This window comes from Columba livia, chromosome 3, assembly GCF_036013475.1.
Source record: "Columba livia isolate bColLiv1 breed racing homer chromosome 3, bColLiv1.pat.W.v2, whole genome shotgun sequence".
Lineage (NCBI taxonomy): Eukaryota > Metazoa > Chordata > Aves > Columbiformes > Columbidae > Columba > Columba livia.
This window is the reverse complement of record NC_088604.1, coordinates 16,650,215-16,722,303: the sequence shown is the minus strand read 5'-3', so window position 1 is coordinate 16,722,303 and position 72,089 is coordinate 16,650,215. Positions and strand designations below refer to the sequence as shown.

The 72,089-nt window shown below is 40.2% G+C and overlaps 1 protein-coding gene across 5 annotated transcripts; it reads left to right on the top strand.

Moving 5' to 3' along the window:
• Positions 1-21,350: 21,350 nt before the first annotated feature.
• On the top strand, positions 21,351-70,862 carry TAF1B (TATA-box binding protein associated factor, RNA polymerase I subunit B). Of its 5 annotated transcripts, none has more exons than XM_065055946.1 (15): positions 21,364-22,110; positions 22,635-22,733; positions 23,201-23,288; positions 25,136-25,233; positions 25,526-25,621; positions 26,204-26,336; positions 29,469-29,625; positions 36,870-36,969; positions 57,797-57,944; positions 59,758-59,935; positions 60,247-60,293; positions 63,153-63,243; positions 63,561-63,631; positions 65,921-66,146; positions 70,206-70,417. In XM_065055946.1, exons 1-15 carry the CDS (start codon positions 21,421-21,423, stop codon positions 70,396-70,398), a joined length of 2,415 nt encoding a protein of 804 aa, XP_064912018.1. In that variant the 5' UTR covers positions 21,364-21,420; the 3' UTR covers positions 70,399-70,417. The 5 variants fall into 5 exon arrangements, with proteins under 5 accessions (XP_064912021.1, XP_064912018.1, XP_064912017.1 ...); XM_065055945.1 differs by having other exon boundaries at positions 21,365-22,110; positions 26,201-26,336; positions 70,206-70,862; XM_065055948.1 differs by having other exon boundaries at positions 21,613-21,779; positions 70,206-70,862.
• Positions 70,863-72,089: the final 1,227 nt, after the last annotated feature.

Sequence of the window (72,089 nt, the reverse complement as noted above, 5' to 3'; positions counted from 1 at the left end):
GTGCTGACTCTTGGAAAGCCTTGTGTAGGAAACTACTACAAACTGTTCATTTAATATTTTTATTGCTTAATATGAAACTTAGGAAGACTAACTGTATTGATTCTATCTGAAATATTTGATGGTATATATTCATTTAGAGCAGCGTGCTCATTTCCAAATATATGTTTAATGAAGCATATGCCATTTTAGGCAGATGTTTAAAGTATAAGTTTCATTTCTTTAACATTTTAAGTGTTTATGTCACATTAACAACAGTACAAGGGAACAGCTCCTTGACGTAGCATGTCAGATGCGAAGTTATCACTAACATAAAGAAGCTGCATGGGATTGTATGTGCAAAGCTTCAGAAATACAGAAAATATATTTTTAAGAATGACAAAGCTTGGTTCTAATTTGCACCTTTCTGTTGAACCTTGGTTTTATTTGTTTGCTGCTCTGATGAAAATTATATGTACATGCATTTTTAGATCTCTTTATGCTACAAGAGAAGACTAAGGGGGGAAAAAATCAATCAGCTATGTTTGTTGTGAAGAAACTCCTTCTGTCTGCAAAAGAGCTGAAGACCTGAGTGATCTGCAGTTCAGGTCTCAGAGTTCCTAGCAAGAAAAGGCAAAAGCATGTTGAGCTAACGAAACCAACAAATAGCTCAAGGACAGAGCTAGAAAGGATGGTTTCAACACATTCGAAAGCTGGAAAGCTTTCACAGGAGGAAAATTGTCTTCAGTGGCTGAACATGGAGTATCAAAGTGCTGGGGTTAAGGCTGGAACAGACTCAAGTAATCTCACGCTAGGTTAATATGTAGGGAAAGAAAAATGGAATAAGTGAAGGAAACAAACAAAAAAGGCAGCACAGCAAAGATAAAGATCTGCAAAGCAAGGAGAAAACACAAAGTTATACTCACAAGATGGGTGGCCAGGTAAGCAAAAAAACGGGCCCATGCAGTGAGATAGAGGAGCCAAATCTCGTGGTGTGGGACCTAAAACCAGGCACTTACCAGGCTGACAGAAAGATGGGGGGATGTCCCTTCTGGCTGGAGAACAGGAGTTGGCAGGAAGGCAGTATTCAGGACAGATGGACACAGAGGTAGGACTGACAGAGCAGCACTGCACACTAGTGATGTACTAACGTATAAAGAAGGAAGAGCACAATACAATAAAATTAATCAAGGTCCATTGCCTTCTTGAAAAGCAGTGTAAAACAAAATGTTATTACAGCAGTAGCATAGATCCACTAAAGATCCTCTAGATAATATCTAACTGTGGCTATGGAACAGTGGAATAGCATTAGACAGACAACAGGACCTGTGGGAGATGTCGTTTTTCTAGACACAGATCAGAGCAGAATGATATGAATAATAAAAGTGAGCTATGCACGATGACAGAGCTCAGATGTTCCTGAATCTGGACTTCTGTCAGACGTTTTTTTCAACATGATATTTATTGTGCCTGCAGGAGGTAGTGCTCATTTAGACATAGTGAGGAGGTTACAGAAGAGGTGACTGTAGAAAATAGCCTTGATCAAGCAGATCACAAAGGACTTTGATTAAACAGAATGAAAAGAAACAAATCTTTATTTTCCTGGGTTTTCACGTTTGGTCTGTTTTAATCTCAAAACGGTGAAGTCACTGACCTGAGGAACTTGGATACTTACTGTAAAGGAGATTCCTGAAGTCAAAGATACAGAAATGTATTTTGAGCCTGCATTTCAGGAAGGAGAAAAAGCTCATGGAAAAGAACTCCAGACTCAAGTAATTTGAAAAGGGGTAGCCAAAGGGCCTGCAAAAATGGAAAAAAAAGGGCCAAATTAACAGGGAAAAAAATGCATTTTGCAGGTCAGAAAGTGTGGGGAGAAAGCAAGATCTGCCAAAAGCTGGGCTGTGTTAGACCTTGCAAAGGAAATTAAAAACACGTTGTAAAATAGTCTTCAGTCATATAAATAAATAGAGAGAAAAAAGAGCAATTTGAGGCTGCTATGTAGTAAAGAGTGGGACTGAGTGTTAAAGATAACCGAAGCATTGGCCAAAACCAAAATGAAAACTTTGCTTCAGATTTTAGCAAGCATGGTGACATGTGGGGCAAAGACAGTGGGACTCGTGCGAATGAGAGAGAATCTGAAGCAGATACAAAATTTAAAAGGCCTAATATTTTCAGACAAAGAAGACTGTTCCATCTCTACCCACAACCCTGAAAGAACCAACACATGAACTGGCAAAAACTAGCAAATAGATACGTTAACTCAGGAATGGATGCTGGCAGAAGAACAAGAGTAGCTTCTACATTTTAGAAAGCAAAAAGGTTTTGATTTAGCAAAACACCAACTGTTAGTTTGATTTCAACAGTCAGCAGACGTAGGCAAAGGAGAGTACAGTTTAGGACAGCTTAATCCAAGGTGGGTCACACAACACTACCCTGCTATCTTTCTGTGATAAGCCTAATTGATTCTTAGAGGCAAAAATCCCCTAAATTTTTCTCATTCTGTTTTCAACAAAGTATTTCACATGATGTCACTTTGGAAACTATCAATTACATGAAGGACATATCCAAGGCAGGTGAAGAATTTGTTAAAATGAAAATGGTTGCTGAACATATTATTGGGGTAGAAGAACACTATTTAAGGAGCAAGTGGAAAACTGTGATCTGCTCTAGGGGAACCTGCTTTATCAAGTGGATTGCACTAGATGATCTCCAGAGGTCCCTTCCAACCCCAACCATTCTGTGATTCTCTGATTCTGTGAGCTTAGAATCAACTATTTTTATCGGTGAGCTTGACATGAAAAGCTTGCCATGAAAAGCTTGCCAATGCTAATGACATTTGTCACTGACAAAGGCAGAATAATCAGAATATAGTTCAGAAAAACCGGAAGGGCTTCAGGATCACAAGAATAAGAAACGGATGGACTTTTAAAGACAGGGTCATGCATCTAATGTTTTGTTGTTGTTTTGCTATAAGCTTGGAATTAATCTGTTGACAGGCAAAACATGTGAGAGGATTAGCTGACCACTGGTACCTTTAAGACAGTTAACTATGGTGAAGAAAATGGTAAACTTGATATTTGCAACCTTATGTTTCCTTTATAGTCAGTGGAAAGAAATAGGACACCATGAGTTCCTGTTTTAAAATTAGATGAATGGCCTGTGTATGGGACTTAGCTTAAAGTTAGACAACAAAGTTTGAATGTCTAAAGTTAGGCTATATGAATGTCCCTGAGAAATGTTTTGCATTAAAGCTCTGTTTTACTCTGTATTCCGCCCTCCGCGGTGCTGCTGACTTTTGCTTGAAGCAGTTCACGGGAGGTAAGCAAGGCTATAAAAGTCAGACACATAGAGTTTCAATTATTTTTGAAAGGACTGAGTGTCTCAACCCTGTCTTTGAAACACTTCTGCAGTCTGCCTTTTGAAACTGGTGGTGGTGAGCTCAGCCCCAGCAAAGCGTTGCTGTGGGTGGAGGCCTTCCGACAATAACGCTTACCGGGTAAATATGATTGCGCTGATTCATGCCATGAATAGCTGCCCAACGCTCCGCAAACACTTAAAATTACATCACCAGAAGTCCCAGGGTTTGGGGTTGTGCAGTCAGTGACCCCTCTTGATGGCTGGATTGCAGAGGCGAAGGTGCTGGACTCACTGGGTGCCTGAGGAGGTGGGTCAGACACACAGTGAAGATGCTCTCAGATCCCTCCAGGGCAGTTGTCACCTGAGGGAACATCTTGACTCTGAGTTGCCATGCAATAAGGAAACACGCAACTGTTACTTACCAATAACTGATGGCTGGAGTTAAGCCTAAATTTGCTATTTGCTATTTTATTGATGTTTGAATTTTCCCCTCAGATGTATGTGCAACACCAACGCAAAATTCCAGCAAAACTCTCTCTTTCTGCTCGTAGTTTTGTTTTATTTTTCTGCTCTGTGCATTTGTCACCTAAGATCAGGCTGTTGCCAGGAGACAGAATGTGTTTTGGTAGCATCACCCAGCTGTTGCACTGCGTGGCTGTATTTCCCAGATTCAGCTAGAAAGCATACATGAAATAGTATTTTCCTGCACCTGCTGTGATTAGCAGGAGTGATCCATCTGCCTGTTAGAAGTGAGTGTAAATACAAAGAAGCATGCATGCTGTACAGGTCTTCATGCTTATGGGTCTTTATGCGCAGCTGTGGAGACACACACAGACATACGGGTTCATGCTTGGGCATGGAAACAGTAACTGCCCTTGCCATTGGAGTCATTTCTGTTGACAGAAGAGGGTGAAAATTACTCCAGAGCAAGAAAAAAAGAGGTTCTTTGTGCTATGTAAAAGCAATAAACCAAGGGAAAGAGAACGTAAAATGGAGGTGCCACCAGCCTTCCTCACCCCCACACAATAGGGCCCACAGGGTGCTCAGGGGTCAGTTTGGGTTGTAGGCAAAGGTGGCGTGCATCATCCTCCTCTCCCATCAACAAAGATTTGGGAGCTACCCAGAGGAAAGGCCTGGGCATCACTAAACATTTTGTTTCCAGGAGAAGATTAATGCATGAGGAGCAAAGCCTCCACTGAAAAGTAATAATATGGTGACTGCGAGTCCGCCACAGCTACTAGATGGAGAAGACGGAAAAACTGTTCAGCATATACCACAGAGTCTTGGGAAATAAAGCCATTCTGCACCAAATCCCCCTGACATAGTGGAAATCCCTTGCAAAGAGAGCTTTGGGAAGAGTTCAGATTTCCATCGCAGCTATATGGTTTTCCCCCCGAGCACCTGCCTGTGTGTCGTGTGATTAGGTGATAAATTCTGCCTTGCGATCACTCATCACGCCAAGTCAGACCAACAGGGACAATTAAATGCTGGAGGAAAAGATAAGGATCACTAATCAACTTGCAAATCATCTAATCAAACAGCGCTGCTCACATCCCACTGTTCCAGTGGATTGATAACTATAATTATCCTGTTTTAATTTTTTTCCCAATCAGTTTTACATGAGTATTTATTTTCGTGTGCTAAACATATTGTCCTCCATAGGCTCAAGGAGTTTTTTATAGTCATGCTTCTTAAACAGCCACCTTGCACAGCCACTCTTAACCTTGACACATTCAGACAGAGACAAGAAATATTTATAGGGTAAGGCTCTTTGCTAAAATGCAGTATTTCATGGAGTATATGTATGTTTTGCTTATATATTTTTTTCATTAGGGATTTTGTAAAAAATCTGAATATTAGTAGATGATTTAGCTGTACCATAAGAAATTAGAGATTAAAATATATACTATAAAAGTTTGTATAATTTTTTTAGAATGGTTTGATTCTCGGAACAACAAAAATCCTCACATCTTTGGCAGTTTAGTTAGGCCCTGTGTGGGCCTCGTCTTTTCACATCAGCTAGACTTCATGTATTACATATTGCAAGGGTGTTAAAGAGAATTAGACCACTACCATATACTTAGGTTACCTAGTATTTTACATTTTAAAGGTTTTTAAAGGAACTTTTGGAAGAGCTCTTTCTTTTCCACACAGGACCCCCCCAACAGTAGTTGAGCAGCTAATGTGAGGCCTTTCTTAGACTTCTAAAAAATCTCTTTTGACACGGCAACGTTGAAAAAAGCCAAAGATCCTTTCCATTTTTGTGTTTCCCAGGTCAGAGAGCATATTGGAAAGGCACTGCAGCAAAAGCCAGACAGCTATAGGTTTGGGCATATATATCTGCTCACTATAGCTTTAATAGCATTGTGCCTTAATGACCTTCGATAGGATCTTGCGAGATTACATGAGCTGTTGAATCCTGGCATGAGTTTCATTAGGTAAGCACTTAAATACTTGGCAAGAAATTCAGAAACTTCACAGTCAAGAAAAGGTGATGGAAGGCACTGAGTTCACGATTAACCACATAGGAAAATGTAGTCATGTTCATCATACCGAGCCAGTGTGCTAAGGACAAAACGCAAAATGAAATAATTATTTCTATACATATAATTGTCCAAAACAATGTCAATGACAGAACAGTTATCAGGATTGCATGACGTCAGGGGAAATTTTAGCTATTCTAAGCACAAAGTTTTGGAGCAAAGAGAGGGATCTGTTTCACACAGCTATAAATGAATCTTCATCTTTTTGCTGCACTATTCAACCTGCTACGACAAATCCCACCAGGAAACCCCTTTACTGACCTAAGAATTTCAATCCTTTGCCATTGCAATAAGAAGCAAAGCAGGGTTCATCAGAGCAAATATATGACACTCAGGAAATTAGAGAGCTTTGGTAAAAAGAAAATAAATCCCACCTTTTAAATCAAGAAGCTTTTGTGACCATTTATGTTTTCAATATGTGGTGATACCGTAACCTGAGCCAAGAACATCTTTACATCTCCAGTCCGAAAGCTTAGAGGTAGCTGTAACATATCAAGCACAGCTCTGTGTTGCTACTGGAATAAAAGACTTCACCAAGCTGCCAAAAATAAAAATAAAATGAGGCTCCTCTCTAAAATGTATTCCTATATCTCAAATGGTTGAGACAGATGACAAATAGCTGGCAAAGGCAGCAATTCACTGGACCAATATATAAAATTCTCAAATTCCAGAAGCCTTGAGAATGGCATTACTGAAAAATAAAGCACAGCCTCCAAAGTAGCTCCTGCAGTCAATCATACCACACGTTTAAGGCAATTCTGCTCCTCCTGGGTTCAGGGAAAGTTGACCAGAAAGAAAAAAAATCATCCCTGGAAGACAAAAAAAGCCTGGCCTTAGGGCTTGGTTGGGCGTTCATACAGATCAGTGCAAGCAGACTGGAGTTTTCTGGCTGGGCTTCTCTGCTGCAGTTTTACAAGGAGTAAATCCAGAAACACAAAGTAAGTGCGGAGGCTGTGTAGCCCATGACTCCCTGATGCACGGCTGGTGCGGTTCCCTGCTCTCTGGGAATGATCACGTCTGGATCCAGCTGTCATCAGGGGCTGAACATACGCGGGAGATGGGCACAGGCCTGGAGAAGAGCCATGCCCAGGAGGGCACCAGGAAAACCTCCCCTAGGACCCCCCAAACTGGCTGCCTGGTGCTTGTCCCCCTGGCCACTGCTACCAAGCCAAGCTCCCGGACTGGTAACGGGATTGTGAAATCTGCTCAAACAGTCACAGTTCGTAATTCTAGCCAGACATGAGAGCAATACCATTTGTTTCTCTCTTGGAGCCCTGCTTGGAAAGACGTCCTCCAAATCCCGGGACTAGCTAGTTTGGCAAAGTTTTCTTTCCCCTACAAGAACAACTGTGGCCCTTTCTTGACGACTGCCGCAAGAGTAACCTGGAAACTGCAAAAAAATCCTAATGCTTCCAAACTTGCAAAGTGAATCAATAAAACTAGAAGCAGTGGAAATCCCAGACTGATGAAAACCCTGGGAAACCAAGTATATTAGAGAAGCGGTTGCTTGTAGCTCTGCTTTGAAGCAGAAGATAAAAACCCACAGTATTTAAATACTATATAATGCTATATAATACTATATAATGTGTGATGAATTATCTACTGACAGTCTCTGTAGTACAATCCAGGTAAATAAATATATGTTTAATGGGACACTAGTGTGAAAGCAGAAAAAAAATCAAGTTGACAGTAGAGGACTACATTTCCATTCATAGTTCATCCATCAATGACAGGGATAGCTACCTGCGCTCCAATAGGCTCCGGAGCTATTTATATACCAGAAAGCCAAAATATGTGAACCCTTAGAAACACATAATTTGAAACCCTTATTGCTACAGAAAGGTCTTTGTTAAAGAAAAGCCACATGATTTTCCAGAACTGGGATGTTAAGCTGTGCATACACCTTCAAGAGAATTTTAAAATGTGGTCAAGTTCAGGTAATAAATTATCTAAGGACAAAGAGCTAAACATGGTGTTTTGAAGATGGTGGCATTGCATTGGTTAGGAATTCAGCCCAATTTTATTATTTGGACACAGGAGAAATTATTTACTCCTGTAGCCATTTGCTTATGGGCTCAGTTAATAAATATTTATTCAGCTTTTTCTGCTATATATGGTTTATAACCAGAAGAGCGGGCATGAATGATGTCATTTTAAACCAATAGATATTCACTGGTCTATTAGAGGATAAATTAACCTGTATAATGCAATATGAGATATTAATGTGATTCCATTATTTTTTACCAGGAGGCACCCTGATACATACATTTATTGGAAGTACAAGAATTTGTTTATTAGATGGTTTAACCCCATTAGATCAAAAAGCATGATTACTATGCAAAAGCCTTAAGAATGCATTAGTACTTTGTGATCTCTTAGGTGTAAAATTTGAAATGGCAAAAGTATGTTTCTGAAAACAATATGCCATAAGCGTCATTATTTGTATTGCTTGGAAGTAACGCGGTGTCATTTTATATCAAGAAGTATGTTAGGAGATCTCCACCCGCATCTCTCTGGCAGGTGGTGCTCTCAGCTCCAGGAGAGGTTTGAGAGTAACCCCCGGAATGCCGTGTCCCGGGCTCTCTCTGAGGAGGTGACTTTCCCAGCAGGAGGTGGCCTTTTCCATTCCAGTCAGCTACGATGCTGGAAAGGACTTCGGCAAGAGCTGGAAAGAAACTTACTCCATTCTGAGCAGCTGGTTTTGTCTCACACCCTTAACACCTGAACTAACCAAAGGAAGCTGCAAAGAGAAGAACTGAAGCTCTTGTCCTGATGCAAATCTTATGCGTCTTCTCCAAACGCTATTTCTGACCCAGGTGTAGTTCTGCTTTAATGAGACACCACGATTTTCTACCTAATTCGCTGCCTCACCATAACACAAAGGTGCCCGTCTACAGACTGGATCCACATGAGATGACGCAGCACCATAACCAGCAGTAATTGTAGGAGCAGTTGTGAGCACACAGCTTACTCACTGCCACCAGTATTTTAGCAGGACCTGTGTTTCTACACAGCGCTAAAATGCTGAAGTCATAGATTTCATCACCACTATTAGTCCTGGGGCTGCACCTTTTTTTCAGCATGGAGAGAATGATTTATTTTGCTTGTAGGACTGAACCTAGAAGTAGGTGCACACACATCTACACTGATTTTCTCTGAATTAACTATCTTTCTTTTTCTTCTTTTTTTTTTTTTTTTTTTTCCAATTCCTCTGATCTCTATTAAGGTTTTGCTTCAAGAATGTCATCACCAAATTTGCCATAGCTGTTATTGATAAAGGACCCAGCAAACACTGGCTGCGTTGATGGCTCCGCAGCAGCTGGTGGCCAAGAGCTTGCGCTGCCGCTCCACTCCAGGGCTGGGCACAGCTGCACAACTCGTGCAAACTGGGGCTACATTTGAAAGTCTGAAAACTCCTTTGTGCTGTTTGTATTTGTTTGAACATATTTTCTTGTTTCTAATTTAGCAATTGAGCATATAAATGTGTAGAAGTATAAACTATACTGGAAGGCAACATGTGTTAAACAAGGAGACATAATTATACCAGCCTTGGTGCGATATGGCAGCCAAACTTAGGCCACAGCAAAGTGTTTTTTTTCTTGAGAGGTATTGAAAAGTGGTTTAGAAGTGCACAGCACTTATCCATACTGATGCTTTAAAAACTGTAATATGCAAAGAGAAACTAGCAGTGTAGAGATGGGAAGGGAGGAAGGGGGTTTCCTCAGGGACGGTGTGGGAGCAGTCACTGCAGCAAGGCAGACGGGAGCTACAGCACTAACACCGTGTGCTGGATAAAGGAACAAAACCTCCACGAAACCCCAGACTCCTCTAGCCATCATCAAGGGTGTTTAGAAAAGGAAACAGGAACAGATATGAAAATCTTTTTCACTTTCTCAGACAGGGAACTGAGAAATATATTATTTTTTAGTCTATCATACGCCCTTCAGTATAGGCACGAAGGCATGCAATTATGAAAATGTGAGTATATTGTTTCAGCAGCTCTTAGCACTTTGAGAGCAAGGCATGTTAATCACGCTGCCTGCTTTAGGCATCTAACCCAAATGTGATCCAAATGATCGAAAACAGGAGCCTAACTTTACTAGAGACATTCCTGATAAATTGAAATGAGAGGAGCGGGGTGCACTTTCTGAGTGAGGGTGCTATTGGCAACACCAAGAGCCAACACCACAGAAACCCAAGTACAAGTTAATTTGGATGGAGCCATGTCAATGAGATCCTAAATGAAGCTAACACCTGAATGCAGTTGTCCAGTTGGGCTCCTGCCTCAGTAGTCTCCTGCCATCCCCACCAGAGGTTCTTACCCATGGATGGCTTTTCTGCGCAGCCATACCTGGGAGAAGAAGGCAAGTGATAGGAGTAAACAGGAAACTTTGCAAAGGGTCATCAGTTGTTCCCAAGGGGTCCTATAGTGAAAATCCCAAGAGTTATAAAATTGTCTCCTTCAAGTGCTTCACTTTGTATCTTTGGGGTTAAAAGACTACTGATAAGAGTGACCAGGGAGAATAAGCACTCTTTTCTGAGGAGGGCATGCAACGTGAACTGAAAGGAAGACCCAGTTTGGTGTATGCAAACGAGAGGTTGCTGCCTGATCACTGTGTACTGACCACAGCAACCACATCTCTCATGAACCTCACGTTCTCCTGATGATAAGCATCCCAAATAAAACTAAAGATACAGCCACTGGGGTTCAATGACAATCAATTAATTATTCATGAACTGATAGCTGGAAAAAAAAGTAGTAAACATAAATTTTTCTTTATCGTTTTGCCTCAAATGAAGACTTAGAAAAATGTTCTGCATTTTCTGCTTCTAATACGAAGGTTCTTCATGATACTCTTCTGAGTTAACCCTGGAGAATACTTAAACTGTGCACTAATCCCTCCTCAAGACCTGCTTCTTAATACAAGACATTCCAGAAAGTGATCATAGAATCATTTAGGTTGGAAAGGACCTCTGAGATCAAGTCCTACCGTTAACCCAGTACTGCCAAGTCCACCACTAAACCATGTCCCTAAGCACTACACGTCTGTTAAACACCTCCAGGGCTGGTGACTTAACCACTTCCCTGGGCAGCCTGTTCCAGTGCTTGACAACCCTTCCAGTGAAGAAATTTTTCCTAATATCCAATCTAAATGGTTAAGTGGAGAGCTGTGAGGATTTCAGCTACATATTAAATATACATATATTTCTCCTGAGTCTCCTCATGTATTTCTTTAGCTTCCTTAATGATGAAGTCTTCAGAGCAAGGAGCACATAACAGCATTTGTCTGGAAAGTGCCTGGCAAACCCAGGGAGCAGCAGCTTCCCAGCCAGCTCTGCCAGCCCAGCACAGCCCAGCACCATCTCCCCAGACGCTGGTGTGTGCTCTGCGGCAGCTGATCAGCATTGGTGTGGGGCACCCAGACAGTCGACATCAAGGGAAGATGTAAAAACCTGGATGGTATTTTCCATCTTTGTTCATAGGCAGAATGTCTATATGTTTTAGCTGTTCTTTCTCTCAACAGTTACACCCTGTCCCAAGAGTGATGAAGACATAAAGATGGAGCATTCAGACCTGATTGCAGGTCTCTGATCTGCACCCAGCAGAGTGCACTTGTTCCTCCACAGGGATAATCCTGGGCTAGACTGTTTTGTTTCCCTGTGTGCTGGTACAGAGCTACTCAGCCATGTATGTTGTCCTGTGTGGGTGGAGATAATCTCTGTGCCTTTGCCAGCACCTTCCTAACTCTTTTGAAGCTAAGTGTCACATACAAGTACTTTCTGTTGTTGTCAGCCTGTGCTTCAAAGTTATTTCAGACTTGCTTTGTGAATGGATTATTTTAACATACTTTTGTATATAATCTTCTTGAAAGAACCCTTCTGCAAGCTTAGAAATCACAAAGTTAACTAATAAAACACATGTTGTTTTTTCTCATGGCTTTGTGAATGAATAAGGGTGGAAAATGAACAGATTTTCACTTCAAATGTTAATTCTGCACCAATTTCATTTATTTGTCTTGTGTGTGCAGACCTTTTGTTTGCCAGGCAAAAGAATGCACTGGGGTGCAGTAGAAAGGCAAATACAGACCATTTTTCACTACTCTGTCAGAAAGGACAAGGACTGAACAAGGACAAGGACAAGGACTGTCACCCTGTAAGTCCAAAGCTCATGTGCCAGGTCCTAAGTATCAGGCAACTAGCCCCAATTTCTTTGGAGAAGTTGTGGACATTTATCTGTCTCTTGATATTGCCAGGACTTTCTTATCCCTGTGTGTAGATAAGGGAGAACTGCAGTATCCCCCACATTTCTGGAACGTAATCCCTGGTGCAGAAGTTCTCATCCTACATCTGTTTCCCCTTTCCAATCTCAGCCCATACACCAGCCCCACGTGAGCTCCTCTGCCTGCTCAGGGAGTTCAGGAAACTTCAGACAGAGGAGAAAACACCATGGGCTCTTTTATTCCACCTTCCTGGGTCTGGTGTTGCACAGAAAGACAAGAAGGAAGACAGATGAAGGCAACGTGGAATGGATGGGCTCTTCCTACTCCTAAATTCCCATACCTGAGAGGTTAAAAATATATGGCTCAGTAAAGACTGCAGCTAAGTGTGGCCTCCAGTACCCAGGCCAGCAGAATCACCAAAATGTGTCACTGCCTAATAGTGCATGTTTTCATAGGAAAGTGGAAAAGATTAAAATATGTACGAGCTACAAAAAAACACTCTGACAACTTGAAGCATATGCATTTTTCAACCTTTTAGCCTAGCAATTATTTCATTGTTATTTTAAAAAATATTTCACATAAAAGTTTTTCCTCAACATTTCCATTTTCCAGCATCAGAAGACTTACTAAAAAGGGGAAAAACATTTCCCTGCCACTATCCTCTGGTATATTTTTTTCCAAACTTCACATATCTACTTCTGTCTTATCTCTTCTCTCCCCACTTCACTGCCTCTTGAGACCAAAATGCTGATCAGATGGGGTTTCCCTTCCAGACTGAGCTTTGTAGGGTTTCTCCCATTCAGGAGACCAGCTCCAGTCCTGGCAAAATGCTGTCAGCTACAGGGAAAAAACACAACCAACCAACAAATGTTGGCAAGACCGCAAAATACAGTGTGTGTCTGTAGGAGGAATATATTCTCAGGCTGGGGAAATACTGAATTTTCACAACAGTGAAGCAGATAATCTGGAGGAGGGTGGAATTTTTTTCCCTAGCACTCCCTAGTACAAATAAACACCACTGAGAAAACAAACTTGTTTAGGTGAGAGAGGATTGAATTAAACAGCGGTATCCATTTGTGGTCACCTAAAGCTGCTTCTATGCAGATCGCTTATCTTTGTTTACTGCTCTAAATTGCCTAAATGGTGTGAGCAATTCTGGGGATGGGTGTATATTGTTTATGCCTTTGTTTGGGTTTGCTTGCCCTTGTCATATGGACAGGGATAAGATGAAAATATGGTTCCTGGCCTGACTTTCAGACCTCCTTTTTCTTCCCTTCTGATGATTGTGACTTGTACTTAGAGTGCACTAGGATTTTTGAATCAGTAGGATTAATTATCCGTTCCCTGTCTTGCATATACTCTTGAATTAGTGTCTCATATGAGTGGCTAAAAGAAGAAATGGAACAAAGATTGTGAAGGCAGCAGTGATTTGGGCACCTGGCCTTTATACCACACAGTATATTCATGTGAGAAAGCAAGCCTGTATCTGGCTACCATGGAAAAAAACAAACAAACAAAACAAACAAACAAAAACAAAACAAAAAACCCACACACAAAAACAACACCAAAAATCATGTGTAAAATCAAGCCCCAAACCCCTTCTCTGTGAGTCCACATGATTTCACACGCTACCTTCAGTGTGATCAGACCACTAAGCGAAGGTGACTTTATTACACAGGTATGTGCTGGATTTTCCTCCAGGCAAGGGTGGGATTCCCGAAGCACTCCATGTGTCAGGGATTTGCATCACACCTTTCCGGTTTCAAAGTCTCTTCTGAGGAGAGCTCATTTGAAGGGGTGGTCTAGGTAGGCAGAAGAGACAGGAAAAGAAAATCACTATTTTTTTAAACCTCTATAGCCAATGTGAAACATTTGCTGTGTGCAGACTGATCCAAGAAGCGCAGGCTGTAAGAAAATTCATTATTTATATGTTCTTTCCGTGCCAGGAGTAGAAAAGAAGGTTTAAATAAATAAATAACAGAGATAAAGTGGGGAAAGAAGTCCCTGATGCAATAGTAAGCTATCACTCCAGAATTACGTGCTGTAGGACTATGTGCTGACCCGACTAAGAGAACTCATGTGCAGATCTACAGATCCATCTGCAAGTGGTGACAGCGATACTTCTGTTTCCCAAGGGTGAGCTAAGGCTAAATATATTCATCTGTGATAATTGCTACAGTATGTATACATACACCTCGCCCAAGTCAGTGTTCAAGAGGGCATGATCCAAAATCCACTGAAATTAGTGAATTTTTTTTCGCTCTCTTTAATGGGCTTTGGATGGGATCTTGAATCTTGTACTTTAATGAGCAGTCAAATAGTTTTACGTTTAAAAGCAGGAAAACACCTAGTGCAGGAACACAATGCATTAAAAGGACACCAGATGGACAATTTTCAATCATAATTAAATCATTGTCCTCAGGTAGAGACTGTATTGTTTAAAAAAGTCTTAAGATGAAATGTATTAATACATTATAAAAAAGCATGACTCATCCCTGGTTTTCCTCTTCTCATCCTCATTGCACGAAATCTCTTAAAAATTGGTTCCAGCGTTTTTCTCCTATTATGACACCAGATCCCTTTGCCACTACTAAATGCATACTCTTAAGGCAAAAATTTGCTAGAACTGTACTGATAAAACACGGCTGCAATTCAATGTGCTGTACTCAAACAGGTCCTCATGGAGCCTCAGGTCCGCCTCAGTCCTGGTCAGGGCCTTCCTGCACTTCTGATATTTTCGTCATATAAGCAATACCTGAACCAAAGAGATGCAGTCTCTAGCATCACAGGAACAAAGCTTTCCTCTCAGACCTTTCTGTGTATCTACAGAAATAAGCTGTTTCAAGAATATTATGTAGGGGTGAGACAAAAAGGAGCTGTCGTGGCTCTGTCCCCTTGCTGTCGTGGTGTACTTGGTAAGCACCGCCACAATGCTGCAGCGCACAGGCAAGCTCACTGAACCTTGCTGAGGCACAACATTTTCATACTGGTGTGAAGCCATTTGGGTTCCACAACGTGCTGTAACTTACAGGCTTCATCAGGCTTTGGATAGGGATGGTGACCTTTTCTTTCTTCAGAAGGAAAGGACAGGAAATAGATGATGAGAAAAGGAGGGCAAAAGCCATTGGGGACATAAGATCGTAAGTCAAAGCAAACCGATGCCTCTGTTTTACTATATTTTCATTTTTATTATTACAATAGCAACCACATCTACTTTTTATAGTGCCCCCCCTCCTTAAAAATAGCTAATGAATTTCAAAGGGTCCTCAAAATTTAATTGAAATTTTGTAAAATGTTGTAGTTAGAACAGAAAATATGTTTCTAAACTCTTCTTTTAAACCCCACGACCCTGCGTAAGTATTTAAAATGAAAGCTACAGTAAAAAACATGTGTTGTGGATGGAGAATAGAAAATTAGAAAGATGGTATTTTTCTTTATTTTAAGAATGTATTAAATATTATTTTCAGTTTAATTTTCTTTGTAGAACATTCACTTTGCCTGGGCCATGTCTAGTTTAGAACAGCATTTATCAAACATCCTTTGTAACCGTGAACACGCATGTTGGTTTCGAAGAGTCCAGCATCCTGGCCAGGGTGATCCTGCTGGTTCTTCTGGATTCTCCTGAACGCTGCTGCATTTTTCTCTTGACAGACACAATTTGAGAAGTGCAGACTGGAGTCCAAATGGAAATGTTCTGAAAACATGGGTTTAAACTCTGCTCATTTCTATTTCTTCTGGATTTGGCTTTCCTTCATCTCTGTATTTGAACGTGGAATGATGTATCTTTTCTTTTTGAACACTGCTTCCTGTGCTCTATGGATCCATGCACCATGGCCTCTTGGAAGCATGATGGAATGAAGTACGATAGGAAAAGCTGCAGGGTTTTTTGAGACTTCCATATTTTCAAAACCAGAATAGAAGGTGTTGGCTCCTTACCGTAGCCTTGTTGTCTTTTGCATTTTCTCCTGCTACCACATGTCAGCTTCTATGTGGTTACATTTAAATTACTGGGGGAAAAATTAAACCAGGCTGAAGCAACCATTAAGGATAGCAATAGACATCTCCTGTTTACCAAAACCATGTTTGAACAAAAGGGAAATCTAAACTCTATTAAGCATAAAGGATATGCTGGGCTTACTGGGCTTGTCTGTTAAGACTTGGCCTAAAAATGACTTTTCAAGTTGCTTTCACATGCTAGTTGCTTTGTAGCGTGCTTTGGGATATTAATGATTGTTTGGCTAACAACGATTTTGAAAGTGGTATCTTTTCTGAAATTTAGTTTAACTTAGAGCTCTGTTAGTATGCAACTAATTAAAAAAGCTTCTGGAGCTGAAACTTGGCTCACTAGAAGATGGGTAAAAGCACATAAGACTGCTCAGTGTTCAGGGTCCTGCTCTGGACTTTGTTGTGTCATGATTCAACTATCAGACTGATTACCAGCAGATTACCAGCCATGTACCTCAGCAATGGCTTCTCTAGCACCTGGAGAATGGCTCCAGCGTCTCAGTCTGTTCTTTTTCTGTATGAGTTGTTAGATAGTTTAAGGTCTACCACTTAGAGAGACTTTTTAAAATTTGGGCCTATATGAAATACATTTTTAAGACACCAGCTAATGACAATATGTGCTTTAAGTAAAGTTGCGGCTGTATAAAGGTGCTAAAAAAATCAGATACCTCTTTTTTTGGCAAAACCACGTGCTGGTATCCGCATATTGGTACTGACAAGTAGCTCAGAGTTCAACGTGAGAAATGAGGGCAGAAAAATGGTAAAAGAAACATTTTATAGCCCCTATTGCAACCTCAGAGCCAAGACTACTCTTCTACTACGCAGAAGCAATGATGGGTGAATACTTCCAGTTACAGATTATGTCCATCAGTGATCCCATCTTTGCTGTTTCTCTGGTTATGGATCATGGACCAGTATTTGCACTCTGGCCATCTAATTCCTGATGTTAATGAATAACTGCAGGAGAAAATAAGCCTGTGACGGAAATCTACATATAATGATTCTAAAACGTATCAGCATTTTTGACTACTTAATTAATTATATGGTGAAAAAAATGCCCTGTGAACACCACCACCCTCCCACCAATGCTGTGTAGGACATGAGTACATTACTTTGCTTCCCCAATTCTGCTGCTTGCTGCATTTTCCCATGAGTCTGACATTCCGGCCTGCCCCTGCCCACACATATACTTCTGGTTCCATCAGCAAAGGAGCTGCGCGCTCACTGAATATGCGCAGACATGTGCATGTTTACCAGATTAACAACCCCCAGGATCCCACTGGATCTGAATTCCTGGCAGCGAGTAGCTGCTCTCCAGCAGTATTATCTGAAGCCCCTTCACGAATTCCACAAGGTGGCTCTCAATTCCTTTAAAAATATCACTGTGTTTGTGGATTAAACACATCCGAGAATGATCCTGAGAATGCTCCTCAGGGCTCTATGGACACACAAGGCTACAGTAGAACTCAAGATCCCCTTTAGTAAGGTGTGTATTTTTCCTTCAGTAAAGCTGGAAACTACACAAAGACTGACACTGTTAAAGTATTACAATCTGAAGGAATGATTCATGTTAGCTGCTCAATAAAATCTGAAAAAGGAGAAAATAAAGGCATTATACACACTGGGAATGAAAACTGGAACATGGAAACACACACTGCCTGCTCTCTTCCTTTGTGGCTGCTAAGATCACCTTCTCTCCTAGAAGTGTCCTTCCTCCATTCTGTAGCTCTGTAGGATCAGGTTAACGTGGTCACCAGCAATTGTGGGGTGCAAGCTGTGCTATTATAGCATAGACAAGGTGATAGCAGCTTGGTGCTTCTCAGGAAAAAGATCCTGCCTCTGAAGGTCAAGACCCCAATGAGGTCTCTACTCAGCTCCAACCAGGACATCAGTGTGCCCAGGCAGATCCAAACGACTTCGCTGCTGACCACATGTTCGCACGGTTTCAGATCACATGGGCAGGCTGAACCTCAAGAGTTTTACCTCCTAGAGCAGCTCATCTGAATGTGCGGTTCTCCTCTGCGGTCTGTGTCTCGAAACACCCCTGGTGAGAGGACTACACATGATCACCAGCTCTCTGTGGGGAGGACAGTCACATGTGAAACCAGAGCAAGACTGTGGCACCGCAAGGTCCTTCTGTGAGATGGGCTGGGCTGCAGCACATGTGTGAAGTAGACGCCAATGGTGCAAACCTCATACTTGGTGTGTAAGACTTGAGAAGTTTGCCTCCCTCTTAGGTGCAGTATTGCTGCTTCTGGCAGTCAAAGATTCAACATTATCCTGCTCACATCCTAAGAACAGCTCAAGAAAATCTGAGTAAAGTTCGGGCAAAAAAGTTACCTGCTTTCTCTTGTTTTTAATGTTCATATTTTCAGCTTTTCCACAGCATGGCTAGAAGTCTATTTAAAAAATAAAATTTGAGAGTCGAAGCTCTATAATAAATACTATTGCAAAGCTGGGTGTGTCTAGGCTGTAATGTTAAATTCATTCTTCTTGTCGCGTCCTTCAAAGCTCTGCTGAGCTTGGCCCCTCCCTGGTTGTCCTCCCTGCCCAACTTGCTGCAACCCCTGAGCTTTGCTGCTCTTCCCACCTTTGTCCCTTCTCCTGCCAGCTCCCTGCACAACCGCTCCACCACACTTCTGCTCGGCACAGCTCTTCCCCTTCACCCTCTCTACAGTGAGGTCGCTTCTAAAGATTGGTTAGAGTGAAGACATTTGCTTCTTGTTTTCCTGATTTCCCTTTTTGTTTTCTGTCTGCCTTTAAACACGAGTTCTTCCATGGAGAGATGGTGCAAAACTCAAACTGTGGGTGCTTATAATGATGTATATTTCTTATAAACTTCAGTCTGGTAGGTCTGCCCTGTGTTCATCTGCACAATCTTTAGAGCAGCTGAGGTTGCTTTTCTGCTCTGACTCTTTGTAGTAGGTGTCTGACAATGGGTAAAGACCCTGGGGATGATCTCTGCTTCAGAAGTTCGTATCCTGGAGCCAGCACAATTTCATGAGCAATATCCCGAAGGACAGGCCGAGGGACGTGTCTTTTAGTCTGATATGCAGTTTTTACATTTTCACACATAGAAGGTCTGCAGTCAAGAGCCAGAAATGTGGTATCAGCAATAGAACCCAGTTCATTAAAAATTCAAATCAATGGAAACAACAGGACGTATTATTTATCTACGCCTTGAATCAATCTGACTACTGTGCATAATGATCTTAATTAGAAAAGTGAGCCGAAGCAGGAAGACAGTCTGTCTCCTGGCTTTTAAATTATCATGCCCCTATCAGCATGTTTGGGTAACCTGTAATTAGGGACAAAGGTTACACATAATTTTATATGCTGAAAAACCGGTTTTATACATGTCATTTCAAAAAATATTTAAGAAATAGATATAAGTGTTGCTACCCCTATTATGCTTTGATTTTTTGCTACTAGATTACTAGTTTGCACTAATTAGTTGATCGACTCAAGAAATATTGATAGAAGCTTTGCATTTATATATAGACTGGATACTAATAAGTAACTAGTAATAGCAGTATTAGTCTTTGTACAACTTCCCTCCTGACGTTTGGTAGCTTTTCACATCTCTGCTTCACCCGCATGGACAATACAGCTCAGAAGAAAAGCATGGATTGTCCAAAAGCAGAGAGTAAGCACTTCTGTTCAAAAACTTTACTGGCACATTGCACCAGTACACCCAGAATTATACCAATATAGTTCCCTGTGCAGTCAGCCAATCTTTTCTTCTTTTCTGGCTTATCTTCAACTGCTGCCATCAAAAGTGTTCTGATTTTGACAAATTGGCAGAGTCCTGTGATTACACTTTCTTTATCATTTCTTTTGAACAGTTGTAATTAGAAAACAGAAGACCTAACTCCAAGGTCCTGCCTCATCAAAGCAGTTGCTTCCATGCTTAATTTAAACAAGTTCTTCAATTTAGTTAAATCCACCAAGCAGGCCCATTGCCTGCTCACGGCGTGGAGTCAAAGACCGCACCGCTCTCAGTAAGGGCAATGCGTTATCTTATGAACTGGAACACAACTCTTCCTGTTTTACCACAGACAAAGCTACTCTGATAGTTTTCAAGGTAGTATTTCATCTTACAAAAAGATCAAACTCTTTCCATCACACAAAATAGCCCTGCTTTCCCAGAACTCTATTTCCACAAACAAAAAATATGGAAATTAAAATCACAAATAGGACCTGTTTCATCAAAGTATTAGCTACATTTCTGTGAGGCTTACAATCTCCTTTTTAACGTGTCAGGAATTATGTGCGTAATTCTCTTTAATGGGTGATACAAATGTTCAACCCACACTGAAAAAAGATCACAGTTGGCATGAGTAATAACTTTTGTCTTGAACATAAACAGTTCCCCTCTAGCTCTGTACATATCCTCCAACATCAATGTAACCACAGCTGTCAAGGCAGCCTCACCTCTTTCTATGTATATTTTAGCTTTAATTTTTTCCCATGCTTTCACTCAGTGAAGATTTCTTTTCTTTCCCCTCCCCCCCCCCTTTTTTTTTTTTTAAAGGGGCCTAAACCTGTTCTCCAGTTTTGTGGGCAAATTCACTGCAATAACAGATTGTGGTGTTTAGACATCTTTAAACATTATTATTAGCGTGCAAGAAATTAGAGCCCTACATCAAGATCTGGAGGGTTGGTTGTTGTTTTAATTGAAAGTGAATTTCAGATCATAGTTTTCCTCATTCAAGGATCTCCAAGCACTTTACATAGTTAAAAGCGTTCTTGTGGCCTCCTTTTGTACAAGCAGCAGCACAGTTCCCCTGCCGACAGCCTCGGCACAGCCTCGGTCACCCGCCATGTGCGCACAGCCAGGGCAATGCCAGGGAGAGGATGCGGCTCCGTGCAGGGCCATGGCAGGGGCAGGGGCTGGGGCTGGAGGGGTCCCCAAGACACCGCAGTGGGGAAGGACCTGTGTCCCCTGAGTGAAGCATCCCACGTACCCTCGAACCACCCATGTTCCCTCACAGAACCACGGAATGGTTGGTGTTGGAGGGGACCTCTGGAGATCACCTACTCCAACCCACCTGCTAAAGCAGGTTCACCCAGAGCAGATTGCACAGAATGTGTCCAGGTGGGTCTTGAACGTCTCCAGAGAAGGAGACACCACAGCCTCTCTGGGCAGCCTGTTCCAGTGCTCTGACACCTCAAAGTAAATAAGTTTCTCCTCACATTCAGACGGAACTTCCTGTGCTTCAGTCTGTGCCTGCTGCCCCTCATCCTATCGCTGGGCACCACTGAAAGGAGTCTGGTCCCATCCTCTTGACACCCACCCTTAATATTTATAAGCATTGATGAGATCCCCTCCCAGCCTTCTTTTCTCCAGGCTGAACAGACCCAGCTCTCTCAATGAAGTTCGCCATGTCCCCTTAGAGGTGCAGCACCCGTGTCCCTTCAGTGAAGCAGCCGGTCTGCCGAGCCGCGCAGACACCCCGGGCACCATTTCGAGCAGCGCCGGGGCGCAGCGACCGCTCCGCGCCCCCGAGCCGGCCGCAGGGCTCTCGGTGAGGGGAGGCAGCCAGGCTGCGGCGGGGGCGGCCCCGCTTGGGCTCCGGAACGCAAGTGCCAGGGCTCCAGTTTCCAGGCCGGCGCTCGGCGCGGTTGCCACAGTGCGGGTCCCGGGGCGGCTGCCGGCATGGACGAGGAGGCAGCGGTGCGGCCCGGGGAGCGGCGGGGGCGGCTGGTTTCGCTGGGCCGGAGGGAGCTGGCGGAGCACGGCAGCCGCGTGGGAGGCGCTTCCCCGCCGGGCGCTCAGCGGCTGCGGGCCGGGGCTGTGTGCGGTTCCGGCGGGACAGCCGAGGCGCCGCTGGGCGCCGCCTGCCCGGGCGCTGCCTGCCCTGGCCCGGCCCCTGCCTGCCCCGGCCCGGCCCGGCCCGGCGCGGCCCTGTCCCGCCTGCCGGGAACGACCGGGGCCCGGGGGCGGCGGGCGAGGCCCTGACCGGACCCCTCGGCGTGGCGGCCTCGGTGCTCCGCAGCCGGCGGGGGTGCGGGGCCACCCACGGGAGCTGCCCGTGGGGGGATGCTTCTGAAAAACACTTTAAAACATCTCTCGTTTCCCCTCTTTTCTTCTTCCTCGTCTGGTTTCTCCGAGAAGAGTCCGGTTCTCCGGGCACGTCTCTTCACTGGCTTGTGCAGCCTGTCTCCAGCTGCATGGGTCTTCACAGTTCTAGACATTTATTTTTGCTTTCATCTTCCGCTCTCTGCTTTTTGTCTCTGCTTCCATTTCTGATGGGTGTTTTTTTTCAAGCCATGTCATGTGTGGATTATTATTTCCCTTGTACTAATGTTAACATACACAAGAGCTGGTGTGTGCCGGCTAAAATTATTTGCTCACGGTTATCTATAGTTGCTAGCAAATGCTCTGATTACTTGTTGTCTACCTAGTGCTAATGTAAAGGGCATAAATATTCTCCCCTCTGAATAATCTCAAATGATGTGAAGCAGCCTGGTAATAGTGCCATTTGTTTTACTTGAACACCTTTGGAACTTATTGTTTGTTTCCTTTTAGAGAGAATTTAATGAACGCTGTGCTCAGTGTTCGGAAGTGAACTGGGGTCTCACTGATGGAGGCAGATTTTATTGCAGATCTTGCCACAATGTTACTGAGGTAAAAAGATAAGCTATTGGCCTTAGAAAAGGTTTATTTTTATTGTTTCTTGGTTTTATATTAAAAAAAAAATATTTCCTCCTTGGCATTAGTATTGCAGTATTGTGGTTCTTCCTTTTTCATGCTTTACTTGACACTGTTTAATGGTCCTTGAAATCACAACGTGTGCACTGAGCCACCTGAAGATGCTGTAGTGCTGCTGTGCTGTGCGATGCCTTAGAGATAATGCCTGGGTGCTGCTATGCTTCAGTACCTACCAGTGTAGACAAACCCTGATGTATGTCCCCTGAATGTCCAGCATAGTAATTCTCTATTTCTGCAATTTCTGAATGAAAATTTCAGAATGTTCTGTCTCCCTTTGGTTTAGGAAATTTGAACAAGTTCCTCTGGTAATGTTTTACAATGAGACAATCTGTGCAAGTTAGGCCTGGCTTTTTTTCTTGCTAAGATGTATTCCTGTTTTGCAGAGAACTAGAGAAGTCATAAACACTGATTTTATTTCTAATACAAGAGTCCAGACAATCTCAAAAGGTTCAAGAAAGAAGGAAAAAACTGGTATGTATGAGTTTCCCTCTGTATTTTGCATACGAGCGGCTGTTCAGCCAGGGTGTAGCTAGCCCATCATGTCTTTGGCGGTGGCCAAAAGCAGATAGCTTGGAAAAACCGTAGGAACAAAATACATCTCCCAAATGCTGTCAGAACCTTCAGCAGTCACCTTTGGTGACTTCCTGAGCCACAGGTGACCTCTGTGAACCTGGTGGTGGCTTTTTTTGTGTTGAATGGAGCTACGTGTTACTTCTTGCCACTTTGATTGGTGGAAGGTAGCACTCACTGAAGATGCTGGTGGCATGCATTCAGATGTGGTGATGCTCTTTGTTCCTTCCTTATGATGGCTGTCACAAAACCAGAAAAGCTGTCTCTATCTGTTTGATGTGCCGGTGGTCCAGCTCTTAGAATATCAGTCTGGCTTGCGTTACAGGTGCTTGGTCCTGTAACCTACACACAAATCTACATGGAAGAGACTTCTTGCAGTTACAGTAGCTAAACCAATGTTACATCTTTCATCCAGAGTCACTTCTATACTTCTGAGTTCCTGATTCAGAAGAATAGTGGTCATTATGTGTGATGATATATATCATAAGGGTGTCACAGTAAGGCTGCTGCTGGAGCTATGTAAATATACTGTGATGGTTGGATAATTGTTTTACTGTTGTGGCCACTTTCAAAAAGCAAAAATGCATATCAGTGCTAAATGAAGCATGGGGTTGTTTTGTCTCTGACACGCTGGCCTATCTTCGCTCTACTGCGGTGTCAGTGGGTTCCGATAATACATTCATTTTAAAAGAACAACTTGGTTGCAGGTGAAGGGAGTGAAAAGCGGAACCACCTCAACACCTCCACTTGTCTCTATCCTGTATTACTGCTAAAGTCGGAGCTGTGTACCACTTCATGCTTTTTATTTCTCCTGTTAGGAAGGTCATGAGCCATCCCCCAGGCTTCTTAAGATAGAAACTCTTAGCTTCATACAGTCCCCTCTGTGAGTACAGTTACATTATACTGTGGCAGCTTATTTTCAGGCATTTATAGGAGCAAACTGTATCTGTGGTTAACAGTTAAAGCCAACATCCTTAAAGCAGGGCAGAAGGTTTGGGCAGATAACTTCTAAGCTGGTGAGATGCAAGGTGTTATTGGAAGGAAAAATAATGAAGAAGAGGTGTGGAGGGAATGAAAAGGAAGTTGAGAAAATGCGGAGAAAATGTCTAAAACCAAAAGCCTGTAGAAAAGGAGAAGTAAATATAGAGAGGTAGGTGTGAAAAGTAAACACAATGCAGTCTGAGGAAACAGTGAATAGATTGGAGCAGGCCTGCTTCTTATGAAATTCTGTTCTGCTGAGTTTTGCTAGAAACTTGGAATATCTGAGAAAGTTTCTTTCATTTAAATGTGTGTGTTTCTGTGGGAGAGAATGGTGAAGAACGTGGTGATATTGGTTGTTTTTTGCCTGACTCACCACCATAATGTGTTCCAGTTTTCTCTGCTGGGGATGGGAAAGAAATGATCATATTTAATTTTTTAATGACAGGTTGTCAGTTATTTTAAAACTGGTCACTTAACAACTCTCCACTCAATTGCCACACTAGAAGTTACAGTGAAATATATTATTATTGGGAAATATGTGGAGAACAGTGCTTGTTCAGTAGCTTTTCTTCTTGATTAAGACTGTGAATAAATGGAACTTAATGGAGTATTCACTGTAGCTGGTTTATCCTCTAGGATCTGAAATGATTTAATAGAGAGACATGTCTCTGTCCTAATACCAAGAGAACAGAATATTAAGTGGAAATAAGCATGCATAAGGTTAAAATAAGCCAAAATAATTCTAACAATTTTTTTTTGGTACTTAGATGGAGGCTGTGAATGGTATGTTTGTGAAGGCTTTCAGCTTGTACTCAAGAAACAAGCTGAAGCTTTGGAAGCATTAGGAGTATGTCCACAAATGAAGGTATGTAGATGTCAGTATGAGTTGTACACGCTCTGTACACATGCTGTTTGTGTGTTACAGGATCTGCTATTTCAAAAGACTGTAGTTTTTAAAGTGAATTGAACAACTCCCTGTTTAAAAACATTGAGCATATGAAAACAAACTTAGCTTCTCTGGTAATTTTAAAACATAGTTAATAAAATTAGGGGCGGAATATTATTCAGATTCCGGAGTTAGAAATTAAGCTCTGTTCTCTTAGCAGTTAATCATCTTGTAAACTTTGTACTAATCACTATCCATTTGTATTTATCAGGATGAAATTCTGTGCAATTTTTGGAGGCTTTACCTTCAGAAGAGCAAACAGGCATATTGCGACAGACCAGATGGGGAAACTGTCAAAGCATTAGCTGTAAGTGAAAGGCTCAAATACCACAAGATGTTTCATATCTTTTTAAAAAGCAACAACAGAAACCTACTTTGTACAGGCTACATATCTAGCTTGTATTTATGTCAATTCAGCATGAAAGTTGTCTTCTAAACAGTTTGCCATGTCCATTTTATTGTTGTTTTGTGGGGTTTTTTTCCCTATTTCAAGAGAAAAATAATTCTCCAAGTATGGAAAACTGCGTATTTAAAAAAATATTTCTTTGTCTTGACATAGATAGTCAGTAGATAGAGCAGAAATTAAAATACCAAATGGATCACCAGTTACCATCCTTTCCTGCCTGCTTTCTCAAAGGCAGTTATTTAATCAAGCTTTGTTTCTATGTATTGCCAACTTCCTCGTCACTGTAGCAGAGTGAAATTTAATGTAATCACTACAACTCTTCTTATTTGGAGAAATCCTTTAAAAATGCTTTTTTTGCAGAATTTCTTTACATGTGAACAGTTTGGGTTTAAACTTAATTTACTGTTGATCTTGCATCTGTTACGCTTTATTTGGGTCTTCAGACGGAAACAGTAGCTAACAGTGACTTATTTACAAAAGCAGGTGTGCGGTAGCAGTACTGATGTGGAGAGTGAACCAGAGACGCCCAGCCTCCTTCACTTGTTGTCTCTCTCTGAAAGCGAGGGGGATCTACAGACCGATTCCAGCTTCGTCTCATCGACTAGCAAGGTCTCAGGTAGGAGCAACGAACTGAACTGTCTGGAAACCACTTTTGTACAGCTTTTTAATATAAATTAATATGTATATACAGTGTATTCATGTACAATGAATTGGAGGAACTGGTTGGAAAGTGTAAAGTTTTCAATCCTTTTTGCCTCTAGAATACTTTATGTTCTACCAGAAATAGAAGACTTTTCTCCCCAACCCCCACCCAAGGAGACAAAAGTTGAACAGGACCTGGAAATACAATGGGAAATGCAAGAGGAAGTTCTGTTTCAGAACAAGTTTGCTCCACGCCTCCTCTTTGGAGTGGGGAAAAAATTGCTATTATATTTGTAAAGCTAGGTGTTTACAAACACGATAACTTTGAACAATAAGCACTTGTTCAACTAATAGCAGAGCTGTCAGTTGTGACTTTGATATTAAAACAAGAAAAAAAACTTTGTTCTTTTGGGGAGGGTATTTTTTTTTCTGTCCCATAGGTACTTTTAGCTTTCTAATTTTTTGCCTACAGTATTTTTGGTACTTCTGTGTTTTTGTCTCTGCATTCTTTTTACTACTTTTCCTATAACCCCTTCTGTTAAAAATCTTCTTTTAGCATTCCATCAGTTTCTCCTTTCTGTTCACAATATCAGCTTGAAAATACTGAAAATGTTTAGCATTCTGTAATTAAAATGTTGCAGAAAATTAGAGTGTTTGATGCTATTGGCCAAGTGTAATGCCAGTCAATGCTGCAATGTCTGATAGTGGAAATACGTTTCTAGGCAGATTTGAAAGCTTCTGCTTGAATTTTAAACTTCTGATGGTTTTTCTTATTTCACTTTATTCTTTGCTTGCCTTTTCTTGTTTCTTTCAGTGTTTCCTTTTCTCTGTTATGTACTGTCCTCTTTATGTCCCATTTCTGTTTTTCTATGATATTGCCTGTATACCCTCAGAAGAATGCAATCTTTTTCTTTCACGTTTTTCTCTTTATTTTGCAAAGTCCAGAAATGGAATCAGAATGAGAAACTTGACCGTCTGCAGTTAAAAAAAAAATCAAAACAATTAGAGAGGGAGAAAAAGGTACAAAACTGGTGGCACTGGTGAAGGTAGATAGTTTTAAGATAGGCCATAATTTAATGTGCTCTTGGTCTGTTTTTTCAGAGATCGAATTCAGCTTTAAGTAGTCATACTGATTTCACTAAAAGCTCTTGAAATGGATTAAGAGTCACTAAAACTACAGTTTGGTGAAATCAGACAAACATAGGAGTTGGTTTGTGTATTGAAATTTAACACAGGTAATACTAGAGGCGTTCTAATTGATTAAAAATCATCGTGAAGATTCATGGGTTTCCTTTTCTTTACTGTTTTTACTGAGCTGCTATTGCTACAGACTGGAAACCTCAGTACCCTTTTTTTTCCTCGGGCTTGTCCGTTGTGCAAGCACTTTTTGTTGTTTTAATTTTTTTGTGTGTGTGTAGAGTTAATAGCAAATTTGACTCAGTATAGCACTGAGATATTGCTAGAGAAGCCTGTTGAGCTCTTAGGTTATTACATGTGTGTAACTGTGTTGTCACGCCTTGCATAAGCTGGAAGAAGTAAAAGGAAATTGTGTGCCATCATTAAGGCCGCAAATATAATGAGGATTATTTTAAACTGAGTTGAATGTGAAATTAATAATGAAGTTTCAGTCATGAGGCTGCCTCTAAGCATAAGTATCCATGTAAAAGGTGAAACTAAGAGGGTTAAGTGATGTTGCTGTGTTTGTTCTCTGGTGCACCTGTACAAGACAGACCTTGCAGGGTGTTGTCATCTGGACCTTGTCTTGCTCTGTACCAGGTGTGTGTTTGAGCCAGTTCTTCTAACCTGTTGCCGCGTCCCTGCCGTTTTAGGAGCCGGTAGGTGGCATCAAAGACCAAATCTGGCTCAGGAACACGATATTTGCAGTGTCTGTCTTCATATTGCACGTCAGTGGGCACTGGACCTCCCCGCTGACCGCTGTCACCTTCCAGGCTTGGCTGTCACCTGCCAGCATAACCACAGGGCTGAGCTGCACAGCTCTCTCAAGTATTAAACTATTTTTTGCAGGCTGCTTGCCATGGCCCTGCAGCTCCCAGCTGGGGAGCTGTGGATCCAGCCCTCGCTGCTCTGTCTGAACAGGTGAACAGTCTGTGGGTAAACACAGTGAGAAAATGGCTGCAGAATCGATGCTGATATTTAAAGCACAGCAGCACAAAATACAGAACATTTCCATTCATTCTAGCTGGGTCATTGTGTAGGGAAGAGAGGCTTTTCGAGGCTTTTCTTTTTTTCTTCCTCCTTCCGTGACCTCCCAGCTTTCACTGCTGAAAAGGTTCCTAACTCATAAATGACTCCCTTAAATTAAATTTCTCATTGCTGCTGCTTTTGGTTTTCAGTGATTCATCTCAGTAGGGAAGTAAGGAGGTTTGGTTGGTTGTTCTTCATTGTTTTTTTCCCACCTTCTTCACCATTTGCTATATTTTTGTTCTAGAGGTGTTTTCTTTGTTATTTAGTGTAGTTACATTATTTTAAAAGAATATTTACATTTCCACAGTTAGAGGTTGTATGGCAGATGGTTACATACCTTAACCTCAGTAAAATTTCTGTGATGTAAATAATGTTTACGTTAAAGTCCTGACTGTGAAGTTTAAAACACTGTTTTAATCCTCAACTCCAAGGCATTGATTTAAGCACATTGAATTTTCCCTTGCTTCCCCACTCCTCCTTTATCTCTCAAATGGAAAATAGTATTCCCAGCTCGTAAGTACTGTTAGTTATGTGTTAGATAGGAGTTCATGTCCTTCTAGAAGTCCAGGTTTAAGTGTAGTTCCCAATAAAAGTTCTGTTTGGATGGGTACCAGAGCACGTTTTGTCTCTTCATATGATCCAGTGTCTTAGTTGAGTGAAGCAGCAGTTTATGAAACAGGTTGTCATCTCATATCATGGGAGATGAATAAATTAGAGTTAACTGTTTAGTAGAAGAGTACACAAACTACCCAGCTACTCAAAGTAATGATTTAAAAATGTTGCTAGTTGCTGAAGAAGGGTCCACATATGTTCCTTTATCTTGTTTCCTGTATACCATGGACTGTGTGTATGTTGTATGAATTACTTTATTTTTCTTTTCTGTTTTTAACATAAACACAAGCGAGCACCTCTGTGTGCTCTGGATCGGTAGATGGTAGCTTGTATTTCATGAAGAACCAAAAGGAGAAGCTGAGGATGACAATGCCAATGACCCTTTCGTTTTGTTACATGGCGTTACTCTGGTTGAGAGAACCAATGACATTGTCTGATCTCTTAAGGTATGTCTAGTCTCTAGTGAAATATTTGTTGCTTTTATAAATAATACATTTTTAAAAAGTTAGATCTGTACTCTTGCCGTTTTACTAATTTGCTTGGAAAAAGTGGGAATTCCTCTCTATTTAGTTGTCTTATCTTTACTTCGACATAACAATTCGTGCTGCTGCTTTTGGAAAATATTCCCTCTGTTGCTTGCGATGAATCTAAACGACCTGTAAGGGAGAAAGTTTTGGAGATAAAGAAGTTTTTATCCTTCTCCTTCACAATTTCTTAAGATTCACTGGAGGTGTGTATGGTCACAGTTCTGCTATTCTTGCTGTTGTCAGCATGCCAGAATTAAATGAGTAAACATTCTCCAGGACTTACATCAGTGTGCTCATACAAACAATACCAGCAGTATACAGTGATATGAAAGGTAGCTAAATAGCTTCACACAATGGAGTTGGGCACAGAAATTAATATAGGAAGTCTTTTTTCACCCTCCTATCTTTGTAATTATCAGAGTTCAGAATGATAGAGTGTTTAATGTAGGAGAATAAAATGTTCTAATAGTAGGGTTTGATGCTAAATGGAGACCGTCAAAACTATTGCTGACAGTGGTGTTCCCTTCTCCCCTCTACAAGGCTATGAATGTACTCCTTACTTACTTCCAGTCCTGTCAGTGTTTAAGAGGTGTTTGGACAATGCCCTTAACAACTTCCTTTAGCTTTTGGTCAGCAGTTGGACTAGATGATCATTGTAGGTCCCTTCCAACTAAAATATTCTATTCTATTCTATTCTATTCTATTCTATTCTATTCTATTCTATTCTATTCTATTCTATTCTATTCTATTCTATTCTATTTAAAGAATGAAAAATAATTCAGCTTTTCTTGTTAGTAATAAATATTTGACATCAGGCCCAAATAGTTTAAATTCAGGAATTCTTAGGTCTTCCATGGAGGATCTTTTTTTATATTGATACACCTTTTTAACCAGTGTTGAAATTCTGTGGGGCAAAAAATGTTACTTTGCTAAAATTTAAGGAACAGAACGCCTCAAGTAACTGTAAGTTGGCAATTCAAATTGCAAACTTGGACAAAATAAACTAAAAACTGATTCAAAATTCAGTTGATACGGTAGATTGCAGTTCTTTAATTTTTATTTTTCAAATATGTAACCTGGGAGCTAAAAGGCAAGGCAGTGAGGACATCATCCCCACCTGCGGTGCGTATAACCAGTACTGATGCTGAAGGTGTGACAAATGCAAGGGAAGTTTGCCCCAGAGCCTGATTTGCCATTGTGGCCTCTCTCCTCTGCAGAGCCAAATTCCACCTGTGCCTTTCTAGCTTTGTACAGGCTTTCTGAGGAGGATGAGTATTGAAGAATGCTCTGTTGCAAGTACTTTTTTAAAAGGGCAGGTTTGTGTGTCTGAAGTACAGTAGTTAATACGAGCTACTTTATTTCTATGCAAAACGGTGTTTAACCCTTTGATTAAACTTTAGTGGGGCGCTGTTGCCTTCATTGGTCAGAACTGCACAAACCACTGCATGTTTGCATAACTGGGTATGCTGTTATTGCATAAAAGATGCTTGTAAAATGTTCAGCAAAATGCCACAGTTTTCCAAAATCAAACTATCAGCCTGCAATACAGGAGTATTTATTTAGTGGATTAAGAAATAGACCTACTGACTAGGATATTCCTACGGAAATTCTATAGGAGTCAGAACTACCATAGCATACTCTGTATTTTTGTCAATGATTAGAAAATAAATATATAAATCATGTCTGGTAATGTTTGTATATAGCAAAAATCCAAGTAGTAAATTACAATTACTGCGGTGGAGCAAATGGTTCACAGTAGATAATTTTTGCTTTTCCTATCTTGTTTGGAGAGAAAAAATAATAATGAAATATCTATTATTTGGTTACTGAATAGTGGAAAATGTTTCTGGAAAGCTTGTGGGGTCATGTGAGGGAAATACATCCTCACAAGTTCCCGTCTTAGTACAATGGTGTAGTTTGAAAAAACGAACCAAGCAAACAAAAAACCAAAAATGAACAACCAAACAACAACAACAAATCCAACTGTCAAAGTTAACTGTTAAGAGGAAAAGTAAATAGTGGTGTTTGCTTATTAATGGTATATTATTGTATTTGGCACTCTAGAAATTTGGGACTACAGGGAAGATCCAGGAAAATTATTCAGAACCTGGAGAACAGCCTTTGTATGGAGATGTTTAGGAGAGGAGTGCATTTGCTTGAAAGGATTTAGAGGAAACATGAAAAACATAGAGGAAACAGGAAAAAAAAGCTGGGGGGGGAGGGGGGAAGATCAAATATAGCCCAGAAAGGCATAGTCAGAAACTAGTAATTGGAAATTGAAATAAGATGATTTGAATGAGAAGGTATCATTTCATTCAATACAATTCACGCGTATAATACTTTTAAAAGTGGGTAAATCAGAATGATTCAGTGACTTAAAATACACTGAACATATGAACTAAGTTAAATGCAGAAATTGACATTTAAAAAAAAGTCATTTGTATAGCTAAGTTTTGCCATGATAACGATAGTTATATAAGACTGTAATTAAATTATCATGCTTCCCTCCCTACCCTTAAGGTCTTTGCCTTTCACAAGTTTGATGAAGAAGGGGAAAGAATTTTAAATTGCGTGAACTACCATAAAATACTTGTTTTCTAACTTCTGAATATTTAAGTTTTAAAAATCAGACAATGCTCACATTTTTGCATGCATTGAGATACACAGATCAAAATAGCGACAGACCACAGATGAAAACTATGCAGAGAAAACATTAAGTATTCCGCATTACCTTTTAAATCTTTATATGCAAATTGTTTTATTTAAACCAGCTGAATTACAGTTGTACTTAAAGTTCTGCCGTGTTTTTTCCTCAGTTTGGTTTTCTCCCTACCCTGAAGTCAGCTGACTGCTGCTCCTCCCTTGTGATACATGCTTAGGCACTATAGTAGGGCAGTCTGCCAGCTTTTGAAGGATTTACAACACCAGAAATATACTCCTCCTTGCTACTTGACACACTTAGCAGACAAACACTACAATTACCTCCTCTGACAGGGACATTTTTGTTTAAAAATAACATTTATAACAGCCTTTTACTCAAGTCTGTGCAACACATGAAATCCTTTTCCATTGTGAATAATGTCACAAAATCCCTATGCTGCATGTTATTTATCTAAATAACGAATAAAATTGTTGGCTTGTACAAAAAAGTTTCAAGATGCTAGACTTGGAGATTCTGAGAACCAGTGCTTTTCAAATGCGGTTCTACCCAGCCGTGCTGGCAAGACCAAACTTGTAATCAGTTGGTGGCATTACTGTGTGGCTTTAACAGATGCATCATTTCCTTGTAGCATGCAGAGGACCTTGGATTTTTTTTCATTCTTGGACCTTACTAATATATACTGCTGCTGTAATTAAAAGAACACAGACTGTGTACTGTATCTGCCAGTCAAGTTTTCAGGCACTTCACTGATACAACAGTCTCACAAGTGTTTTGATCATTTGTTAAATGAAAGGTTTGGAAGAACAGCAGACAGAAGAAACTGTTCTGAAGTGCTATTCCAAATCTGGGCTTTTGGAGTAAGTGTTTAAAACCTGAATCATCAGCACATTATATTCATAGTAGGGTATTTACACCGTTTCATGTATTTTTAGAACATAAAAACAACTTTGAGCCTGAGAAAGAAGAGCATTCTTTTGTATGGAGACAGTAATTTCAAGCTAGGAAGGATGCTATTATATTTTAAACAGTTACAGTGCTTTGACACGGCACAGCCAAGTGAGTGGAAGCTCTTTTTTTTTTTCTAAACCATTTTGATAGACATCATTTGTTTCTGGATTTGGTTCCAGCATCAGTTTAAGCTGATTTGAGTGTCAGTTGCCTTGGTCCTGCATAAACACTCCTGCTCTTTCTCTTGCCCTGGGTGCATTCATCCAGTTCATGGTGTATTAGTTGAAAGAAGTAGATCTGCAGAAAACTAATTTTGCAAAAGAAAGTTTCGCCGGACATTTCAGCACAGGTTAATTTGCTTCACCGTGGTCCATTTCTGCCTTGTGCTGGCAGTCAGCTGAGTCTGGAGACGTGTCTGGTTGAAATCAAACCCTGGAAAACAAAAGACTGGTTCTCAATCTAAGGCTCTTTCTGAGAAGTCACACAGGTGCTTTTGTCAGCAGGGAGGGGTGCATGGCAGCGACTGGAGGGTGGGATTCCCCGCTGCAGAGGCAGCAAAGCTGCTGGGGTGGTTTGGCTGCAATCGCCACCACACCCCAAGGAAGGCCCCGGTTGTTTGTCCTCTTACATCTGCTGCTGTGCTGGCTCAGGAGGTTGCTGCCCTCAGTGTCTTGGTACCAGCTCTTCAAATCTGAAAGCTGATTGTGTGATTGCGCCTTAACGCGTGTCAGTCAAAGCTTATCATCAGCTGAGCCACTGCTGCTGAAAGAGGAAGCTTTTGCTTCTCTTTCTTCTCTCCTCCTGCTTATGTGATGCAGCCCATTCTCTCTGCCAACTCTTGCACTTGTTAGGAGCCATCTATGAGCCTCCTCAGTTTGTTCGATGATGGGGAGCAAACCTTTCTTTCCTGCCATAGAGTGATGGGTAGTCTGCTGCTGCTATTGTGAGTTACATTTGTGGAAGAAGATCACAGAATCATAGAACAGTTTGGGTTGGAAGGGATCTTCCAAGGTGCCTCCGTGACACAAGGTCATCTAGTCCAACCCCCCTGCAATGAGCACGGACATCTTCAGCTAGATCAGGTTGCTCAGAGCCCCATCCAGCCTGGCCTTGAATGTCTCCAGGGATGGGGCATCGACCACCTCTCTGGGCAACCTGGGCCAGAGTTCCACCACCCTCATTGTAAAAAATTTCTTCCTCATGTCTAACCTGAATCTCCCCTCCTGTGTTTTAAAACCATCATTCTCTGTCCTATCTCAACAGGCCCTGATAAAAAGTCTGTCCCCATCTTTCTTGTAGGCCCCTTTTATGTACTGAAAGGCCACAACAAGATCTCCCTGGAGCCTTCTCTTCTCCAGGTTGAACAACCCCAACTCTCTCAGCCTGCCCTCATGGGAGAGCTGTTCCAGCCCTCTGATCATTTTTGTGGCCTCCTCTGGTCCATCTCCAACAGGTCCATGTCTGTCCTGTGCTGAGGGCTCCAGAGCTGGACACGGGACCGCAGGTGGGGTCAGGATGGTGAGCACCAGGAGCACACAGCCAGGCCAGGAGAAGGGAAGTACGACGGGTTATGTTGAGCTTTTAGGTTGCCTCAATCTATTCTGTGAAACCATCCCTCAAGTTTGAATTCTTCAATTTAGTGCAGGTGACCTTGACTAAAATGAGCTAAGGAACTGTTGTGCTAGGACAAGCAACTGGTGCTGGGTTTGGAGGACAACGTCACCAAGCATGTGGACCAGTGCACTCCTCCACTCGGGGTGTGGAAACCCTGTCTGCGCTGTTTGAGGAAAGCTGTTTAAATTTTGTTAGCAAAAGGTACATCACAATTTGATTAGAAAGTATTGTGCAGCGACTTTTACCTCTTCATTTAAGGGACTAGTACACAGAGCTTCAGAATAAAAAGGATTGGGCGATGTGATTTTTCAGATTGCTGCTGATTTTCAGAAGTCATTAGAAATAGTCAGTTAATTCTAACTGAGAGACAGTTTTCATTAAGAAATGCGCTTTTCATTTTAATCCCGGTTTGAATTCAGTTTTTAAATTAAACTGGCAATTCAGTTGAGAATGTTTAAAAAAAATAAAAATATGTAAGTGTAAACTTTTCAGTAACTAGCCTTTAAACAGAATTTTAGTTGACTTCAGTGGGTACACACGACGTACCATGCAGCCAGTGGTGGTCAGGGCACCGCACTGGGAGAGGGAAGGTCGGCTTGTGCGTGGCTGTGGGCTCAGGAGGGAGGTGGATCCTCCTCCGCAGTGGCTGCTCTGGCTGTGAAGATGTTGTTCTGCCTTAGGCTGGTATGGTTTCGTTTGTTTTTTTTTCTTCTTTTTTTTTTTTCCCCCGACACATTTTCAATGACAGTGGCATATTGCTGTGCTTGCTTTATGGGGAACTCAGTGTTTCAGCCCATGGGACTGGATCCAGCTGTGGATTGAAGTGTGCAGGTGCTGCCCCACACGGGGTGGAGATGCAGAGCCCACTCTTACAACCACTAGTAAGCCAGGAGGGACTTGAGATCGTAGACCAAGAAGTTACTCATCTACGTAGCAAGATCAGACAGAGACTGCGCAGATAACCCAGCTGGCAGGAGAGAAAATTGTTTTCCAGTCTCCAATATTACTTAAAGAACAGTGTATTTCTGCTAGAAATGTTAGCTTGTTCCAATTTAATGTACTCTTTTAGCAAAACTCTTTGGAGAATGGGAGACAGGAAGGTAGTTCCAGCTCAGTGCTATGGGAGACCGCTACTATGCTTTAATCTGGAATGAGAATAGCATCTGTGCTTGTTCAGCACTGGTGTTGCCTGCTGTGAATGTCAGCTGAGATGTTAGATAAGAGCAGGGGTTTGGTGTGGTGGTGGCTTTTTATTGGTACCTGTTAAGTCCCGTCTTACGTATACACATGAAAAAGTCAAGAAAAATCCTGAATAATACTGTTGAGCCAGTTTTTAACCAAAAATGCATTATTTGGGTGCAAATTAAAAAAAAGTGTATTTATTACTATACAAAATAATTTCTATTCATATCTGAATAATACGTAAAAAAAATCAGAATACAGATGTCATTGATGGGGTTTCAGCTCTGTGTATCTGCTCGTCATTCTGTGACTTTCCTCCCGACTACATTACCTGACTCAAACTCCTCCAGCAGAAATTGTGTTTAAAGCTTTAAGTAAATTTTACTTTTAAGAGTTTGAAAAAAAAAAGAAATGCCATACCATTCAAAGGAGGCTTAAAGCAGTTTCAGAAATGCAGTAGCTGAAGAATGCGCAGAACAAACTCCATATAAGCGTGTTGATTGTGAGCTTACTGCCGTAACATTATTGTTTGTCAATCATATCTGAGCTAGAACTTACAGGTCTGTTAAATGATTGAACTGTTTTTTGTCCTGTGGAGCATTTACGGGTGTGTAACTTCAGACAGAATTGCTCAGGCAGTATAATAGTGATGTTATTTCAAATCAGAAGTTGATTTGTGTATTAATTTTAGAATAAATGCATGCGTTTGTCTTAGTAAAAGTATTTTGATTTGGTTGTGTTTTTGTTTTTAATGCAGGTTTGTTGTTGAAGGTCATATTCCGTATTTGAATGTTTTTCAGCATTTTCCGGAGAAGATGAAATTATATGGAGTTGATCTTAAGATCTTTTGTGTAGAGGTAATTTTTTTCTGGCAAGGGAAAGATTTTTAAAAATGACCAAAACCTAGTAATCTTGTGATATTTCCAGTTTTTTAGTCACTGTACTAATAAATCGATTAAATATATTCTTATGTTGTAGAGTTCCTGTTTTGCATTTTTGGAGCCTGTGCAGAAACCATTGCACTCTGTAACTCAGAGTGCTTTAACGAGTCTTACTAAACCGATTACCTAAGTTGAAACAAAATCACTAAGAACTTGTGGAGCAAAAGGTATTCAGAACTGCTTTGGGAACACTCAGAAATAGGATTCGTGTCTAAGGGCAATATTTTGAAATACAAATCTTGAAATACATCTTGAATTTGTTTCTAACTCCACATTCTTTTCATAAAATATGGGTTGCATGCTGTCTCTTGGTCTGTTTCTTGCTGTATTGGTGGAAATATATCAAACCTAAAATCTGTACAAGGGGTTACAGCCCTTTTGGAAGCTGAATAGGGATGGACAGTCTTGAGTAAAATGTGAATTTCTCTTACTTAAGGTACTGTGGTAACAATTGCCAGCTGATGGCATGTTGCAGAAAGAAGTTTATCGTGGGTATTTGAAGTGTGCAGAACTTAGCGTTTACAAGCAGAAGGCAGCAATTCTGCTAACAGGAAAAGCTGGGGTTTGGTCTGCTGTAAGCTCTTTGTGGCCCAAGACCTCAGTAATGATGTTGTGAGTAATGTTACTGTTCTCCAGTAGCTTATATTCAGCAGGTCATGAGTTGTTCAGAAGCTAATCGATAGCGTTTGTTTATTATATGACTGTTATCCTGTCTGGATAAATAAGAATTATGACCTCAAATTTAAAAATTCAGGAGATCAATTTAATATGAAACCTCTTGATTTCTTTTTTTTTTGTCTTAGATATTTCCTTAATAGAAAAGATACATCAGGTTGAAACGTGGGTATAAACTTCTTTTCTTTTTAAACTCTTTTAATTTTGAGTCTCTCTGTCCTCCTTTGCCTCCATCCTTTGGAGGTGTCTTCGTCACTTAAAAATTGTTACCTAGAACTGTTTTCTGGCCTGACTAAATAAAACACACACCCCACCCCACTGCCCCAGCTCTCCCAGAGCTGACGGTTCGGATTATTCTGCTGTTTCCACTATGGACTGTAGCGTGTCCTGATGTGGCAGTGGGACTTTACAACTTGAAAGCCACAAGCTGGTCAATTTAATCTTGTTGCACTTTTTATAGAGAAGAGAAAGTCTAGTCACTTCACCCTCTGTCACTTTCCTTTTTTTCACAAACTGGGCAAAAATAACCCAAACAAATCTGACTTCTCTTGTCATTGCTTATGATGAGTCTGTATCTAGTGTGGTCTGTTTAGCTTGCAGGAAATTGCTGATCTACAAGCTGAATTTTTGTAACTTACATCTTATTGTCTGTGATACCGACACCCGCACCCCTCACTTCCAAAGTATAAGTGGATATACACACACTAATCAAGTAATCTCTTAAGCTTGTTTTCATTGAGGTACATAGATGAAGTTCTGCAAGCTTATTCTACAATTTATTTTTCAACCACTCCAGTATTATTGTGGCTTTCACTTTCTAGGAATATCTGCTCTCTTTTTTACCTTCAGTGTTCCTGTAGTAACACATCCTTAGGTTTATTTAGTTTTAACATTTTTGACTACATCATTGGGCTGGTAATTACAAAAACTTCAGTAGCTGAGTGTTTCAGAACTGATCTTGCTGATCATTGCAGCACTGAGATAACCAATAGTTTACTGTATCTAGTTTTGACATCTGAGTTTTGAGAAATTCAAGAGATGAGGTTACTGTCCTGGAGCAGGAAGGCAGATTGTGTAATACTTCATCCAGAAAATACAGGATGCATTCTTTTCTCCTTGGTGTTCTGTATTTAATATTTTATAGACAATTATCTTCAAAACCTTTACGGGCTTATGACTGTTAATAACCAGGCAGGTAAGATGCTCTAATGCCATTATTTGTTGTACTTCAGGTCTGGTGAATGTAAGCTGAATGTTCTAAAATCTTGATAACTGACAGGACTACTCAATATTGTCTCCTTTTTATTTTGAGAAGGTTTTTAGTGCATTTAATTGTGTCCTGTGCTAATTCCCTGCAGACTGAATTTGAATCAAGAAATAGTTATGTCTTAGTGGCTTGAAGGATTTGAAGTCATACTAAGTATAATTTTATCAGTGTGGTACAGATAAAACCTAACTTGATAAGGCTCATCATATAAAAACATTTTCAGTGGCTTAAAGTGTGTTTTTCAGTAACAATTTCCGAAATACTCAAAATATACTGAATTTGTATGAGTTTGAAGATGTTATGGCTTTAAAAAATTAAATGCAACAATTATTACTAGGTGAGTCACATCTACTTTCTATCTTTCTGTGTAGTGATGTGTGTATGTGTACACGCACAAGGGCTTTTTTTTTTTATGCCTTGTAATTTAGTAGTAGTATTTCATACACAAGGAATGTGACTCGTCTCAGGCTTCCCAGCTGATGAACCTCTGTGCTGTGTAATACAGGAATGGAGTCCATATCACTGACAGTTTTTCCCTGTCCTGCGTACAGTTTTGCAATTAGAGGAGATTGCAGCATCTGTCGTACAAGGAGAGGCTGAGCGCGCTGAGATTTTTATCTGTGAGAAGGCTGGGGAGGATTTCAGTGATGTGTGTAAACCCCCGACGGGAAGGAGCGGGATGGGGTCAGACTCTGCCTGGTGGTGCGCAGTGGAAGGGCAGGAGTCAACGGCACAAACTGAAATACAGGAAATTCCGTTTAAACATAGAACTCTTCTACTGTGAGCGTGAGGGAACGCTGGAGCAGGCTGCCTCATCTTTGGACATGCACAAAACCTGACCGGACACAATCCTGAACAACGTGCTGTAGTTCCCCCTGCTTTGGGCAGAGGCGTTGGGCTTGGCGATCTCCAGAGGTCCCTTCCAACCTCAAGTATGCTGTGATTCCAACTGTGTAATATGCCTTGTATTCTGCTTCACATTTTCAATGTAGGGGGAAAATAAGCCCTTCATGTTTTTAGTAATGGAAGAACTAATAGGAAGGGGATGATTTTTCATTCTACCCAAGCTGAACTTTAAAATACGTACCAAAAAGGTTATCGTATTGGGACATCTCCGTCTGGAAGTCTCAGAGCTCTGGGCATAACTGCCTCATCAATAAAGAGAAAAGGAGCTTCCACATCTTCAGATTTTCTTTGTCATGATGTCATATTAGACACGCATCAGGTTCCAGCTCAAGATAAGTAATACCTAGCAAGTATTTTGTGAAGGATAAAAGTATTTTATAAAAGATTTTTGTGTAAAATGAGTTCTTTATCTTCCATATGTGTTTATTTTTCCATTGCTCTAAGTCTCTTTCCTAAGCCTTCACTTGATTAGTCATCCTACTTATCCCTTCATCTATTAAAATCATGTGCATATTAGAAGTTAGCCTTTGGTAAATGGGTTTTACTGAAATGCACGATCAGAGGGCTCACAGGGCAAACGGCAGCAGTAACAGGGCGCTCCTGCTTAATTCTTAGTTCACAAGTTCTAAGTTCCTGGTACAAGAGAGGAAAAGCAAGTTTTCATCTTACTCTGCAAAAATTTCATTTTTCTAAACCAAGTATTCTTATCCCATTTGATTAAAACCTTTTTTTATGCATCACGAGAGAATAAGATACTTAAGTTTGGATTTTTGTTCTATGCAGTATATAATGTTTCCTTTCTAATGCAGAGGATATCCATTTCTTTACAAGCATGCTAGTGTAGGAGTTAAAACGACTTTGTAAATTACTAGTATGTAGAAAGTTCTGTGGGTAATTTCCTTTCAGCTTGCTTTATTTTTATTGATAGTATCTGTCCTCCAGTGGAGCGCCACACAGATTCCTTCTTCCATTTCTGCTTGAAGTAGGGATATAACCTTAAGATACAAATGCTCTATTTTGTTTTTAGGGATTTATCTTTATTCTCATACAAAATTGATTAAAGCATCCCTTTTCTCTTGAGCTAGCAACAATTGTCCTTGCCACAGGTCTGTGTTTCCTTCTATTCTTGACTCAGGATTGTGTTTGACTCAAGACCTGATCATCTTCTGTGCAATTATTTTGTTTGTGCTTTAAAGCTGGTTCTGCTTTGCTGTCTCAAGTTTACCTTTAGTTTTCGTTACTTTTTATAAAACTCATTGGTTTTTGGTGAATTTTACCATTAGTGCATTGTAGATTAAAAAAAAAAAATCAATGTCCAAAAATAAGTTTTGTTTTTGATTCTCATGTTCTTAACACACACACGTGCAAACTTAAATCTATGTGTGTATATATATAGGTGAGCCAGTCACTCCCGTGGCCGTTGGGCAACGCGATTTACTGAAGTATTGAAGATAACAAACACGTCATTTTGGAGCGTGTGCTGTGTGGAACAGGACAGGTGTAACCTCATAAATACCCTTCAGATCCTGTTGTTCTGAAGAGCTTGGGGAATGCTCATATTTTAGGTGCAGAAGTATCTGGACTTGGCAAGGAGCCCAATGTGTGACTCAATCAAGTTCCCTTCTTTCAATTTCTCCTCCAACTTTAAAATAACTATTTTTTTTCCCTAAACGTACAAAGAATCTGGTGTGAGGTTGGTTTGGTTTGGTTTGCTTTTTTGCCCCTAAAGGATGGAGGGGCTAGGAGAAAGTTGAGCTTGGTGAGTGTTAGATGAATTCTGTTTAGAAATTGTCCACCAACCGGCCCTCGAAGACAAAAGGACTGGGTGTTTACCTGGTTAGCCTTGCTGCTACTTCTGCCCTGGAGTGGGGTCATGGAATGGCTTCTCTGTATAAGCCTTTCTTTTTTTTTTCTCTCTTTTTATTTTTCTTTCTTAATCATAGATTGAAGTAGCTGCACAATTCTAAGTCTGAAACCTTCTGTCTTCTGAGAGGGCCACTGAATGCTTCAGTGTTGACAGTGTTGTTGGTATACATTGCTGTTTAGGAAGCCGTATCTTAAAAACGCTTCATTTTTTGTTTTATGATTTAATTCCATTCCTCTCTGTCTTCCTCTGTGTGTTGTTTTTGTTTGTTTGTTTGTTTTTAATAATCCACTGAGTATTGCTCCCTATAACAAGAAATGTACTGTTTAGGGAGCTTTGACCCTGCAATGTGAGAAAATTAATACCCAGGTTACTTTTCAGTTGTCTTAGTGTACATTATTATTTTGTTTTCTTCTACACATCTTACCTCCAACTTACCCATATTAACAAAAGCACTGTTTTATTTGAAATCTACTCTATATAATTAATCTATTTCCATCCGTGGATGTCTTGATTCTTCAGTAACTCCTAGCATTACTCTCTGGCTTTTTCCATGATAAAGAAGCTCTTTCTAAACTTCCAGCTGAGAGGGATGTTAGCCTCCTCCTTTCCCTTTGTCTGTGGAAAACTCTTGAATGCACCCTGGTAAAGTGGCAGCAATGTATTTGGCTTGTCAGAAATTAGTGTTGTGGACAAGAGGAGGAGGATCATGCAACTCAAAAGCACGGGTCAGGATTTTCTCCCCTTTTTCCCACCTAACTGAAAGGCTTCTTGTTTCTCTCTTTTCCCTGATATATATAATTTTTTCCAGGTTTATCTTTCTGCATAAAAATAGGCCAGTAGTTCTGGGTAGTTCTCCATTGTGTTCAGTTTAACAAGAATTTCAATTCATGTTCCATCATGAACTGATGTTGGCTTTGACGGGAAGAGTTTGAAAAGAAATATTTGCTGCCCTACGAAAAGGTCCAATTCATCCAGGGTTGTCTTTTTCCTTAAATTACCCTGCGATAGGTGTTAAAGTAGATACCGTAATGTATTTATAAAGTAGACTGGAGAACTTTAGCTCTTTTGAGAATGTGCCACTTCAGTGCAGAGTGTTTCATTCTGTACGACGCTTTGGATTTATTGTATTTGAGTTGGAGGAGTATATACCTTGCACGCATGCGTGCACACACAGCCCTCCCGCTCCCCAGCTCGGGTTATTAAATTTCTTTCCTCTTTTATTTGGGAATGAAAGGCTTGCTTTAAACATTGAGAAGTGATCATTCTTCTCTACGCTATCTGGAAACATTCCAGTTCTGTGGTTTCTTCTCTGCCGTATCCTATGGCTTGTATGGCTTTTTGTTCTGTCTTCTTTTTTTTTCAAATTTTGCCTGATTTTATTATTGGCAGCACTTCTGTAACCCTATTGCTCTGCCAGTAATCCTTCTGCCACCCATCTTTGTATGTCAGCTTCAATCAAATCTCACTTTTGCTGAGGATTTGAGAGATCCAGTTTCTGAGATGAATTTGCCCGGATTTTTTTTTGACCTGCACACTCTGCTTTCCAGCAGAACAGCTCTTGGGTTTTGAGTACAATTATGGGTTACGGTCTTCCACTGAGACTTTGTGGTGATTTTTTCCTTTGGGTCCCCCTTAGCTATCCCATAAAGAAGGAGAAATGTTTTTCAGAGCAGCAACGCCAGTAGATTGTGCTGTTTTCCTTGTGGGAGCTGGAGCTTCAGTCTCTCTCCTCTCCTGACCTTATGAAGGCTGCTTGATTGACAGGATATTTTTAGCTTCCATTTTTCCCATTGCCATTGTATTATTTTGTTCAGGATTCATGCCAAGCGAATCATTTTAGAGTTCCTGAATCTCCCCTTTTACATTTTTTTTTTTAAATACTGCATATTAATGTGGAGACTCCTTTGATGTTTAGAGTTTCTTAAGATTATTTAAAAACAACATTTGTGTTTCAGAGAGCTCCTCAGTTGTTTCCTTGAAGCTTCTTGTGTGTAAATTATCTGCGCCTCTACTTTGTAAAATACTCAGTTTTATCAGATACTGGTTTGTTTTTTTGCAAACATAATTTTTCTCTTCCTTACATGTGATTTTAAGGAGATGGAATTGTATTCTTTTTCCAGTTACAGGACAATCTTTCTTTTTCTTCATATTTGTTTCATGACTTACCCATTTACCTGTGGCATTGAAATTCAAGGTTTGGGGTTTTTTTCTTGTTTTACTTTCCCTGCTGCTTACAGCTTAGTCGCCTCTACCTCTTGTTTCGTTGCAGAATATCTATAGTGCTGTTTCTTGCCTTTTTTTATCCAGGAGGTTGTCCCTCAGCACTATGCAGTCAAATTCACCCTCTGCTTTCAAAAGGGGATCTTGTATTTGTGGTATTCCCTGTATCCCACGATAAAAAGAGGGATGTGACAGACCTGTCTAGGAGTGTAGTGACCTGCCAGGACTGTATTAGGAGAGGACTGAAGCGTGTGCTTTCATATCTAGGAGCTGCACATTTTTGTAGTGTTTACTGTCCTACTTGAGAACAAGGTTTAAACTCGGGACTTGTATCCTTGTGCAGTGCTGCCCAGTGCGGGACTTGTCTTCCAGGTTCAGAATGATCACAGAATCACAGAATAATAAGGATTGGAAGGGACCTCAAAAGATGATCCAGTCCAATCCCCTGCCGGAGCAGGAACACCTAGATGAGGCTACACAGGAATGTGTAACGTTAATCGTTTGTGTTACAATATGGTTAAATATTGTGGAGTTTTACTATGGCAAGAAGGTTGAAGATACCAAAGCTCAGATTTCAACCTTCTTTCTGATTCTCTTAGTTACAGGCAACATTATAATTGGAATACAGTTATTAATACTTGCGCTGTATAGACATTTTTTGCCTTGTGACCATCTAACAACTCAGTTGCTCAGTAAAAACTGGTTTGAATTAAACGGGGATGTGCCACAAAAATGTATTTGAATGAATTCGGCATTGTTCAAGCATAGTAAAAGCCATTTTGTTTTGTAAATTTAGCGGACAAGTTTAAGTAGTTCAAGACGCCTCCTGATTCTGATTTCCCTGTGAATGTTGGGGGCAGAAGAACTGTCAGGTAGCCTGGAGGAAGACATAAAATTGGAGAGTTTCTCATGGATTAAGGAAAGATTGAGTGATATTTTGACGATTACCGACTTTATACAACCAAAATTAAGACTTGGTTGCAGTCTTGAGGTTTTGAGGCTAATGGCTCAATTTTAGAAGTAATTTGGCATTCAGTCCTCTTTAATTGAGGATGGGGTGCATGCAATTTATGCTGCTAGTATTGGTTGGATGATTTGGCCTTGTTCTGACCAGAAGTAGCATCAGTATGACAGGTTTCTTGAAAACTAGTTCTTTGAATACACGGTACTGAATAACACATGAAAACTGTCTAACACTACTATATCTAAGTGAATTGTTTGGCTTATTCACATTGGAGACACCTGTTCACATTTTCTTGTTAGATACTTTGAACTGCTTCTGTTTTGTTTTGTCTCCCACAGTCAGGAGCGTATCACAAATTCATAAAATATTTTCCTGTGTTTGAAGTGCCTAAACTTAGACAGATAGGATCTTCCTTGGGAGGCTTTGAAAAGTAGTTACCTCTCTCGCTTACTGAGAGCGTTTTCATTAGATAACTTCATGTAGATACTGAGGAAGGATAGACAGAGATTAGCAGAGGGACTGTTTTATATTAGAGAATTGATGCTTCTCCCTGCTTGCCTACGCTCGGCTCTTTTCCTGGAGGGCTGGGCTAGCTCATAGAGTTTGCATGCGGTGTTCGCTCACGGTGGTTGTTCTTCCCACCTCGCACCAACAACAAAGCCTAAGTGCTTTTCATCAATCTTTATGCTTTATACTGCGTGCTCAAGCCATGAGGCAATTGGGGGAGAGCACACTGTCTCTGAGGATGTTGTCACTTGGGGATGGCTGCAGAGCAGACAGCTCAGATCTGCCCTTCTGCCTACGTAGAGCCAGGGTAAGCTCTAGCAGAGGCATGAAGTTACATAAAGTTGTAATATTGGCCACTGAAGATCCTTAGAAATCTCATGATGATTGTTTTTAGCATTGCTAAAAATACAGGCGTTTGTCCTGTCTTTGGGCTAATGCCTTCTTCAGGTTTGCTGGTATTGTTCCTCGGTTTGTATTCTAAATTGAATGCAATGTGGCTGAGTGCTTCCATACAGCAAATGCTATTTTAGAAATTTATATATATTTAGCAAGTGATAGGACAAGGGGAAATGGCCTCAAGTTGCACCAGGGAAGGTTCAGATTGGATATTGGAAAAAAATTCTTCATGGAAAGGGTTGTCAGGTGTTGGAACAGGCTGCTCAGGGCAGTGGTGAAGTCACCATCCCTGAAGGTGTTTAAAAGGCCTTTAGACGAGGTTCTTAGGGACATGGTTTAGTGCTAGAGTTAGGCTAGGTTGTGGTTGGACTTGATGATCCCGAGGTGGTTCTGTGATTCTTTGTGATTGTTTCATATCAAACGTGCTGTTTATGGTACTGTAGCTCATCAGCTTAAAAGCAGAAGGATTAGCATTTACTTCATTGCAGAGTTTGGGTATGTGAATAGAAGTTTATAAAATTGACAGTATTTTTTAAGTGCTCTGTTTCTTTACTTCTGGGTGTGGGTTTAGTCTCCTAATTATAGTACTCTTCTAGGAGGGGCAGATGAAGTGAATCACTGTTCTAGGGCTTTATGTTTTTTGTCTCACTGTCTAAGGACATATTTATTTCTACCAATATCTGTTCTGTGTCCAAGCACACCCATGAAGTGGGTTGGACCATGCTATTATGTTTGTTAAATAGGAAGAAATTTTATTTTTTAAAGAATAAACTCTGTAGCATTCTTTGAAAGCTGGTGTTATCAATGCTATTATGTTCATGTACCAGCCTTGATTTAAATATCTGTGTGATATTAATTATGCCTGTTTCTGTAATCCCTTCACGATGCTGTTCTCAAACATGCCATTGTTGTAGCCCAGCTACATTGGAATTACTTTCAAATAACTCCTGACTTGCAGTAAGAAAATGGAGATCAACTTTTTGTTAATGTATAAATCTATCATGCACCCATATTTTTAAATACTCCATGGAATTCTGATTGGGTTTTTTTGCTTTTTTTACCCTCCCTCTTCTCAAAGTTATAGAAGAACTAAGAGGTGCAGAAACTCACAACAAAGATCATTAAATGTACGGACAATTTTCCTGCAAGAGACAATATTATCTACTTATCATTCAGCCTAAAGATGAGGTGCATAAGAGGACGCTGGGGTGATATATTGTTTAGGAAGCAAGCGTTGAAGGTCTTTTCTAATACGAGGACTGGGAGGTGTCAGAAGAGGTTGCTGGTCTGCAGGTTCAGAATCAAACACCAAGAAATGTGGCTTCCTACGTTTTGTGGGTAACTGGTGAAAACTCCTCATGTTAGGATGTCCTGGATGTTAAGAGGGCCAGATGATGACTGGCCAAACGCAATGAAGGAAAAGGGATCTGGAATGAGAAAGTGCGGGGATCTCATTGTTGACGCAGCCACCAATGGTGTGAAGCTGGACAGACATTTGGTCGTGTGGTTGTGGCTTCCTTGGCTCTGAAATTCCTCCCTACGCATCTCTCTTGCTCGCTGCTGGATGCAAGGCTAAATAGATCTTCTTGGATTGGTGTGGTACAGACACTTTGCTTGTTTGCTTGTTTTGGGATTTCAGATCCAGTTTCAGGTTGTGGCTTTTGTGTTCTAGGGAGACTTTTTTTCAGATCGTAAAACTTCATTTTTCATTAACTAGTTATCTCACAACAACTCTCTTTTTTTAAGTCATAGTTCAAGCCTCCAAATTAGGTGAACTAAATACCATCCTTTAAAGTTTCGGATTTAGAGATCTGGGGATGTTTCTTATTCAACTTCAGAAATGTTGAAGTATGATTGGATGGAAGAAGTATGCAAAATCATTGCATGAAAGGGCTATCTCTAGCCTATGGCAAAAAATCCTAAGCAATGAAAGCTACAGGTTTCTTAAGCAAAAACTTTGCTTTTTGATAAAAGATTTTGCATGCTTGTATTTTTCTAGTGATCCTTTGGTTTGTTTTGATGGAGGAACTAAAGGAATCTCTTGTTTAAAAACTCACAGTGTAAAATTTCTTACTGTTGAGTAGTAGTGATGATCTCAACATCAGGAGGAAGAAGGAGCACTTGCGAGAAGTCTGGCCTAGGAATGCGGCAAGAGGAGAAACATGAAAAGCCATGTAAGAGTAAATAAATTCTAGGTCATGGGGGAGCCGTCCTGAAATGGCAGAGATATGGCAGCTTGAGGGTTTTTGCACTTCACCTCTAATATTTCTGAACAGCCTTCATTTCTGTGCAATTTTTCTTGGCCCTAAAAGTAAGCACAGGTCTTGGATTTGTGAGTAGGTGAGGCTAACACTAACTTCTCTTTTCATGTCTTTGAATAGCGATTAAGGTTTTAAAGTTAAGCATATGGAATTTAGGAATTACTGGAATGAATTTGCTTTTAGCCGAGACTTATGCCTAAGCGCACTAGGGCGTAGTCATTAATCATTTCATCTCGTATTGTTTCTAAATCAAGATAGCGTCTCAGTTTAACATGCAGAGGGTAATGAGCTGCTCCATATATCTTTTCCTTTTCTTCATTTAACGTGGGAGTCAAAGGCTGCGTTAGCGCACAGCGTGCGAAGCCAGCGCAGTTGCAGCATATTTGGTTCTCCCTCTTCTTTTGTCGCTGGTCGTTCCCCCCAGTCACAGGACGGTGGCGGCAGCTCCGGCGCTGGGCTCTGGGGGTGGCGATTGTGCTGCTCCGTCGTAAGGTGCAAAACTGGGACAAAGAGACCTGCCCGAGGCAATGGGGTGGGTTTGTGGCACCAGCGTGAGGAAACCTGAACATTTCCTGAGTCCTGTGAAGTTATCCCTGTATTTTCTCTTTTTTTTTTTTCCACACTGGCTTTTCAAAAGGATTTCATATCACTTAATAATCTGTTGCTGGCTAATACCCACGTCTTCAGGTCATCATGCAGCTCACGGGAAGCTGCTGCCATTGGATTGCCTCCCGCTCCAGGTTTTGGGGTATTTCATGTTTATATTTTAGTTTGGGTCTCATTCAAACAGAGTAACTCTGACTAAATCTCTTAATAAACTCCTGAATGTAGGTCAAAATATTTGCTCTGTTTTCTCCCAGAGTGTTCAGACTGGAATGACAATGGCTTTCTGCTTCCCTGGAAAGTGTATCCACCAGACTGGCTTGTAGACAAATTCCTCTGTTTGCTGAGGTCATTTTCTATTAATAAAAACATTCAAGGTCTGATGTGCAAGAGCCTCTTTTCCTGACTAAAATTTGAATGAGCTTAATTGCCATATGATTTTTTTTTTTTTGGTGGTAACTATTTAAAGAATTCAAATTAAGCTCGAAGCCAGTCATTCTTGTTTATTTTAAAATAATCTTCTAAGAGGTATAAAATTCTAGCCATACAAATTCTGCTAATCAGTTATGCTGTTTTTAGTTTCTAAAACAAGCAGCGATTCCTGCGTTGGTCTGTTGGTGTTGTGAGATACCTTGTAATCATAGTTTTGTTAGAGGTAGGTGTCTTTCTGTCTGTGGGATTTATTTTCTGTCTAACTCTGTATTTTTTGTGCATTCTAACAGGTGCATGCAGTACTTGTTCAGGATAGACAGCAGTGCAGAATGAAAAGAATCAAGGGCGAGGCTTTTATTTGAAAGGGAAAAAAAAAAGCCGAGGAGGAAGTTCACTGCTGAAAGGGTTATTGTAATCAAGTTTATCATGGGAGCTTGCTGTTGTGTAACAGAAACTCTAGCTTGTCCATACCTGTCTTTAAGCATTACTTAATGAAGAAAGAAAACAAACCTACCAAAATATTTATGAAATTCAATAAAATTTGTTCCCAAACTCTTATATTTCAACACATTTTGACAGTTCAGCTCCTTATTGGATTACAATCTCGATTTGTAGAAAGACTACGTTTTTTTAGAAAAGCGATGTTTGTCAGAGCTTGTGAGCGCGAACAGGCCAACGCTTAAGCACATCTCTATTGGTTTAATAATATTGAAAGTCATTTATTCAAAAACCACTTTAACCAGGAATCATGTAATGAAAAAGATGTCTTCTGAAAGTAGCCTATTAAAAGGTCTGCTCTACATCCAGGGAAAATCTAGTCTCTTTTGCTGCTAGGGAAGGAGTATCTCTGTACTTGATGTTCAGTTAACTTTTTGTCTTGTGTGGGAGTTGCTGGCTCATCCACGTGCTGTCTTATATTCTTTAGTAAAAACTACTTGTGTCACTTTAGTGCAGTGTAATATCCTAGCACACATAGATATTTTTTTCTGTCAAAAATGCATAAACATTGTTTATTTAGTCATCTTCTAAAATCTATTTTTCTGTACAAAGATCCTTCTCTGTTCTTCTGCAGCAATGAGCAGTAGTAATTTGGGATTTTAAGATGTAGTAGCTGTTTCAGCTGGAGCAGTTATCAAAGAAGAGGGCAAGAGAGAGGCTGCCAGTGTGACTTCTATGATTTTCAAATCTTATCTTGACTTTTTTTTTTGGTCTTTTTCCTCTGCCCATTTGTTGCCAGTCAGATGATTTGGGTGACCTGTTTGCCTGTCTTCAAGGTGGACAAATTGATTTGGTTTTCCTGTCTTAACCTTTCGGTTATCCTTTCTGCTTGATGGCAGGCTTGTAGCGCAGCAACTTTGTGTGCTTGGTCTCTTTATGTCTTGTCTACTGGAAGAAGTCTCATGAGCTGTGTATTTCTTAGCAGTTATCTAAATGGAGTTTTGTAGCAGTTTCACCTGTCTTTGTTCTTCTTGTCATTTGGTTCCCTTTTAATAATTCCAGGCACACCCTCTCGCTGTTACATCAGCATCTGTATGTGATTCATGGATATCAGGGGTTGAAGACACGTATCCGCTCCCTTAGTCCACAGAAGAGTGACTGCTCCGAGTCAGACTCGAGGCTCGCTGGGTCGGGGCTCCTGTTGCTGATGGTGACCTGGGGAAGCACGTCAGCGCAGGGCACAGAGGTTCTCCCCGGTCCCTCACACTGGGGATGACGTCACCAGCAGTTCACAAGTCTGGGACACTTCTGTCCAGCCCTGGTAACTGGTTTGGGTTGGAAGGGACCTTTGAAGAGTCCCTTTAAACATAGCGTGTCTTTTCTGTATACCCCATGCTCCGACAAGGCATTCATGAAGGCATGCACAAAATCTAACTGTGCAACAGAGCTGACTACATTAGGTTTTTTTCCAGCTAGGTTAGATAGCAAAAACATTTTAGTGAGCTTAGCTCACTTCTTAAAGTTTGTATTCAAAATAATACACAATGCTAAAGCACGTTTGATTTTTGTGTGATGGCTGTTCCATTAGTTTGCTGCTGTTCCAGATGGGACAGTGATGGTCCTTTGAGAGATAGACAGAGGGGAAAAACAAATGTGGTTTAAAAAATATACATCAACAAGATTTGTTGGTGTCTATATGGGAGGTAGCCAGGTTGGTAGTACTGTGAGAATACACAAAAAACATGGAGAAAAAAAATAATCTTTAGTAATCTAGGAGTTTTGGCTTGCCAGCCACATTAAGAATCTAGTATATAACAATTGGTTCACAAGGTCATTTCATTCAATTTTAAATACTAATTTGGGTGTAAATTTCACAGCTGATAGAGTTATTGTCTGTACTGTCAATTCTTTTATGTAACCTGCGTGCACTGTGGCTGGCGTCGTCCCACATCAGCCTTACGCTGCAGATGACCAGATATATCTGAACCAGTCCAGCAGCAGAAGCAAAGTCAGGTGAACCAGGCTCCACAGAGCACTCGGCTGCTGTGCTCATTGTTGGTGCCTGATTTTCCCTTACCTAAATTTAGAGCTAGCTTTGGTTCCTGGGAATGTGTGTTTCAGTGCAGGCTGCATTCAAAAATGTTCACACACCCTAGGGCATCCATTTGGTTTATTACTCCTGCAGAAAATATAATTTGTTTTATGGACGTGCCTTGCTTTATGCAAGGATTGAACCAAAATGCTGGATTGTGGTGCAAAACGCTTTCTCCAACTCTCATAACTTGATATTTTCCAAACCTTCAAGTTAAATTAGCTTTCTTAGTCCATTTCCTGAAAAGTTCAGTACACTCTTTTTCAAACTTGGTCTAGTTTGCATTTGTCATCTTAAAAATGATGAAGCCTTGCTGTTTTTTCCATAGTTGCAAGTATATCTAAACTCTTAAGTGTCAAAGATTCCCAGAGACTTACGAAAAGCCGATGACAAATTAAGTCGGACCTTCCTAGATTCCAGTATGAAATGATCATTAAAAGAATCACTGGGGAAAGATGTCCACTGCTGAACATGAGCTGCAGGTGAGGGTAGAGCCTTAGGGAATGTGCAGGTGTGGGAAGAAAGGGTTCCTGGGATTAAATTCACAGGTGGGAGAATGACGAGGAAAGGAACTGCGCTGTGGAAAAAACACTGAACAGGAGAGGAGAATGGAGGAGAAAAAGTATAAAAGGGAGAATATAAAACAACTCTATAATTCTTTTTAAAAAGGATAGAACTTTATCACAATAAAACTGAAATGTGAAAACATGAGTAATGCCTGCTGGGATATTGTTCTGATACAGGAGAAGGAAATGGCCTGTACAGTCATCTCAGAAGAGAGTCAGTCAGACCACATTTAAAAGAAGCAGCTATGGAGTCTGCAAATTAATCTAGAAAGCCAGCCAATGCGCACTGTTTTCTGCTTGTTGATCAGCAACATTCTGATATTGTCCAAACAAGTAGGAGAGGCTGCAATCTTAGCTTACCCGAAACAATTACCTGTTACTGCGATCTGATTATCATGCTAATAGTTTGGCTCATCTGCTTCTGAAAACCACCTTCTTCTTTTCTAATAGAGGTGAAAAATTCCATGTAACTTTGAAAGATAAAGGCAAAATCATTTAATAGTCAAATGAATATTTATTGTCATGAAAACGTTGTTGTAGACATTTATTTCACCACCTCGACAGCGTGTGTTTTGTTCTCCTGTGCTCAGCTGAAGTCAGCAGGGGGGAAAGAAAATGAAGTATTCTCAAGTAGTACTGATCTTCTGGAGAAGACCTGAAGCCACCTTATTTGTCACATGTGGGAATAAGATACAAAGACCTTAAAGACAAAGCTGTTAAGAAGAGTTCTCGGTAACCTCTGTACCCAATCTAGACAAGTTGTAGACTCTGTCAGTGTTGTTGATCAGACTTGAAGAAATCCCAGCTTGCGACACACCTGAAAAGGCTGGCGGGTGGCATAACTTTAGAGGGATTTTCTGACAGTCTTCCTGAAATTATTAAGTGCCCCCAAGGGTTTGTAACTGAGCTTTATATGCAGAGTGTTTCCCAGGTTCTCCAAACAGGGTGAGAGCTCAGTAACTCCACATGCTGATGGATGGGGGAGTTGTCCTCATATTTAGCACAGAAACACAACTTTAAATTTGTGTTAACGCAAAATTCTTTAATTTGTGATTGGATAAGCGACAGTTTTACTTGGAGAGTGTGTGGCATGTGATCTAACGCTGTCCCCTCTTGTCCTTGGGGTATAATCAGAGGGTGCTGGAGGCCGAGGTTTGTCACCCAAAGGAGGCCCCAGCTCTGGGTTGTGCTCCCTTAGTAGATTTGCTGCTTGACTTTCAGTGCAACTTGTTTTATCAGGTTCTTATTTTCTGACAGAGGTACATAGCTAGGTAGAACATGATAACTTTTATTAATTTTGAAGCTTTTTGTTTGCTGTATCTTGTTTGTTTTTTTTTTTTTTTTAATATTGTCCTAACATTTGCTATGTTTGTTGTGTGGAATTTGGTTGTTCTTTCTAACTCTCCCAGTACAATATGGAATTTTGCAGAAGAGATTTGCTGTATGAGCTCACAGCTCTTTCAGAATTAAACAGATTATGAAAAGAGTATGTAGCAATGGGTGAAAATCATCAGCGCTTGATTACTGAAACACTCTACAGTCTCTGCAGCCCTGAACCTCTCAGCCCTTTGCTGTGATGTGTTCTACGGAGATGGGATCTTGTGTTGGATCCAGCTTACTCTTGCAGTTTACAGTTCAAGAGATTACTGTGTGCTGCTGGAAGTGGTTTTTGGTTCAGCTTGCGTCGTCATGACTCAGCGCTGTGTTGTAGAAACATGAGGACTGCAGTGGGTGTTCTGAGCTCAGGGGGTTAAGCCCTGGAGAGTAGCAATTGCTTTGCTTGGTCTTTACGGTGGATTAGTATGTCCGTCCTAGGTCTGCACCTCCAATTATGTTTAAATCTCTTTATGAACACATATCAACTAAGAACAGTTTTTGTCTGTTAACAATCTTTTAAAATAGGCCAAGTGAGAGCTCTCAGTGTTAATTTTTATTTGTACATTTTACACCGCTTGTGTTCGCTCTTCCAAAAAGAAAAAATAATCGTCAGTTGTCATTGCAAAGCAAAGAGCGTTCTCTAGCCATTTTAAAAACTAACTGAATTGCCTTCTCTAGATTGCAAACAAAAGCTTTGAAACAAGAGTTGTTGTTTGGCATGAGGAGGAGGGCATGATTCAGTAGGACATGGGACAGGAAAGCTGTCTCCTTACCCTGGTATGGTGAGAGGAGCTCGGGTACAAGGTGGTGCAGGCTCTGCCTTGAGTAGTCCAGCTAAGCGCTATGTTGCTTAAAGTACCTCTGTGTTAAATTAGACTGTTCAGATAACTTCACTGGTGACAGTTTCATGTTTGAGAATGGGAATGCTTCAGATTACTGAATTCCCAGTGTCTTAATTTATTTTCATCTGTGATATATTATTAAGAAGCTACTAATTCAACTGCTTTTCATTAAAACATATTTCCTTTATATCTAATTAGGAATAGTATTTTTGTAATAGTTTTATTTGAATTATCTGGGACTTTAATTTTTCTCCAACTACGCTCAAGAGTACTTACGGATGATGCAGTTTTTGTTCCAAGATTGTTTTGGTATTCAATTGAGCTCTGCTTTTAAAGAGGAGTTGTAAGTACCGTGAGCCTGGTCTTCTGTAGGAGTCTCGTAATGCCTGTTTTTCTTGTTTCTCAAGATAGTCCTGTAGCAGTCTAAGCCAATTTTTAACACTGTTTAGAACATATACTGAACATGATACAACTTCCTAACTGTTAAAAAAAGTTGCATGTGTAATAGTAAGTGACAGTAGAATTACTCATTTGCTTAAGCACATGTTCACACTGTTAAGCAGGTCTGAACTTCAGTCTGAGGGAAGACCATCTGAAAAAAAGAAAAGGAAATGTTGGCAATCATTCAAAACAATAACATTTGAGCATTGGCTACATAGCTTACATTAAAATAGGTGAAACCAAATGATTGAATAAAAACACATTATTTCAGTCTTATTGTTGTTGTAAACATGATTTCTCTGTTTTTAATCTGGTCTATTAAAAAGGCAGAAACCTGAATTTACTCTTGTTGAGTAGGGTTTTGAACTGGTTCACAAAGTATAAACCCCTGCTTAATTCCTATTAAAGGAAAGTACCAAATGCACAAATTGACTTGATAAATATGAATATATGATAAAGTGTTCTGCTGAAATAGAACCGACACAAGCAGATAAAGCATTGCTTTTTGTACACTTGAAATGGTAAAGTAGCCTGAACAACTGAAAATTATTGCTTTAAGAGGTAAATTCAAGTAATCATTTAAAATATAATTAATTAAGAATGTTTAATAAAGCAGTTCACGTATTAAGAAATTAGGGTCAAGTCTCACAGTCCATGCTTACGCAAACTTCACCAGGTCCTGCTGAGTTCATTTTGAGTAAGCATGACAAAATCTGTCTGTAAGTTATGTTCTTCTCCAGCAGGAAACCGTCAGTAGAAATTGGGTGAACTTTCTTCATGACATCAATATTGCAAAGAGAATTGCAGATTTATTTTAATGAATAACTATGCCAATATGGAATTATATGTGTATATATATATTTAATGAAATGATAGTAAAGATTCTGTGGAAAGGTTCTAGAGAATGTGGGCCTGCTGCTGAATGGGAATGGGGACATAGTCACAAAGACCAAGGAGAAGGCTAAGGTGATGAATGCTTTATTTTTTTTGCCTCAGTCTCTGCTGATGAGAGTGGCCTTGAGCAATCTCAGGTCCTTGAACCTGTGAGAAAGTCCAGGGGAAGGCAGACTTATCCTTGGTGGAGAAGGAGCACGTTAGGGAATATTTGAACAAACTGGAGGTATGAAGGTTCTTGGGCCATGATGGGATGCTGCCACAAGTGCTGAGGGAGCTGGCTGGTGTCACAGCAAGGACACTGTCCATTTTTGAAATTTAGTGGTGACTGAGGGAGTTTTTTGGGGACTGGAAGAAAGCAAACATCACCCCTGTCTTCAAGAAGAAGGATCTGGAGATATAAAGGCCTTACAGCCTCATATCGATCATATTCATAGTAATATGGAAGACGATGGAGCAAATTAATGTGGAAATGATTTCCAAACATAGAAGGTCAGGACTGCGACTAGGACTGCTCAGCATGGATTTATGAAGGGGAAATCATCTGACTGACTTGGTAACCTATGATGAGTAGAAGTCTTGGTGGATGTTCTTTGTTAGAAGGGATTTTGCCACTGTCTTCCACAACATCCTCATTGACAAAGTGATGAAGTTAAGAACTAGCTCAGTGGACTGCTGCAGGGTGGACTGAACACTCAGCAAGTTTGCAGACAATATGAAACTGGGAGGAGCTGTTGGCAGACCAGGTGGACACGCTGCCATACAGAAGGACCTCGACAGGCTGTAGAAATGGGCCAGCAAGAACCTCATGAAGTTCAAGAAAGGGAAATGTTAAGTTCTGTACCTGCAGAGCAAAAACCACAGGCACAAGTACATGCTGGAGGCCAACTGGCTGGAAAGCAGCTTTTCGGTGAAGGTCCCAAGTGTCTTGGTGGACAAGATGCTGTGAAGATGAATGTGAGCCAGCAATGTGCCCTTGTGGCGAAGAAGACAGACATCATCTGGTGCAGCATTAAGCAGAGCATTGCCAGCAGATCAAGACAGGTGATCGTTATTTTCTACGCAGCACTGCTGAGATAGATGTGGAGTTCTGGGTCAGGTTCTGGGCTTCCTAGTACAAGGATATGAACATACTGGAGTGAGTCCAGTAAAGGGCCATGAAGATGATTAAGAGAGTGGAGCATCTTACAAACGAGGAGAGGCTGAGAGAGTTGGGACTGTTCAGCCTGGAGATAGAAGATTTCAGGGGGTATGATAGGAGAGTGAAAGAGAGAAGAACCAGATCCTCCTTAGTGGTATCCAGTGACAGGTTGAGGAGAAATGGACACAAATTGAAATACAAGAAATTCCATTTAAGCATGAGGGGAAAAAACAAACAAGTAAAACCCAAACCCAACAAACAAAACAAACAACAAACTTTTTTTCTTTTGTACAGCAAGGGTGGTGAAACACTGAAGCTGATTTCCCACAGAGCTTGTGGAGCTGCCATCTATGGAGATACTAAAAATCCAACTGGACATGGTCCTGGGCAACCTGCTCTGGCTGGCCTGAGCAGGGGCTTGGACCCAAGGGTCTCAAGCGGTCCCTGCCAACCTCTGCCCTCCTGCCATTCATTCCCTGATCTCTGAGCTCTTCAGAGAGTTCACCCTCAGTTGCACCTCTATTTTTTTTTTCCAACACTTTCAATTTTGGAGCATCTGTAGACATACTGATCACTTCACAAAAAAAAAAAGTAATAGGTTGGTTGCAGGTCTGAAGCACCTTGCTATATTTGTTCTTTATTTCATAAGCTTTAAAACTAGCACATTTCTCTCTATGGTACTGCAGGCTGGCTCCATTCTTGCATGTGCGTTTCATCATAGAGGGTACTAAAAGAGTCTGTATAAATAATTCTGTATTAAATAATACAGAATTTAAAAGAGAGAACTAATTTTAAATCAGTAACAAATATGGGAATAGAGCAAATATATAACACCCTCTAACTCTGTCTTTCAGTCGTGGCCCGTATATGAAGAAGTATACGACAAAATGCTTGAGCTTGCAGCATTTTTAGACCTGCCTCGTTTTCCAGATATAACAGATAGCTGCTTTCTTCATCCAGACATGCTGTGCATGAAGTACTTGATGGAAGCTAATTTACCTGGTAAATATTTTCCCAAGCTCAAACTGATAAAATATTTCTTTGGTTTATTAAACTCTAGCAAAAAGACTTGAATTACTGCTTCAAAATTGCCTACTCTTTTCCTTCTAATTTATACCTATTTAAGCTTGAACTGAAAGATAATTTCTATAGAAAGCACCTTCATCAAACATTTCCAGTATGTATTATAGGTCCAGATATGCAGGGGCACTCTGTTGCTGGCTCTCTATGGCTATGGAGTGGATGCTTCACTTCAAATCTTTCAGTATCCGTGTGAACTAAGAGGCACTAGTTGAAGTCACGTGATTCGTTGTCTTTAACTAAATGATTCATGAAGTTGGGACGTAGTTCCTTAGCACTGGAATTGTCTCATATATAATATTGACTATATAGTCTGTAATGTTACATTTTAGCATTCATTTGAGCATTAACGAGCAATGCTGTGTGACAAATGAGCTGCTGTCTCATTTGATTTCCAATTTAGTTTTGAAATAATATATCGCATAAATATTGAATATTTTTGTTTGTCCTTCATTTAAGTCTTGAGTGTTGAATTGCCAAAGAAAGACCAGTAAGTCCTAGTATGTGAACTGTTTGTTGGGCTGCCATACTACCTATTAAATACCACTGTCACTGGAGATGAGTTATGCAGACAAATAGCCTGGAAATTAATATTTTATTTTTTTTCTCCAAAGCATTCCGACAATTTATAGTTTGGGGAGTTTTATTGTCTTATTTTGCATTAAGTTACAATGAAAAAAGCTACTTGGCCTTTCTGTTTACTCACAGTTGAATGAAGAGAAGATAACCAACAGATTCAGGGCTAAAGTTCCAGAGCAAAAATTCAGATTTTGTAGATTTACACTCACGCTGTGATCCTGTAGAGGATCACATTATTTTTCAGATTTTAGAGTATCAGTTGAATCAAAGAAAAAGCTAGAAATCTGGCATTTTCACATTTATTAAAGAAAAATAAAAAGCTAAGTACTCTTTGAAAATTACTGTAAAAGACTAATATATTATCCTTAACTTTTCCTTACAACTAGGCTATTCATCATGTTGAAACATTTTTTGTACAAATTGGAAAAGGACTATTGTTGTTAACAATTCCTAAAAAAAGCATTCAATTAGCAGTGTTTCTTAGGACACTAAATACTAATGAAAAGGCCATTTTAATTATCTGAAAGAAAAGAAAATATACTGAAAGTATTTATAAGAAAATCTGGTTTCTAGATTTTGTTCAGCTTTTACTGTTCTGTACGAAAGGATTAAGTAGTTCCTACTGAACTCTCTGTAAGCAGCAAGCGAGTATAAAGGTACAGCTGGATTAAGGTTGTACTTAGTCATACGTTGCTAACCTTTGTGGAATCCAACGGTGATGTAATCAGCTCCTGTACTTCTTGCTGAACTGGAAAGGTGAGAAATTTGGGGGATTTGTATCTACGAAAAATAAGCACAGAGTAGTAAGAGACTATACAGATACCGCAGTGCTGCTCTTGGAGCTGTAGTAGGATCTTTTTGTAGGATCTTTTTGGCGTAACCCGCACTAGCGGGTGCGATTAGACTTCACAGGATAATGCCAGGTTTTTCCATGTGAATATATAATAAGTAGCACCTGTTTTCCATGTAAGAACAGTGAAGGTTGCCTAGTATTTTTTAAAATACCCAATACTTTTCAGCCTGAAAAAAATTGCTGTCTAATGGTCCTAAAAGACGTAAGCATAGTTTTCCTCAAATGACCAACGTATTTGCACTGTAAAAGTACTTCTAGCTTGTCTCAGCATACTCATTTTATATTTCTATTTGCATTAATCAGATGAATTGCATAATTGGACTTGTCGAGTGGTGAAAAAGATCTGTATTGGAGAAGCGGATTTCCTGACTCTTGTGCCTGGAAATAAGTCAACAAGAAAAGTGAAATATGATGTTCTTGCTGCTGCACTTATTATAGTTGTGCTCAAATTATTGTTTTTATTAGATGATCACTATGAATGGTAAGTGTACAGGCAAATCTGTAGCAAAGCCCAGATTTCAAATGGTGCAAATGATTGTCTTGGATCATTCTTTCTTTAGTAATATTAAATTTATAGTATTTGAATTTTGATTAAGTTCAGTAGCATAAAACATACACCTGAAAGCATTTTAGATCTAAAATTTACTTATTTTTAAAAATCGACAGTTTTAATCAGAACCTTGGAATAAATTAAGGTGTAATTTTTGTTGCTTGTGTTTGAACTGCATGAGAACAGTGCAGTATTTGGATCTACAAAATAGCCTTAATTTTACTCTTTTTTTCTTTTTTTAGGTTACTTTCAGACTTTGCTGAAGAAAGAAATAAAAATAACAAAGAAGGTACATAAATATTCTGGTAGAAGCAGCTTTATGGTTTTGTAAATGCAGTAACTTTGTAATCAGGCTTAGAAAGACTTGTTTCATTGATCATCAAAATCTGGTGTTGACATTTATTCTTTTAGGGCAAATCTTTATTCAGAGAAAACAGATCTTGTTCACATAAATTTGTCCCAGTTTGCCTGCATAATTGTTATTGTAGTGGATAGGGGAATTTGGTACACGTTTTGCTAGGTACCTTTCTGCTTTTCCTTGTGTATGTTCACCTCTTATTTTACATTTTTATGCACAGTAGGTGAGGTTGAATGGATGTGCAGTAAAGAGGGAACACACTTTTATTGTAAATAGCAGATACTTATTAGGGGCATCAGACCACATTTATGATAAAATCCAAACTTGTTTAGTCTTGTTAAATAAAATGCCTTAGTGTGTAACATATTTCAGATGTAATCTGCTTACTTAGTCCAAATAATCCTGAGAGAGTGTGAAAAAGCTAGCAGCAATTAAGATGGAGGAGATAACGGTGTGAACATGGTTCTTTGAGGGCAGAAAGACCAAATAAAAGATTATAAATCTTCAGGAAGATGTTCCGTGGCCTGATCCAGATCACAGTTGGAGATAAGATCAAAGATGTATTACAGTGGTTTATCTTCTAAGCCTTCTGTCCAGTTTTGGGTTCATTTTGACCCTTCTATTACTTTCTGAAAATTTAAGTCAATAGTAAACTTGGCGTTAGCCATGTGTGAGCACAGTTACCACTGGATCTGGAGATGGTCATCGCTGTTAACTAAAATTCTCATTTTCAAGTGGATACACAAACTTAGTTTGGATCTTATGTCTTTCATTTTAATTTCCATGGAAAACTTGAAGCATGTAATAGTGACAAGAGCAGAAGTTGTGCAGCTGCTCACAGGCTGAGGCTCAAAGCCATTGATCTCTTAATGGGGTTTCTCCCTTATTAACAAGTCTCATTGCCCTTGAGAAGTAACAGCTCCTTCTTTGCCCATTTTTTTACTTTAAAATCAGCTGGTGCAAAATGATGTCTATGCTGTGCTGTGTTGTCCTGACCATGCTGGGGTGACAGCAGCTGCGCAGTGGAGCTGATGTGAGAATCTCTGTTGGAGCGCTGACGAGTGCCAGAGCTCTAAACTGCCTCCGGCGTTTTCCCAAAGTCAGTGTGCTGAAATGAATAATGGTTAACACTGAGTTTTCGAGATCCAGTTTATGTTGGCTCCATTTAAAATTTAACTATCCTTTCTCTAGTCTTTTTTTTTTTTTTTTTTTTAATTTAAAAAAAATAGTATTTCAGCTCCTACAGTTTTTCAAGACGGACTGGAAGCCGTACAGTTGGTTGCAGTTACCTAGTATGTCTGTGTGTGCTGTTCATAGAACATACAGGCAAACACAGTACTGTTTATGTTCAAATAAAATGCGATTGAGATGTATTTATGTATGTGTGTATCACAGAGCTGTGCATTTTCCAGTCAGCTCAGCCATATGAACATCAGACGAACAGGTACACGGTTGTTATAGTGTAGCATCGTGTCTCTGACAATGGTTTTGCTTGTGACAGAGGCTTAATAATTCATAGGATGTTTAATACAAATTTCTGCCCTTCTCCCCATGCCCTTCAACTACCGTCCCAGCAGTTTGGGAGTACTTACATAAAGCCCTCGGGGTTTAAGGAGTTCATAAAACAACTTGTACCCACACCTTTGAATTTTAAGAACTACTGAAGGATCTTTGTTCCCTTCATTTGTCTGTTGCATTTGGAGTCCATCCACATTTGTGTCAGGATGACTTGAACAGCAAAATGCAGATAATACAAAAAGTATGTAAGCTCGACTATAAGAACATGGAGTGATCTGTGGGGTTGTCATGTTCAGGGACAGGAGTTGGCCTTGATGATCCTTGTGGGCCCCTTCCAGCTCAGCAGATTCTATGATTGTAACAGTATAATCACCTTCAGAACAGTTTAAACAGCTGGCTGGCAAAGCGGAGCATGATGCAAGCACCGCGTGCAGTGCAGTGGGGGTGATGGGGAAATGCAAAGCCTGGTTAATTCACAATGCAGATAATCCACCCACGGGTAATAGGAGTTGATTATATTTTAAATATATAATATATAAATCTATACTGTAGTTCTGTTTGGAATTGTTATACTTACTGATCCTGGTTGTTCTGCTTCAGTCCTGTGCCCATTGGGAGTGTTGATGGTAGATGGGCTGCTAGAATGCCACATGCCTTAATGGTTTTGCATGTGCTGGTAAATATTTGTTCACATATCAATGAATGAAGTGCCTGTGCTCAAAAACATGGGAGGCTGATGCAAAGTGAATACAATTGTCTAGTTCATCCTGCCCTGTGATGTTTCATGGATGGTAGGATAGACAGCAGGGAGCTGATGAAACTGTTTGAAATCTTAATCTGAGCTTGTTTAGATCTTATTTGTTTAAACCTAAGCTTGATGTATAGTTTCACTAATCCCTTGAAGTCAACTTTCAAACAGCTGAAGGCCACTTCACATTATGGAGATCTAGTTCACTCGGTAGAGAGAGAGGGTAGTTTCTTGCCTTAACTTTCAGCAAGGAGAGAAAATGTATTGTGCTAAACCTATGAAATCTATTCTCAGCTAAGGAGCTGCCCTGCACTTCTTATGACATGCTGTTCTTTCACTGCATTTCTGCATTCCTCTTTCTTACAGAATGGTTAGATCAAGTATGTCTTCTTAAAGCATGTAGAATTCAGGATAGGCTTGCATACAGGTGGAAGACACAGGGTCTAACTGCATGGAGACCACCTTCTGTATGTTACATGTTTCTTCGATTTCTTCCTAACCTAAAATGTGAATGTTTTATTCAGGTCATCCATATTTTGAGTTCAAAAAGTGGTACAAGGTTATAAAATGTTCATTGGATGCAGAGCAAAAGAAATTGGATGAAGAAAGAGCCAAGTAAGAGGTTTTTAAGTACTTTTCTTTTTCAAGGTATATGGTTTTACGTGAAATCCTGACCCTACAGAAATTAAAAAGGTTAGGAATCATTTCCATCCAGCAAGCTAGCATGAACAGTTTAAATCCCTATCTTAATTTTCTATTTACATCATAATGTTTATCTAGCATATTAATTAAATGATCATTTTCTGTGACAAGGAACTTGTACAACTGAAAACTGATTACCGTACTAGCAGTATTTGTAAGAAATTACTATTCTTTTACTTGTTTGCTCCAACTTTCTTTTTTCTAACAATTCTTATGTCTCTTACTGGTAGGTATCAGTGGAGATGTGAAAAACCACTGTTTTATTCAGCCGACAAGAAATCTAAAGTTCTTAAGAGAAGACGTGAGTAAACTTTGCCTGTTCTCAGCAATGCAGAAGTCTGCACCAACTTTTCCCATCATAGAGAATCTGCAGCTCTGACTGTGATAACATTTACATCTTAAAATACTTTCTCTTCTCTCTTTCATCTGTGGTTACAATTAATGTAGTACTATTTTACAACCCATGGCTGGAATTCTTCAGACATTTTCCTCATGCTTAACTGAAACTTCCTTTGCCAGTCTTCCTAATGACCTGCTGAACCTTGTCTCAGGTTGAGTACTCTGTCGTCATCCTCACTGGTTTGTCAGCTGCCTTTCCATAGCCACGATCTTTGTGAATTGTTGTTGCTTTTCCATAGCTTTCCTGTCCCCTTTCTCCTTTCCTTCCTCGTGTCCTTTGTTGCGGATATCCCAGGATGTCCTCTGGTAGACCTTGCATGTCCCTCTTCTCTCCCACTCCCTCCTGCAGTCTTCTGTAGAAAGTGAGGAAGGCTTGTCTGAACTTGAATAGCCAGCTGTACGTGCTCAGAATGCAGGTACACCTACTTTATTTTAGCAGCTCCAGAAGTACTTACGAGAAATTACTGGGTTTTATATTGACATAAAAGCAAACAAACAAAACAACAAAAACCCCACTTGTCTGTGGAAATACAGAAAGCCAGAATTTTATTCAAACAAATTAGATTTGAAGTTCTTCATTCTACATTTAGTAGTATCTAGTAAGCAGCAGAGATATTTGGAGATGTTCAGAGTGGCATGTGGTATTTTTCCCTTTATATACTCTTTTACTTTCTGGAACTGACTGGTTCAGGGACTTCTAGACAGGTTGTATAGTCCTGTTTGGTTTGAATAACTCATGTTGGATTTCTCTTTCAACAATCCCATTGAGGTTTTTTGACAGAGTTGTCAGGCATTGGAACAGGCTGCCCAGGGAAGTGGTGGAGTCAACATCCCTGGAGGGGTTTAAAAGGCTTTTAGACAAGGTTCATAGGGACATGGTTTAGTGCTAGAGTCAGGTTATGGTTGGACTCGATGATCCTGAGGGTCTCTTCCAACTGGAACAATTCTATAATTCTGTGATTCTATGATACTATGAATGTTCTTACTCTTCAAAATTTGGTAGGGGTGATCCTACGGTCAAGTCAAGTTCCGTGGAAAAACACATTTATGTTTATTTATTTCAAGCTGATCATTTGCTCAGATGCCCTTTAGTTCCTGCATTTATAAGCCAAAGTGAATAATGATTTATTGTTCACCATTTCTGAGGCACTGCAGATTCCTCTCCTGGCTCTGCTTCTCTTTGAGCGAGAAGGGGACCCCTTAGATTACGGAGCCTTACCTCTGGCTGTTGCAAGCAGGATGTCACATGGTGCCATTGCAACTGGGCAAGATTCATCTTAATACAAATTTAAAACAGTAGAGACCAGAGTGCTCTAGAACACTTAGGTGCCACATACAGGTTTTCAGAAACCCTTCTCAGCCTTTGCTTTTGGTGTTAGATTTTAGTGTTCTCTTGAAAGAGAAGTTTCCCAGTCCTTGGATTACTTTGGGATGTCTTTTCTGCTTTTTTTTTTTTTTTTTTTCCCAGTTTATGAATGAGTTTATTTGGTTACAGGTCATAAAAAGAAGTTGAAGCTCCAACAACGGTGGTTTTTAACCTATTTTTTATTCTAAGGAAAGAAGGCTTAGGCAGTCATATTGTGTGTGCTGATCTATGGTCAGACCTTCTGTCCCCCCTCAGCCGTAGTAACTTATGAAAGTTTGTTGTTTTTTCACTAGCAGTGGGGGTTTGTTGTTTGATTTTATTTTGTTTTGTTTTGTTTTTCCCCAGTTTAAATTTGCACTGTGAATAGTTTAACCTTAAATCCATATGTGTATGAAACCAGGGTTCCTTAATTCTGGTACACAGGTAACTGCTCAAAAAATCTTTGCCAGTCCTAGTGATAGCATACAACCAGGTAAATATAGCGACAGGCATCCTGGCCTATGTTTTCTATGAGAATAAAAATACCAGCAGTATCAAGTGGATTTTACATGCTTTACTTGGGAAACACTTACGTCTGAAAGATGTCACATTTTGAATTATCTTTCAAAATGTTTCACTAAAGCATGTGACAGAGTTAAATGTTACATCGAATGGGGGAGAGAACATACAGACCTTCAAGTTTCCTCAGTATTCCTTGCAGAGGTTTAAAGAAAAAAAGGAAAAAAAAAAAGGCAAAACCACCCTATTCTCTTCCTGTATTATTCACCTCTCAATAGTATTGTAATACTTAATACTTTTGCCTTGTCTTTGTATCTCTTTGTACAGAAATGGTTGTGAACTTACAAAATCAGTTTGGCAAGCTGTCTGGTTCAGTGCGACCTGCTGAAAAGCCAAATCCTTCAAGTTTTCAGTTAAGTTGGTCTGAAGAAAACACAGACGGGAGCTGTTTTCACGGGCACAGCCTGAAGGGAATTTTGCAAGAAAAACGTGGTGTACTTGCAGCCATGAACCCTGACTATTGGCTGTGTACAGTTCAACTATGTCGCGAGAGGTAGGTGTTCAGATCTTTGTTAAATACATTTTGGAAAGTTCTCCTGAAAGCAAAGTGCCATCTATAGATTTCTACAAATAACAGCTATGGGGGGTGTGCACAGCTTTGTATTCACAGATAGTTAAAATTCATAGAAAGGGGCGTGTGCAGAATGGTTAGTCTTGGATTGGGAGTAGACAAACTGTAATAGAAGAGTGATCAAAGTGAGCTTTTGAGAAGAGACGAGATGAGACAAAATCAACAACTAGAGTCACATGGTAAGAGTAGCAGCATGATACAAATACTCACTTCACTTCCTTCTTTATAGTGTTTTGGAAAAAAGTTGCACGACATCTCTCCTGGGAATGGGAAAACGATTCCATTCCTCTCTCCCCTGACCCTCCAAAAAGCATAGGAAACTAATTTTTAACTCACTGTCCTTTTGTGGTGGCCTTAATCAAAATTAAAATTAGCAGTCGGAGTTAAAATAAGCAGGCAATTAATGCCTCTAGAATGTGTTTAAAAAATAGTGAGTGAAAAGGACTCTATCACTATTTCGTCAAAGTATATCAGCAATCAAGTTGTATTTTTTGCAAGCAGAAAAGTAAAAATCAATTTCTTTTATTGGAAAAGTCAAAGAAGAAATATGGAAAAAGAAAATATTTTGTGCTATTAAAGAAGTTTAGTGTTTGTCTTTACTAGAGAACTGCTCCCAAATCCTGATTTCATAAGTGAAAGGGATTTTTTTTCAATTAAGAGTATATCAAAACAGTCATGCTATTCGTTAGTAAAATTATTTTCTTTAAAGGACCTAAGTAGCAAGGAGAGTGATAGCGCAGCTAATCCAGCCATATACAGAGTTACAGAGATATTTCAGTATCTGCCTGGTTCGTGTCGAACTTCTCACTCTTTAATATCTTCCCCTTTCGTGCTAAATTCTGCGAAAATTGGTGAATTTGCTATTTGGTGGGTGCTGGCAGAGAAGCACTGCCAGACACACAGAGCAAAACTCCTGCTGAGGGATTGTAGGAATTCAGCAATATCAAAAATAGAATTTCTCATAAACTCCCCAGGTAGTTTAGGGCTTCCAGATCACGTGCCAGATTTCAGTTCTGCCACTGGTTGTGTCATTAAATCCTCATCCAGAAGATTGACATACCAGTGGGTACCAGTGGAAAATATGAACTTTGCAGATGGATTGGATTCTCCTGAATTTCTCATGTGTGCGGGTAGTGTGTGTGGTTTGTTTGGAAAGGAGGTCAAGGTACATTACTGTGAAATGAGATTTCATTAGCACATTGAATAACATCTTAAATCTTTATCAGGTATGTACTTCTAAACGGTGTGCTTGAGAGAGCAACAACCCCTACACAAACTTAGAGATGCATTCCTGATTTTTAAACATTAAATATTCCCCTTGAAAATAACTGGCTTTTACATGTATGCAGTCTATTCTGTCTTTCAGTGGATTTATTTGCTTATCTTTATTTTCCTTTTCACATTACCTTTCACATATCCACCGTGACAGAAATGGGTTGGAATAAGGTAAACACAGTGTTCTATTACAAGAGCTTTGGTTGTGTGGACTCATTCTTTTGTATGAATAAGAAGTTTTTTTTGAAGGGAGGAGAGGTAATAATCCTTTTACCACAAGTTTGCGTAAATCTTATGTACACACTGAATGAGTGGATATTTCGGTGTATGTTTGTGTGAATAATCTCTCATGCAAAGTCTGTTTTTAAGCCTACATTTTCATATGTAATATATTAAAATGTTAATGGCAAACTGTCATGGCTTTCATGAAACAAGATTTGAATTTAAATTCTTACTGGTTAAATTTCCCATTGTATCATTTGCAATGCAAGTAATTAATTATACATCTGACACTTACTTAACTTTGGAAAACATTGTCTGCTCCCTCAGATATGAGGTTTTATCCTATGCAAGTGTTTGGTTTTACTTCTGTTACACATACAAACTTAAAATCTTTCTCTAAAAATCAGTGTGGTCTAACTGGGACTGCTGAAGTGCTTTAATCCCAGGACTAAGGTATGATTTCAGATCAGCAAAGCTGAGATGGGTCAAATGGTTGGTAAAATGCTTTTAAGTTTTCTTTTAATTTAAACGTGTCCATTTTAAACTGGATTCTAAATTGATGTGGTATAAAAATCTTTAGGTGGTACGTGATGAGGTGTGTGAAAAATGTTGAGAAAAATGTATTTCCCTTATCACATCTAAATTGAAAATCGTTTGGCGTTTTTTTAGCTCTTCAGAGATGCTCCTAGGGTAAATGGCACAAAACCAGCATAAAATGGGGCAAAAATGTGTGCATGATTAAGTACTCTTCTGAAAAGCGTAACTCCAGTTGATCAAATAGGTGCTCTACAGCGAGGATGTAATTACGTGTTTGCCTTGGAATAAACAATATCACTCCCTTGCCTCCCCCCAGTGAAAACTGAGATTTGACACTTAATTTGCCGTAAGAACTGCAATTGCTGAATGTCAGGGTTAGGACTAGGATGTAGCAAAATGTCTTAATTCATATTAGCCCCAAAATGCAGATTTGATTCAACCAACAAGATTTCTCAGTGAAGATCAGATTTAGCAAATGTGTTGGGTTGTGGGGTCAGCTAATTTGCTCTGACACTGCCGAGATGTCTGATTTAATTTAGTTTTTGTAAGAAGTCGCTGGCGGTTTTGGAGGAATGTGAGGTAGGTCAGGGGATGGGACCTACAGTGAGAGAGACCCAGTTTCAGATTTCCAGTCTGCCAGACTTGGGGAGCCTTTAGACAAAGACTCCGCTCCCCAAAGTGCAGCTTGTGTGGCACCCCAGGACGGGTCCGTCTGTTCCTGCAGTTTGAGGTAAAATGTAAATGTTTGTTGGGCTAGAGGGAGCGAGCAAATGACTCTATACTCTAGTAATTAGCACACTTGCCCATAAATTGGGACAGACAGGTTCCAGTCCTTGTTCTGGTGAATATTTAAGGCTGCTGCTCTGAATCAGACAGAGGGGAAATTTTAAACTCTGCTTCCCCACATCCCAAGGCAATACCTAGTGAGCTAGAAGGTGCGTAGAGCTTATATGGTGAATGGCACCTAAATCCCTGCAAGTGTAAAAGGTTTTGTTTTGTTTGTTTTTTTTTTTTTAAATTGAAACAGCTGGATTTTATAGTATTTTAAACTTACCACTTTTAATAAAAACAAATTTGGGGCTAACCCAGAAAGGGGAGTTTTCCAACCTGAATTGTGGAACTTACTGTTTACAGAGCTATCTCTGCAGTCCATCCTCTGTGTCATCTTTTGTTCAGTCTGACACTGGGTACCAGCTAGTCCAGTCTGCTATTTTCATTAGGTACTTCATCAATAAAATTGCCCCATCATTGTCCTTAATATTTTCACCATGAAAGCTACAAGATAATTAAGCAGAAGTCTGCTGTAGCACTGATTACTTTCTGTCAACCCGGCCAACGTTTGCCCCAGTGCTTTCTATGTTACTCCGTTGGCTTGAACTTCACTTTTCCCTCTTGCTTCTAGGTAGATATTTTCTATTTAGCGCACAAAGACAATGGAGAAGAAACAGATGGGTTGCAATCACATGGCGTAGTGTCAGGAGGAGGACAGGGGAGTTGAGGGAGAGTGGAAGAGAATGGAGAAAAGAGCCCGAGGTGTCTGCACTGGGCAGCCTTGGCAATTCTAAAGATGAGTTAACGCAGCCGTTGTCACTCTCTGCTACATTTGCTAAAAGCTGCCAGAATGGACACTGGATCAATTTAGTCCTGCGAAGCAAAGAACATTTTCATTGCCTGGTTGAGTATGATCCTGATCTGCACTGGAACAAGCTCTACAGCCTTCTCCTTCTTGCCGTGTCTGCACCACCTCTGAGCGTGTCTCGGTCCAGTCCTCTGCTTCGGGGTTTTGCAGGAATGGATCCTTTCACAGAATCGACCAGAATTGTGATTTATGCTGCTGATAAAATGTTGGCATTTTCCTCTAATTACAGCCAAATGTATAAATGCTGGCTGAATACTAACTAAATACACTTATAATTCAGGCCTTTTTTTCTACCTGTTTCTTTTCAGGGCATGTGGTCATCTGGCTCATTACAGAGAAGTGGAATTTCCCCAGAGTTACCATTTTGTACTAAGGTTATTCTCTTTTCTTCTGAGGATACAGCCCTCTTCAATCCATGATGATGTGTGTCTGATAGAACACAAGCTTTTTAATAAAAAACTCTGTAAAAAGCCAAAATACAACACAGTCATAAGGAAGTAAAAAGGTCTAAAACTATTACTATTAATTGTGTGTAAATTAGTTGGTTGGATACCAAACCATGGTATTACATCTAAAATTCTACTGATCCTTTTGCCTGCATGCGTATTTTTTGTTAAGATAGTTATGCTGAGATCTACTACTGCACTTTACTTGTGTCATTTTATCTATAATTTAAGTCACTGTTTTCCAGCTGGGAAAGTTACCAAGGAAACTGTTTATCACAATTCATTTCCTCACTGTGCATCAGAGCCAACAGGAAGCTATGAAATTACCGCTTTTTGGCATAATTGTACATACTTTGAGCGTGCTGGACAGCACGTTAGCATCTAATTACACTGTGAGATTTTGCAATTAAAGTATCTATTTTTTTTACTTACTGTTGTATGACAGCAAATATATTTCTAGAAAGTCATGTTTATTTTATTTGAAAAAATTGTGATAATAAATAAAAGGAGCAGTCAGTCGATGTTTTTCTAGTCATTGTTTCTAAACAGGCTGTTGTGGAGTCTCTTGTTATGCCTGAGCCTTCTCATTCACATTAACACCTTTCATGTCCATGTTCCACTCCAGGCTTCACAGATTGTGCAGCTACTTTTGTACCTGGAACTGTGGATCCTAATTCTTGTGCAACAGTAACTGCCAGGTCCTCCTGTCATTCTTCTTTTGCAAGGTTACTGTTGTTTGAATTTCTTCTGATCATTTTATAATCCAGCATCTTCAGCAGCTTGTGCCTCAGCCATCCCACGAGTTTCTCATGCTCAGTCTTATTTATAAACTGTGTTTTTAAACTGTCCCAGACAACGTGTAAATGAGGTTGGGTGCTGCCACTACATTAAAGACACCATAACATATACATATGTTGAACAGAGATGTTGAGTAGATACCCAGATGAATATTGCTGCTTTCAGTTGAATGAAATAAAGTTCAGCACCTCTGGCTGTCAGTATGGAGTACAGAAGTTGACAAATCTGTTTGATCAAAGCCGAAATCAACAGCTGTTTCTAAGCGTTATTATAGACAAGAAAAATGGTGTCTGTGGACTTTCAAAAGAGTAAGAGCTTCCTTCCTGAGCAAGGACTCCAGTGAGGTGTTATCTGGGAAGGTAATCAATTGGGCGAGTAGCCTCTTAGTATGATGGAAGGCTTTACAATTGGTTGCAGTTCAATCCGTGAATCTGTTGTCTAAAAATTGAGGACAGGCGAATGATAGCAGGGGAGATGTGCTGCCTGTCAGTAGCACAGTGATAAAGCAGAACAGACAGGAATGTTAAAGGTTAAGTTGTAATAGTTGCTTCGAAATACCAGCAACCCAGGAGGCTGCGCTGGCTCAGTAGAGGCAGGAGATAGTTGAGCATGGTGTCCTGGGTTAAGGCGACAGAAAAGACACCGTTTGGGTGAAAGTTTTTACTTTTTCAGATATTTTAAGGAGTTACTGTAGACCAGGGATTTAGAGCAATGACCCTGCGATTGTGACATGCGGATGAGAAGGCACAGCTTCAGCCATCCTGAGCTGGACTGAGCGTGATGGGGAAGAGGAAGGAGCAGACTGAGCTGTTACTTGTTCTATGTCTTAGACATCTTTGAAGTGGGTACAGTTTGGTATGTCTCAATCTGTTGCCACATTGTGCTGGATACCTCAGACTCCTAACAGGATGTGTCTTGAACTGACGCTTACGTTAATGGAATATACCA

Coding starts and splice junctions, on each gene's coding strand:
- TAF1B (XM_065055945.1), top strand. CDS start 21,421: ATGAGATCCCCTCCCAGCCTTCTTTTCTCCAGGCTGAACAGACCCAGC. Junction 29,626..36,869: donor ACATTGTCTGATCTCTTAAG/GTATGTCTAGTC, acceptor TTTTTAATGCAG/GTTTGTTGTTGAAGGTCATA. Junction 60,294..63,152: donor AAATAAAAATAACAAAGAAG/GTACATAAATAT, acceptor TGTTTTATTCAG/GTCATCCATATTTTGAGTTC.